The sequence below is a fragment of the Phocoena phocoena genome, chromosome 19, assembly GCF_963924675.1.
Source record: "Phocoena phocoena chromosome 19, mPhoPho1.1, whole genome shotgun sequence".
NCBI classification, from domain to species: domain Eukaryota; kingdom Metazoa; phylum Chordata; class Mammalia; order Artiodactyla; family Phocoenidae; genus Phocoena; species Phocoena phocoena.
In genome coordinates this window covers 35,337,563-35,409,651 of record NC_089237.1, presented here as the reverse complement: position 1 = coordinate 35,409,651, position 72,089 = coordinate 35,337,563, and positions in this window count along the sequence as shown.

Here is a 72,089-nt window from a genome sequence, read left to right as displayed (position 1 = left end):
GCAACCAGTGAATATTTTTTAGAAAGCAATTTGTCAATTTTATCAAGTCCATGTGGTCCCTTAGATTCAACTTAAGAAAGAAAGTAGGGATTTATAGTCAGAAAGATGTTCATATAAAACATTCTTTATTTGTAGTAAAAGTTTAGAGACAACATAAATTCCATTTCATGGAAGATGGTTTTAGTAAACTATGATATATAATTACGATATAAGTTGAAGTGGAATGAGCAAGGTGAAGCATTGTATTGTAATGATGCCTATAAACTGAGTAAACATAGAAAATTGAAAATAAGTGGAAAAGAGAAAAATAAAAGTGAAAAAGTTAGGTTGGTGGAATGATGCATAGATTTACTTTAGAAGTACCATTATTAAAGAGTTATTTGTGTAACACATATTACAGAATATTTTAAGACAAAGAAAAAGCTACCTTCTCCTCCAGTTTCCTATTGAATTCTGAGGCTCTTAAAAACCTGTCTGGCTGATCACAGAACCCTAATTTCCCAAGCTCTGAATCAGCTGGAAAGCTTTCTAATGGCCATGATATCCCTAAGACTCATTCGATTAACTACAATCTGCTGCCAGCTCTGAAGCATTCAGGCAAAAGTTTAGAAAATGCCTGCACTTCCGGTGGCACTTCATTTGTTGGTGTCAGTACAAATAATGGGGCAGAGTTTGTGAAGGAAATGCATTTGTAGTCAGGTTGCTGGAATTGTTTGGTGAAAAGGAGACAGTCAAAACTAGCATTTCCTCTAAGTTAATAAAAATTCACAGTGAGCAACACTATATAAAGAATTACTCTTGTCTTCGTGATCTACGGTCACTGGAAATTCAACTTCAGTTTCTCAGGGTTCTAATGCAAACTGATTTTCAGGTAGTGTGAGTCACTGTACAGTAGAAAGCTAAAGAAAATAGAAAACAAGTGGAAGTTAACTTTCAAGAGAAAAATATCAAATTATGATGTCAAATAATTTACTTTGTTCTTAACTGCTAAATTAATCTATGGAGTCCTCTTTTATTTAACAATAATGTATCATATCCCAAGATAACATTTATATCAATTCTACAGTGTTCAACCATGCAAATCTCTGTAAAGAGGGCTAGTCTTAATACAGAAGAGTGTAATTGATTTTGCATTGGTTAATTTAATCCAAACACACGCAACTCTTTTTGTTTCCTTATCTGAATAAAATCACCATATATTTTCTTAATTCTGCATTCTCTTCTAGATTCAAGAAGTTCATTAGACATGGAAAAGTTTCATCCTCTTCCATCTTAGAAATACTTTTGTCTCTCCTACCCCCTTCTCGCCTATCTATAAATACATGTAAATATTTCTCCATCCTTGACCAGATTTCAGATGCAAGCATATTTCAATAACTTCTACAGCATTCTATTCCATCACCATATGCTTTCCAAAAATAGAGGGTCAGATTGGTGTAGGGAAAAAACGGTTCCCTTAAACTTCTCATGATACAAATGGAAAAATACAAACCAGATCAAATCAGCTTAATCTTCCCACTTAAGTAAAAAAAGAAAAGACAGCAAATGTAGCTGAAGTTCATCACCAGACTCTTCCTATTAAACAAAAAATCCTCATCTTCATGCCATACCCCTCCCTACCATTTTTCTCTCTCCCTCAAGGATTCTCATAAGGAAAGATTTCTCTTAATTTCCTTGAAGTTCTGGGTACAAATGTGTATTCACAATGCAGCAAAAAAAGACTAAAAAATCGATAACCTAGACTTGGGCTCTATCTTAGGCTTTGGAGGAAATAGCCACTCTTCTCTTCTTTTATCTCCATAATGTGGTTATTTATGGTACACTTTTGTCATTATACTTCTTAGATCCCCTCTGTCGAGTTTGTGTAGGAGAGGGGTAGGAAATGTTGTAAAATATCCTCCAATACCTTAGGTAGAAAAGGGCAATTCACCTCTCAGTTCTCACTTTACCTCTCTCTAGTGTGGTGGCTGTAAAACTTTTGATTGCCTTCTTTCCCATTTCCTGAGAGAGACTGAAAAAATCATTTTTAACAACAGATGTTGATCTGAATATGCAGAGCATTTAATTGAGCAGTTTTTGCCACCCTACTCTTATTAAAATTTTTAATGTCCCAGCTGCTAAGAAAAAGGTATTTAAACCTAGACATGATTTGCATAGCAATCAAACTGGATGCATTCAATCCAATAACCAAGTAAACTGTGCAATACATAATTTGGGGAAAGTAGGCCACCCAAAGGAGGAAAACCATTCTCCAGAAACCCTGCTCCACAAGATGTCAGCTTTGCACATGCCTTTCTAATACGTGTTGATATTTTAAACATTCCTTCACTTCAGGCTAATTGGCAGTGGTCCCTGCATCTGTCAGATGTCATGGGAAGGAATAAGAGCATTTATCACCCTATTTCAAAGAAATGCATAATGGTTGTATTTTTATTTTCTTCCATATTTTATTTTTAAAAATGCTTTCTTCCCCTAGCGTTTATCTCATTAGCAAAATGTTGAATTATTTCCATCTGGAAGGTTGGGGAAATTGCCTTGTATTATAGAGACCAAGCCAAAAACTAACATGATAAGTTATCTATTAGTTCTGGCCCTCTATTCCTTTACCTTAGTGGGGGTTGTGTAGATACTTAGTCGTTGCTTAATTGTAATCCTTTTATTTAAATGGAAAGCAAATGCTTATATTTCTACATAGAAAAGAAGTACTTATATGCAACCAAATAAACTAGGAATACCTGTGTCAAGATCCAGACCTTAAAGCCAGTTATGGAGATATCCATTGTACAAAGGAATACAAATGTAACAGGGAAGAGCCAAATCTGATTCCATGTTAGATGTCTTTCTTTTACTTTAACTTTTGTTTCCCATTACTTTTGTTCACTAAAAGGATACTGTCTATATGCAATAGCCTGTCTCGGGGAACCCTGCTCCCCTGCCTGAATGTTAAACCAAAGTGCCTTTGTTCAGGGAAACATCTGGTCCCTATCCACCTGTGGATAGCTGAAAGAAAGAAGAAATTAACACATCCCCTCCCTGCGGTTGGCCGTTCCAGGGGATATTTGCAAAATTTATGGCCTTTTTACTTTACTTCCTCATCTCCTCCCCCTCTCTGTGCATCCAAACCCCAATAAGATTTTTTGTTTGGAGACACTAACTAGTCTGCCATGGTCTGGGTCTGCCGGCTCTCTGAATAAAGTCGTATTTACTGCCTCAACATCTCATCTCTGATTTATTTGTCTGTTGTGTGGCGGGCAGATCAAGCTTGGACTCAATAACACAATGAGTGAAAGTTTTATAACTGAGCATCATTACTGATAGGCAAATCTGTGGAATTATTGCTCCTGAAAAAGAGAGCTCCAATAAACTAGTGGTAAACTGGAAGTATATCACTGATTACCAGCACTAAACATAATCTTTCAGGTTTAGATTGGGAGAAAAGATATAATGACACAAGCAAAGAAAAGAGTGTGAAAATGGATGAAGTACAATCAATAAGGGACAATATGACTAAGTAGTCTTCTCCTAATACTGGTGATCTTTAGGGGAGTTCTGATATGACAAGACAGGATGAGGATGTCAAGATCTCCGAAGCACAAATGAAATAGTGATGAATCACTCCTTCAGTGCTTTGTAATGATGACTACAAAGGAAGTAAATGGAACACATGCATATACAGTAATAAAACACACTTGTGTCCTAAGTATGCATTTCAGGCAGCATACACTGTAGTACATATAAGAAGTGTCATGGCATTCTTATCATTGCTCTCTAATAAAAATAGCAAAATAGTTTGATATGAGCAAGGAAGATGATTAGATGTCTTTTGTAGCACATCTACAAAATGGGTTATCTTCACCTATCAGTCTTTGAGCCATTCCATAGCTCTATAAATTGCAGAACACTGATAGTACTACAAATTATGCTCATATATAGGAATGCAAATACATTTTGTCTGGTTGGGTGCAATTGATTTTTAGATAATTACCAGCTTCTCCTATTTGTACATTAATTACAGCATTTGTGATTGATTGGGGGTGTGTGTGTTTGAATTTTTCTTTGAACAAATTATAATATTTTATTTGTTCCCTCATTAATGGGATAAACCTTGGCATGTGTTAATTTTATGTTTGTATAAGATTCTTAAGTTTAGCCTTTCAAAAATTTAATGAAAGAATTTGCTTTCTATAAGAAAGCATCCTTTCTTCTACAAAGGATGTTGGCATAGTCAGAGAACTAATGTTAGAGAGCAGTGCTTCTACATGTGGAAAACAAACATGACCTGTTCCTGAAATAATAAGTAAAACAACCAGGAAAAATTTTATCCGAATCAAATTGATAAAGCCAATACTCAAGGCTCACATTGAATAACTGATTAAGCAGACATTGAACTAAAGGTTATGCTATAGGGAAATGATATGTCCAGCTTGGATGAAGTATAAATATGAATGGTGTGGAAAACAGCAAGAAGATAGAAGTACACAGAAAAATGTTTCAGAGTTGAACAGAGAGAGAATATTTCTTTATCCAAGCTATAGTTTCCCACCAATTATTTATTGAGGAAAAAAAGTGTTGGTTTTTTTTTAACATTTTTGTATACCTATTTTTATGTGTATGTTAGGCTGTGTAATCCAATATCAGCTCCATTATTATCAATACATCATCCTGTTGTCAAAAGTTCTAACTTAAATAATTCCTCTATGGGTTACTATAGATACTTGAATAAAATGTGCTTTCTCTAATTATGTATTATTGTGTCCTGCACAAATAAAACTTGGTAAGTAGTACTTCTTTTAAAAATCTATTTCAGCAAGACAAATCTATCCAAGTATGCTTTATATTGCATCAGCATTTAAGGTATATTTTATAAAAGGTAGTAAATGATTGAATACTGCAAAATTATAATATTAATCTGATACTTCGGTGCTTTTAGCTGTCCATCCTATAGACAAAATTTGTCATGGACAATTATTATATTTTATTATATATTTTCAAAATGTCAATGCATATTCCAATTTACTTTGTTCCATTGCATCCTGTGGCTAATGAATTATCTTCATAATTATGAATATGAGCTACAAATGTCAATGCCAATTGGACTCCAATTTCAATTACTCAAAGGCATATTACTTTTTATTACTTTTATTACTCAAAGGCATATATAACAGGAAGTGGGAACCCCTAGGAGTCACCTTAAAGGCTGACTACCACACCTTATTCATACATAAGTGTTATTTAAAGCACCACTATTCTTGAACAACTATCATTGTATTCTCATAATTTTTAGTTTCTTTTATTACTGTAGAATTGGGCAAGATATATTTTATTAATCAATTCAGTGATGTTATCAACTCTTCAGGTTTATTCTCATGATATGTGATTAGACATATGATCAAGTTCTTGATTAAAGACTGAGGTTACACAATTTGCAATTAAAACATAAATGAAAATAAACTTTTTATATTAGAAGGAAAAAATAAAAAATGAAATTGTATTCTTGAGTTTTTCTCTATAAGAGAAACATTGTCTTCTCTAAGTGAAGTTGAACAATGTCTGGTTTATTAAATACTGATTTAATTTAATGAACAAAGCATGGTTTATTATCATAGGTAAGTGCTTTTGAAGAAGTTCTACTGATATGATTAAGTTACTAGCATGTCTGTATACAAGAAATGGTTCAATACTAACTGAAAGTCCCCTGAATTATCCATGGGAATGTAGGGATGGTGGACACAAATGAGGTGGGACACTATAGACTCTTGGCATCTTTCAGTCATTCAATTTAAAAAAAAATGAAAGGTCTGTTTAGCCTGTGAAAGAACTTATCTGCATTTAAATATTATTTTAAAAATTATCCATGCTCCCATTATTAAGAGTATGTGCTTTGGACCAGTATGCCATGATTCAAATAGGAATTCTATTTCAAACTTGTTTTGTGACTTTGGTCTAGTTTCTTTATTGACTTGCCATTCATCTTCATAAGGTATAAAAATGGTATAGTAACCATGCCTGCTTCACATTTTATTGTACAAATTAAACGTGATATTAATAGATGCGAAGTATTTAGAATGCATTCAGCATATAAGTGCCTGGAAATATAACATATTATTGTTTATCAATAGAACTTTAGTTGTATCAAGAGTTCATGATGTCAATTAAATTATCTTACTATGTGTGTTGGCACATGCTTACTGCTCAGATTATTATTTCCATTGCTAACTATCTATAAAAATCTTAATATGTAATATACACAGAGTCAATAATAAATGTACTAGGTGTTCTACAGACTATATTGTTAATATGTAAGACAATGACAACTAATGTTCATTTCTCATTTCCTATGGGTTATGATACTCTTTATATTCCTTATTATAAAGTTATCTGTGTAGAAACATGTAAGATAAATAATATTATTGTCTCATTCTACATATCTGGAGAAAAACTTCTAGAGGTGAGATAACGTACCTGAGAACACACATTTTCTATACAGAGGTACAGACACAGAAATAATATACAATATAGAAGAATTGTCATCTGTTATCTGTATGGTGAATAGTCTGAATATCAGATAGAACAGACCAGTTCCTTCAGAATGTTTGCATGCATGTGCTATAACAAAGACACCTGAAATTATGACAATGTTGCTGAACAACCTGTGCATTGTTAAAATTACTCAAAATAGGAAACATCATATGTTTCAGAAAGGCTGAGAATCCTCAGCAACTGACATAAGGACATTTGTAAAAGAAGTCATGATATGGAAGCAGATGACATTGGTGACAATGTAAAGATTAGAAAAAAAGACTGCTGAAAGGAAGATTAGTATGTAAATATTATCAGAATGGAGTCATTTCCTTCAGTCACAGGGATTAAATTCACAGTGTGTATGATTTACAATTTTTTAGTAACCATTATTTGTCATTTAATTTGAGTATGCCTTCTTATGTTTAGAGAGATAATGTATATATCTGTACATTGCATAATTCGTTTCAGTCAGTCATTTCATCTAATTCTTCCTGTTGATATATTTCATTAAAAGAAATCTTTACATTTCCTTTAAAATAGACATTTGTTTGTTCTGGAAGTACTTTTAAGTCATTATACTGTGCCCAGAATAAGGAGGCCAAATTGTAGGGCCAAACCACCTAGACATGAAATAAACAGAAGTACTTCTTTGGAAGAAAATTCTTTATCACCATTGTAGATTTATTCACTGGACATTTTTCTTAATCTCTCTTCTCTTCTAATTGACTTTAAATCACTGCCTTATGTAAATAAAACTTACTGTCCTCCAGATGATTCAAACATTAAAGAATTATGTCCATCAGAGTGATCAGATTCACTTGTCTGCAAATGCATGAGCTTGTCTTTTACTGGTGATGTGTACTGTCTTTTACCATGTTCCTTACTTGGGAACTTGGCTTATCTTAAAAGTTCTTGGATCCAATCCAGCAGAAGCAAAGTTGTAATCTCTGCTTTATTTTCTACAGTCATAAGAAATTTACCTCTAAATTACCCAGACACCAGTTTTCCATCCCATTCTTTGGTGACTACCAAAGCTAAGGTCCTGCTATTAAGGTCTTGGTCCTGTAGCATAGTATCATCTTTTAAATTGAATTAATGTTTACCACTGCTTATCTTCAACTTCTTCACCTCAATATTAGACCAGTCATGAATTGGACTTTTACCAGCTTTCTTCCTTGGACTTGAATAGTTTCCTCATCTACTACTTAGTCCAGAATCCACACTGCCATCCCTAACCTCCACATACACCTGTCAACAAGGAGCCATGTCTTATTCTGCACTTCAGTCTATTAGCCATGATTGGGGAAGCCTGCTTACCTCGTAAGAGAATATTTTCCCCTGGATTGGACCCAGCCCTTGTGACCCCCAAACAATATTTTGCCATCTGTCTTATTCCCTAATGTTAAATGACTCCTGATGTGCCCTGTGTGACTAAATATGTCAATTAAGACCATTTCCAGAATTACTATTGACATATTTTCACTCTTTCCCCCACTGGAACAAAATTAATGTCCTTCTGGAGCTAACTGTGGTAGCCAATTCTATGAACCCCTGTCCAGCCTTAGCCTGTGTGAGATGGTGCTACCACAATGATCACCTTCTAATTTATTTTTTAATATATTTGCAAATATATAACTTACTGGAAGATAGCCTGCTCTGTACTCTTCATTTCTAAATTTTCTTTCCCAAACTTCAGAACATGATAAGGTGAATTATAAACGATTGTTACAAGTCATTTTTGTTCCTACTGTCATGAAGTTTACCTTACAAATCCTTTTAATTTTTTTTATTTTACTTTATTTTATTTTATTTATTTATTTTTGGTTGCATTGGGTCTTCATTGCTGCACGCGGACTTCCTCTAGTTGCATCAAACGGGGGCTACTCTTTGTTGCGGTGCACGGGCTTCTCATTGCAGTGGCTTCTCTTGTTGCAGAGCATGGGCTCTAGGCTCACAGGCTTCAGTTGTTGCAGCACACAGGCTCAGTAGTTGTGGCTTGTGGGCTCTAGAGCACAGGATCAGTAGTTGTGGTACATGGGCTTAGTTGCTCCACGGCATGTGGGATATTCCTGGACTAGGGAATGAACCTGTGTCCCCTGCATTGACAGGCAGATTCTTAACCACTGTGACACCAGGGAAGTCCCTAAATCTTTTTCATGGAGAGGCAGAAGAAAAAAATGGGCAAATTGGATTTTTGTTTTTATTACCTAATTAGCATCACCCTTGGCAAACATCTAAACAAAGATGGTAAAGAATAACTGCATTTCAACATGAAATTTTGGTAAAACTATCCAATTCTCATCTTGGCCTTGATTTTATTTTGGAAAAGCAATTGGAAGATGATGCTCAAGAATATCTATAATGAAATCTTCTTATAGATTTACAGTATACATTGTTCTTATAATAGTGGAAGTGCAGTTTATTATATTTCAAATGCACTATCCACCAACCTTAATTTTTACAATTACCTCTCCTCCAACAAACTATGAAATTGGATGCATTTAGACCTTGTGCAAAACTAAGATACTTTCAAGTTTTCAGGATTCTTTCTTTCATAGACTCTGGAGGGGTTTTACAGATCTCTGATTCCTCAGAAGTTGCTAGGTCCTCACTCATGTATCTCACTTATTTGCCCTTGTCACTTTGTACACACCCCTATTATTCAGGTTGCAGCAGGGAAATGATAACATAATGATTCTCAATAATTGAAGTGAATTTAATAAAGCAACCATTTTTAGTGACATGGATAAGATTTAGAGAAATTAAAATGGTATATAGTACAATGTCCTAGCACTAGCATTAGTGGTTTACCCTTTCCATCCTGAGACTTAAGGGAACCATGCACTGTTACTAAATCTATAAGACAGTAGCAACAGGGAGTAGGCCATAGTAGTAAACTCTGCAGCAACTCAGCAAAATGGAGAGTGGGAGAAGAAATACAGTGACTCCACTTGTTTTCTCCCCTCCCATCTCTAGCCAATGACTCTCACCAATGCAATCCACAAAGTTCAGCCTCCCAGGAAAAGAGAAGAAAGGAGTAGGACATGAATCTTTAGGAACAAAGAGACTATATCCACAGTGATATGTTTGAACATATAGTGTTTCTCTAAATATTTTTTTTAACTATTTTTTTAAGAGAAGTTTTAGCTTAACAGTGAAATTGAGAGGAAGGTCCAGAGATTTTCTGTATACTCCTTTCCCCCACACATATATAGCCTCCTCATCATCAACATCCCCCACCAGGGTAGTACCGTTGTTACACTAATGAGATTATATTGTCACATTATAATCACACAAAGTCCATAGTTTACCGCAGGGTGCTGTATCTCTTATGGGTTTGGAAAAATATGTAATGACATGTATATAAATTTATAGTTTCAAACAGGATATTTTCATTGTCTAAATGTATTTTATCTTATGTTTCTTGTGATTTGTCTGTCTGCTTCCCCAACCATACTAAGAAATCCTCAAAAATAAGGATTGAAACTTATTTTGTTTATGTATCCTGGGGGCTTTGCATTGTGTCAAGCACACAGTAGGTAATAAGTACATGTTTACTGATAAATAAATGAAGATAGATTTACTTTTTATTTATTTATTTTTAATATATTTATTTATTTATTTTTGGCTGTGTTGGGTCTTTGTTCCTGTGTGAGGGCTTTTTCTAGTTGCGGAAAGTGGGGGCCACTCTTCATTGTGGTGCGCGGGCCTCTCACTGTAGCGGCCTCTCTTGTGGAGCACAGGATCCAGGCACGCAGGCTCAGTAGTTGTGGCTCACGGGCCTAGTTCCTCCACGGCATGTGGGATCTTCCCAGACTAGGGCTCAAACCCATGTTGCCTGCATTGGCAGTCAGATTCTCAACCACTGCACAACAAGGGAAGCCCTACTTTTTATTTTTAAAAGTAATATGAGAGGTATGACTGAAAATCAGTGCAAGGACACTTTCATAATATTGTTATCCTTTCTTCCCTTTAAGGTGCTCAGGTAAATATTATCATCCAGGTAGTAAAAATCACATTTTCTAAATTTATGGGAGACAATTTTGAGTAAAATTACATTATTTCAAACAGTGCTTTAGTGAAACAATTGAATGTGTCAACGTGCAAGATACTTGGTTGTTAAGTTACATTCATATAATGTTAAAAATAGGATTTTTTAAGGCTATTAGCTCAAAGGTATTGTCTTTGATGATGAGTTTCCCACTCCCATTGCCTGAATACCAAAGAAACCCTTTGTATATGTTACTTTGGGGAACATTACTAACACAATGTCTGGTTTGTGATATAAAGTATTATATTTACAATTTAATGATTCTCATTGTTTGTGACTTTCTGTCTGCAATTATATATTCAATACACTCACATTTTCTATGAATTGTAGGAGGCTGAGACTTTTATTTTATTTAAGTTTATTTGGTTCAGTTGTCCTATAAAGATTCTTTAATTTTTTTCTTAAAAATGTGTAAAATTTCAGCTGAAATATGACACTAAAATTTAAAACAAGAAAAAAAGAAAAAGGAAAGAAAGCTATTGCTCATTAGCAGTTTGACTCTTTTGTTTGGGAGACAAACAAACAAAATCACCACTACCAACAACAACAGAAAAACAAAACAAAACAAAACATGGGGTTCCCTGCCTTTAGACACTGGACTTAGAAATTTTGAGTTAAAACTCATTGTTGAAAATTTTATAATTGTATGATCTTGGTAAACCACTCATCCTCTCTGAACCCCAGACTTTTCATCTTTAAATTGGGACATTGCTAGCTACAGGGAATGACAGACTATAAGAACTATAAGAAACAGCAAAATTCTTCTTGCTTAGTAGACTTATAAAGTTGTTTTATTATTTACAAAACAATTTAATAGGAGTTTCTTGGACTGTGAGTTTTAACTTAAGGACTTGTGGGGAAAAAAAAAAAAAAAAAACAGTTCCTGGCTATGTATGAACTCTGAGACTTGTTCCCTCTTTTTGATTCAGATAATTCTTTCTCCAGTCTTGGTTACATGTATGCATGTTCTGATTAGTACTCAGTTAAAGATTTGAGGAGGCAAATATCCAAAGTTCTCCTGTGTTGCTTTCTTTTCTCTGGTATTCTTCTCTGAAAACTATAGCTTTCTTAGTTTCCCAGAGTCTCAGCAAACATTTTTCAACAGATTAAGACCAGTAGGCTACTCCTGGGTTCCTCCATTTTAAACTACAACTTGTAAATTCTATCTAGGCTGTAATTTGAGGCAATGAGTTAGCCTTACTTTGTTTTCCTTATTTCAGAAATCACTGCCCGGTGCTGTCTGATGGCCATACCTGAAAACCATTGTTACATGTATTTCATTGTTATTTTAGTTGTTTCTAGCAATTGTGTAAATCTGGTTCCTTTTACTCCATCTTGGATCAAAGATAAAGTCACAAGATACAAGATAGAGGACACTATGTCACTTGGATTCCAGAGTGCTTTGTAGAACATGGTCATCCCTAACCATTTTCTACTAACTTTTTCTGGATATATTCTGTGAGCAAGAAATGAAACTGCTTTGTTTTGCCAATGAAATAATGAGTTTAATTTTTTGGCAACATAAATTACTCTGCTCTGCTTAATGTACATACTTTGGGGAAATGGTATTAGTTGAAAGTACTTTGCTTCTTACACACTTTTTAGATTTGGGGTAAGAGGTGGGAAGGAACATGATGAGTCTTTTCTTCTTTCCCTAAATCCAAATGTTGTCAATTATTTTTTCTGATGTTTTATAAACAACACGTTACCTCCTCTATAACAAAAGACTTCACTGAATCTACTACTGACATTTTTCTGTATTTTGTTCTCATTCTTTCACTCTAAAAGTAATGTACTCAACTCTCAAGAATATCCTCAGATGAAATACTATTATAATCCTACCTTACTAAAGAATAAAGTAAACCTTAAGAGGATCAGGCATATTCACAAGTAACTTAAGTGCTTTCCAACACAAAGACCAACTCAACAGTTTAGAAGACAACAAAATCCAGAATCTTGATAACAGCACCAGCAATGTGCATATATATATATATATATTGAAAATATATTTTTTCATATATATATATGAAAATTGACCAATATCAGAAGGAAAATGTTAATAGGAGGAGAGCCATATGTGAAATGGATAACAGAATTTATGGGCAAAACTTTAAATTTAATTATTTCAACTGTTTTCAAAGATTTAAAGGAAAAATAGACATAATGTGTGAAACTGGTCAGAGAGAAGGATTAAGTTAAAAGAATCAAATATAAAATATAAGTATAAAATAAATATAAAGTGCTAAGAACAGTGCCTAACCTTAGTTGGTACTACTTGAATGTTTGTGAAATAAAAATATCCAAATGTTTTTTCTGCTACTCATCAAAATGATCAGACACAATACAGTTGATAAACACACTTTCTATATTTTGCTTTGGTCTATCTATTTTCTCTTGTTATGTGGTCTCCATGATCTCTTTTATTTTTTGTTTTGTTTTGTTATTTAGGTAATCAAGACCCAGCTTAAGGATTCTCTACTTCCTAAAGAAACAATCAACTAATCTATAAACCACTATTATTAGTCATAACACATTGTCCAGTATTCATTCACTCACTTATTCACTCAACAAGTATTTATTGATTACCCACTAAATACTAAGCACAATGTTAGAAACTGGAAAAAATAAAATTCATGATTCCCTACGCAACACTTTTACAGCACTCTTTTGATCCTTATTTCAGTAAATAACACCACATTTGATCAGTTGTTCAAGTTAAAAGTTAGGAATCAGCTCTTTCCTTTATTCCCTCCACATGTAAATCCATCAGCAAATCCTGTGGCTTTCACCATAAAAATATATCACAAATCTGACTCATTATTCCACTTGCACCTTTCCCACTCTCATCAAGCCAACATCTATCACCTGGTCTAATAAGAGAGCTTCTAACTATTTTTCCTGCTTTCTTTGCTGTACTACAGAGCAGCTAGAAGAGCTGAGTTTACATTAATGAGACTATTTCTTTCTGTAAGGATCAAAGTTCTACAAAAGCTTTCTATTATGCTTGGAATAAAAATGAAACATCTTACCTTGGCTTTTAAGGTCATACAAATTAGACCTTCTGCCTGCTTCTCTAAAGCCATCTCCTTTCAGTGCTTCTTGCTCACTTAATTGCAGGCTCAGTGGCTTTCATGAAGTTACTCTAACACCATGAGGATTAAAAATAAAAGGACCTTGACCATGGAGTTTCAGTATTAAAGATGGTCAGAATAATACAGTAAATCCCTAGGCACATGGCTATCAGCACAACTCTCCACTTGTTTGAAATATATTTGTTTGCTTTTCACACCAACACCAGTCTAACTGGTAACCATCAAATAATCAAGTCTATGAAGGTGACATTTTAAAAACATGAAAATATATGAGCACTGGGAGTTGAGGTGGAGATGTGGAGGGAAGAAACCTTGATGCTTTTTTACATTCTGAGTGCTATGTTCTTTACCCAGCGGGAAAGCAGTATTTTAGTTCTACTCCTTTATTTCTTAGTTCAATAATGTGACCTGCATTAATGGTGGTCTCGGAAGAAAAAGATGAGAGACAAAAATGGTAGAAGGAGCCAATTTAGGAATAAGATAATTTGCATTGGTATAACACCTTTTTTCCCTTAGTAACCAAGTACTTGCCTAACACAAATCATTCTCTTGGAAAAGGTCATTGTGTCTTTGACATCACTGGTGTTTTCTGAATTCCTCTCTCTGCAGTAGAATGACCTACACCTTCATGCATTCAGTTCCCTGCAAATTCTTCCTCTCCTTCCCCCTTATGAATTTAGTCTAGGACAGATAAGATAATTACAGAAATTCTGAACATGAAGGAATACTTAAGGGTCTGTTGGTCCAAAAATTTGTCTGTGGCTAGACCCCTTTTAATTTCTAAGTAGAAATAATAGGCAGAAACCCTATAAAAGAGTTTTAATATTTGTGTAACTCATTAAATATGTATATTCCTGAGTTAACTCAGAAACTCTGACAATAGAGAATGTGAAGTTTCTGAGGCTGGGGATAGATATTCTTCAATACTTTCCATTCTATTTATTAGTTGTTACCATTTTATTAAAGTTACAAAGCATTTTAGACATTCAGAAATTCAAGAAATAAATAAAAGGAACTGTTAGTTTACACAATATTCAGATTAAGCACAAGTCTTTTTTCTTGTCATATATGTGTCAAATTTTACACAAAATATTACAAATACATTTAAAATCTCATGACCAATTTATGATGTCTTTTCCCTCCCTAAAGAAAACTAATACCCTGAAGTCCTTGTAAATACTACTTTGTAAGCATTTTATTCGAGTGTAACATAAAATTTCAGAAATCATGAGTACAGACCTTGATGAATTTTGCAAGATGATCAAATTCTTTCTTTTATGGATCATGCTTTTGTTGTTATATCTAAGTCATTTAACTGATCACCTAGGTTTCCTCCTATGTTACATTCCAGGAATTGTATAGTTTGGTATTTTACATTTATATATATGACCCATTTTGAATTAATTCTTATGAAATGTATAAAGTCTGTGTCTAGATTCATATTCTTTTGTTTTGTTTTGTATGTGGATATCTAGTTGTTCCAGCATCATTTGTTGAAAGACTATTCTTTCTTAAATGAATCATTTGCTCCTTTGTCAAAAATCAATTAACAATATTTGTGTGGGTCTATTTCTGGGTTCTCTATTCTGTTCCTTTCATCTATTTGTCCATCTTTTCACCCATGTTACATTGTCTTGATTACTGTAGCTTTAGGTCAGGTAATATCAGTCCTTCTACTTTATTAATTCTTTCGATATTGTGTTGGCCATTCTTGGTCTTTTGGCTTCCTACATAAATTTTAGAATCACACAATAATTTGCTAGTATTTCAATTGGGAATATACTGAATCTATAGATCAAGTTGGGGGTAACTGATATCTTAACAATATTGAGTCTTCCTAGCCATGATCATGTAATAGCTCTCCATTTATTTAAATCTTCTTCTATTTCTTTCATCAGATAGTATATAAGTTGTAACCAACTGTTTTGGTTTTTCTCAGAAGTATCATTGGTATATATAAAGCCTTTCCATTACAGCTGGAAGTGGATTATTCTCCCAAATGATACTTAAAATCTCTAATACTTGAGATCCATTATAATGTTTTAATAAATTTGTATTTAATATAAATAACTTCATTTTGGGGATGGGAATGATTTTTAAGTCAAGTGTAGAACATAAAATCAAGTGCTCTGGAGTTTCAAGACATGGGCTCAAACCCTTGATCTAATATTTGCTATAAATCTTGGACCAGTTTTTCGATGTCTGTGAGTATCAGCTTTTTAATCTATGCCCTAAAGATATAAACATTATCAATTCAATATCGTTTGATGGGGATTAAATGGTATAGTACATTTAAATTGCTTAACAAATAATACATAGTACTCAAAATATTATTTCACATAATATATTTTGTCATTGATTAGGGACTTAAGTAAGTCAAACATTTTGATAAATTAAAAATTGCATTATAGATTGTGGATTTTGATAAAGCAAGCATAAATAAGCAAATGAGAATATATATTATAAGCAACACACTTTGCCCTAGAGATCTGCTATCATGCCAGAGAGGCAGACATCTTTCTGCCCAGTCACTAAGGTGAGCACTAAAGAGATGGCAAGGGACTCCACAAATATCACAGTCAGACATTTACTCATTTCAGGAAGTCCACTACTCCTAAAAGTCCACATATCCCTGATCAAACTATCTTTCATCATTCTTCAAAACATCTTCCAAGAACTTGGGTAATATGTCAACTTTTAATATCATCGCCAAGTTATTAAACACAATGATTCATGACTCTCCACATATACTCAGTTTCCAATGTTGTTAAATATATTTCTAATTAGAAATATCATTGGATACTGACCCACTTTGGCATTTCCGCTAACATAAGTTGAACTACCATCGTATTTTGCTTACTAGTTTTTTAACAGCTCTAGCGCGATTCTTCTCTGATTACAAGGTATTATTTCCACTGTTGCTAAATAGAGATTTACATATAGCAGTTAATTTACATAAATTTACACAAACAGTTTACTCATCACCTAAAACCATTTAAATGCCTCTCACCATGTATACCGTCTTAGTTATCACATATCCTGCATCAAAATTATCTGAAGTTAATCTCAAAGTAACATTCTTCAGTCCCAGCCCAATAAAGTTACCAATTCATCCTGGTTTTAGCACTGAAGTTCTCACATTCCAGGAAACCAATTATTCCCAGAAAAACTGGCATGATTTGTCACCCTAGATATACTGAATTATACTCTGTAGTTGTAGATCCAGAAAACTACATTCTGAGCAGGTTCCTTCATGACTATTATTCACAAAAAATGTTGGTGAGTCAGTGGCCTAAAATAATATGATCCAATTTTTGTTACATTATATAATGTAATTTTGGACATAATTTCATTACAGTTTATTTGTTTAGCATTGCCTCATATACAAAAAAAGTGATTTCTTTGACATCAAAAAATATATATTACTTATTTTTAATCCAAAATAACTAAAAGATAGTTTAGTCTCATTTTTTTTGAATGAATATATAAATATAGTATCTACTTTGATTCTCCTTTGATTTTCTTTGATTAGGGTAATTTTCTTCATTACTATTCAAGCTTTACAAAATGAATGGATATTGAGGATGATGGGAATTCTATATTAAATAGCTTAATTTTTCTTGTCTTGATTTGTACTAGTCATGTTGCTAACCTATTATTTACAATGAGTGTCCATATAACAAAATGAATCTTTATCTTTACTCATGTTCTGGTCTGAGTCTTATTTGAGTTTCTATTGAATTAATCACCTAGAAATTGTGAATATCATGCTAGTGGCCACATAGAAGGATGTACACACACCACTTAAAATGCAGAACAGGCCTCAGACAAAAACTTTTAGAAGCAAAAGAAAATATATTTTCAATGAGGTGTCACAATTGGGGTTTCTTTTTTTTTTTTTTGGAATAGTAAGACATTAGTCTCAGTAAAAGATCAAAATGGTTAAGTAGTTGAACATGATTTCTTATTTATTTTGGTAGTAAATGTGAATTTGTAATATCACAAGGGATCAAACTACTTAATTTTTTTACATTTGAGAGTGAAAATACCAAATAAATCCAAGAGTTTCCTTCTTTTGGTTAAATATCATGAAAAATGTATATGTATGTGTGTATATATATATATATATAAACAATTATCAAATCAGTGCTTCTTTTTAAACATGATTTAGGTCTAACATCCCAGCAAATAAAATTGGGATGGATCATATTTTTAGGACATGTCTAAAAATATGTTTAAATACCTTGGTTAGTTTTTAATAGATATTTAGTTTAATATTTTTCTGATAAGACATTTGCTCATAAGCAATGTACTGGTCTTGCAAAAAAGATAAATAATGATTTGGGAACCAAAAGCAGTGATTAAGTCAAGACTAATTCAGCAATGTCTTCATGGTATTTTAGACAAATATTCATTTCATTATATTTCTCCTCTCTTTAGTAATCTGACACAAATTCCCTGGAGACATAAAGCAAGAGATTATTGGAATGATTCCACTTTCTTATTTTTAACCTGATTTCCATGTACTTGCTTTGGGATGGATACTTTCTTTTACATGAGCACTTCCTGGAGATTAAGAGTTAGTTAATAGTTCCTGACTTCTGTTGACTTAAAAAAATGCACAACATGAGAGTCATGAGTTAAGTTTTATTTGGGGCAAAATGAGGACTATAGCCCAGGGGACAGCATTTCAGATAGCTCTGAAAAACTACTCCAGAGGTAGCAGGGAGAGGTCAGTATATATGTGATTTTGGTGAAGGGGGAGTACTTGCAATCAAGCATATATCTTTTTGCAGAAGGTTTCTGCTAGTCTTGTGAAGGTACTGCTAGTCAGAAGAAGCAGACGTCACCATGAAACAGTTTAGTTATTTTACTAGACATGAGGAGACACAAGAATTGGGCTTACAGGTGCCCTGGGGCTCAGACCCCCAATGTCAAGCGGGCTTGTTGGCTTCATCCAGGGCAGCAACTGTGGACCCAGGTGGGTGCCTCCCCATCTCTTCTTCCTGCACTAGTCTTTCTCCTGAGCTGTCCCTGCCAAAGAGAGGCTGGCAACTCAGTCATCTTCCTGGAGTCCCCTGTGTGATTTCATCGAAGATGGGGTTGAGGGAAGGAAGGTGGGTAGGAATTCGAGGGCCTCCAGGCACTGCTCTGCCCTGAAATTCTATACTCTGTGTACACAGGACATCACAGCCAACATCTCTGACCCTCTCAGCCCACTTCAGGGGCACAGAGGAGTTGCTCTCCTGGACCTGTAAGGCTGATGGTGGTGCCTGGAACCTAATTCCAGGAGCTCATAACCCCACTCTCACCTGTCTGAGGCTCTGCAGCTTATTCCAGGGACAGTTGCATGTGCATGTGGGTTCATTTCTCCTGAGTCCACTCTCACCCCCATGAACCCCAGAGGGTCCCACAGCCTGCCTTCCACATCAGCACGTCTGCCTCGGCTGTGATGAGGTCCCCCACTCCCCAGTCTCAGGAGGCCGTGCGGGCTGCCGATGTTTGTTATGTCAGAGCTTTTGATGCTCTCAGGGGAAGGTTTTGTATATGTAAAATACTTCCCAAAGGTTACAGTTATTTTTTTATAACTAATATTACACTGTTAAAAATCTAGAAAACAAAACAAAACAAAACAAAAAGAATTGGGATCATAAAATTGGCTCCTGCAAATATCTATCTGAAGACCTGTTCAGCCAGTTTTTTCCCAGAACAGAGTGCCTCATTTCTGCTCTCCACTCTGAACTCCTTTCAGGGGTTGTTGAAAATCAGCAGCTGCAGCAGCACATGATTTAACTACCTTGTAGAGGTAGAGGGCAAGTGCCAATTTGTTGTTGACACTTCTCAATTCTTAATCCTGGGGAACAGCCATCCACAAAAACATCTCATCCTGGACTCTCCAATAAGATCAATTGATGAATTATATGAATCAAATTTCAGGGGAGGGAGACAAACCTACCTTAGCAAGATTGAATTTACAGGGGTTACATGGCTCGAATTGTTGACCTGGAATGATCTACCATAAATAACGACAGTTCAATATAAAAATGTTGCAACTCCTGTTTCTGTTTCAGTGAGAATATAAAAAGTAAGTCAAAGAAAATTATACAGAAAAGATGACATTTGAAGTAGATCATGATAAATGAATAAGAATTACTTAAGTAAATAGAGGAATTAAGCATATTTTAAGTAGAGAGAAGCGACTTTTCAATAAATGTTAAAATTTGTGACTTATTTGAATATTAATTGATGTTTCTGACAAATAAATTGGAGATTTTTTGGCAGGAGGTAATAGGAGTTAAGATATAGTCAAAGAATTTACCAAACTAAGAAATCTAGAGTTTATTTGATTGAAGTAGCAGACAAACACAGATTTGTTAAATAAGTGAGTGGAATATATACTTAGATATATAGAGTAATAACATTTATTGCAGTTTAGTTAGTGGGTAGAAAAGGGAATGAGTCAGAAACAGGTAATATTACTAGGAAGAAATTAAAGTATTCCAAAAAATAGGTGTATATTATGATTATAGATCTCCATGTGCCTGAAGATTCTATTCAGGGGACTGACCACATGTGTATATAACAAGAATATTGGTCAATGTATAGTATAATATATAATTATACTAACCTTCCTAGTCAGAAGGTCAAAAAACTACATACTTACAGTATTCTGGGTGAGAAAACCAAGATATCTATCACTTCTTCATTGGTTTGAAAGAAAGTAAAATGAGTCAAGATCTAATGTCAGGAAAGGGTAGCAAGATAACTTTTGGATAGAAAGAAATGAGACTACTAGTTCAACTCCTATAACAAATCAGGTAATCAAGTGGTCCTAGTTCTGAGTCAACAAATAATAGAATTTGAACTGACAGCCCTCTTGTGAAAGCCATAGGTAAGTAAACAAATAGATGTAAAATTTTATCCTGGATACGCTCAACATAATATCAAAGGAATACAGGGGATTTATCCTCCCTTCAACATAAAACAAACAAATTGATGATAAAGAGTCTAAGGACAAGACAGCAGCAAACATACTGACCTTTTGGGGAAAAGAAAGCACCATAAAAATTCTTGGATTATTTATTATAAGAAAGGTTAAGGTGGCATCCATGGAGAAGAGATTCTCCTGGTAACAGATAAAACAGGGACTTGAACCACAGGCTTGCAATTTTTAAAATAAATGTGACCTTAATTTTCCCACAGAAGACAAATTGATTATAATGATGATAATACAATAATGATAACAACAGCTTAGGAATGTAATGTGGTTAATGTGTACCAGAAACTCTTCTAAGTGTTTAATAAGCATTATCCAATTCAATTTTTTGTTATCACTTTGTGAATAAACACTCATTATCTTCATTTTATTGTGAAATATGTTGATGCTAAAACAGGTTACCTACATTAAACAAGTTTTTGGTTAAGCAGTTAGATTTATTTTTTAATTAAATAAATCTAATTGATGCTATTATGCTATATGCTGATGATGTGGTTTTATCTTTAAACCTAGTCAAGTATGTTAAAGTAATGATTAGGCCAGCTGAGATCATGAGCTCTCCAGGGAAAATCAAAGCAATCCTTAAATGTGTATTTAATTATCAAACATATGGGGCTTTACTAGCTCTTTGTTTATAGCTTAATTCCACTATGACCAGAGAACTACATTATATGGTGTCAGGCCTTTAGAATTTGTTGAACCTTGGTTTGTGACCCAACATATGGACAATTTTTAGAAATGTTGTTTGTGTGCTTGAAAAGACTGCTTAAATTGTTGTTTTCAATTATTGTATGTATATACTAATTAGATCAACTTTTTCATCAAGTCAACTATAACATTTTTGTCTGCTTGTTTTATCAAGTGATGAGTACATGAAAAACATCCCAGAGTATCTTGTTATCTTGCATTTGTATATTTTTTCAGTTCTGCAAGTATATATGTATAATATATCTGTAAATACACATGTACACACATATAGTGAGGTTCTGCTATCATTTGCAATTAATAATTGTTAGATATTCTTGATGAGTTCAACATCTAACATTATGAACTGCTTTTTTTTTCTTACTGTAATTTTTTTGGCTTAAAGTCTACTTATTTTTTGGCAGTGTAGGCTTCCTTTTGGGTGTTGTTTATGTTATATAACTTTTCTCCATTCTTTTTTTGTATCTATTTATTTAATATATTCCTCATGTAAACTGCATTTTGTTTTAGCTAGTTGTTGCTTTTGTCTTTTAGCTGGATTATTTAGTCAGATTATCTGTCATACAGTTACAATTTATTTTGTAATTAAATTTACCATTTTGTCATTAGCCTTCAATCTGTGTTCTTTATTTCTATTTCTCTCCTTCTGTTATGCCGTAGTATTTTAAAACATTCCTCTCCAGTACTAGCTTGTTAGCTCTACATAATTTTACTCTAGACACCAAAGATTACAAAACACATTCAGGGCTTTAGAATACTTTCACTACACCTTTTTTCTCTCCACCTTTGATGTGATTACTGTTTATTTAGTCAGTATGAGCTTGAAAGGAAGCTTCAATTCAAAACAATTTTGTATTCAAAATAATGTTATGAGTTGATTTTTTTTCAATTTATACTCACTGATTCTGTTTTGCTCTACATATAATACAGTACAGTAAAGGATTATTCTCCTAGAACATAATCTTGACATACACAGGGCAAAGTGCCTGATAGTAAGAAGAGGAACCTTGTTGGTTTTCTTTAACAGTCAAAGTGTTAAAGTGTATTTATTTGGAGACTACTATGTGCTAGATACTATACTGGAATTTGAAGTTTCAATAGTAAGCAAGAGAAACATGTTCACTGCCTTCTATAATACTACATTCTAACCAGGATAAAGATACAAATCAAGGAGATGCATATGCAACCTGATTCCAATTATTATGAGGTTCATTTGCTTGTTTAAGGAAACAAGGGATACAGTGAACAGCAGAAGTATGGGCAATATGGATGGGACTAAGGGTTGCCACAGAAAGTGTCCCTGACTATAGAACACATGTCCTTTTCTTAAGGATGAACCAAAGCTAACTATGCAAAAAGTCAGGCAAAGTATAGTCCATTTGAGGGAAGAGAGGAGCTGTTGCTTGTATTTCAACCTATGTGCTTGATGATAATCATGTCAAATTTGAATATTGCATGTTAGAAGATGCCAAAATTCAACATTGAGAGCTTGGGCTACTGAATAAACACTTGGAAGAGAGTCATTTTTCCATTTGAAAACAAATGTTTTAGATATTAACTGAGAAAGAAATAAAATGCTCTTATACTTGGGCTATTATATATTGTAAAGTTTGTTAAAGCTATTTTCAGGACTGTAGCTAATACTCATGGCAAAGGATCTTGATTTTATTCTAAGTGCAAAGCAAAACTATTGAAGACTTTGAGTAATTACATGATATGATCAGACTTATGATTTAACATTACTCTGATTGAAACATGGAAAATAGATAGAAGGAGAGCTGGGATGGAAGCAAAAGAACACTCAAAGTGTAGAATAATGTTCCTGGCAAGGAATGATGATGTCCCAGATTAAATATGAGGCCGTGTATATAGGGAAGTATGAACATATTTTATGTTATTATCAATAGTATATTTTTGCTAAAATTTAATAGCTTTGTTTCTAAGGTTTGTATAAGTATGTAGATTAGGTGTGTGAAAGGTATTTCCCTTCTTAACACATACAAGAAAAATAACTATATTAGTGAACTGTTAATATGGACATTTCATACTATTAATGGAAAGATGAGAGTTTCACACACACATGTAAAATGTAAGATTCACACAAACAAAAAGCCTCAGCATCTTCACCAGAACTTTGTATTGTCAGGTGTTTTTAATTTTCATTTTAGCCATTCTAATGGGTGTATTGTAGCATCACATTGTAGTTTTAAGTTGCATTTCTCTAATGGCTAATGAGGTTTAACAGATTTCATGCACTTATTTGCCATTAGTATATTCTTTGGTGAATTGTCTGTTCAGACCATTTACACATTTTAATTGAGTTGTTTATTTTCTTATTATTTAATTCTGAATATTATTTAAATATTCTGGTTACAAGTATTTTGTTGGATATATACTATGCAGATATTTTCTCCCAGTTTGTAACATGTCTCTTCATTCTCTTAATACTGTATTTCACAGAGAAAATGTTTTTAATATTGATGAATATTAAACTTATCAATGCAAATTAAAACAAAATGAGTTGCCAGTACACACTTACTAGAATAGGAAACAAAATAAAACAAAACAAAAGTAACATGCTAAGTGTTGGCAATGGTGTGGACCAACAAGAATCTTCATACATTTCTTGTGAAAATGAAAAATAGTATAATCACTCTGGAAAATAGTTCAGCAGTCTTTCTTGAAGTTAAGCTTTCACTTACCATATAGAGCAACAATACTACACCTAGGTATTTATCCTAGAGAAATAGAAACTTCTGTCCAAAAATAAAAACCTGGGCATGAATTTTATAATATATTTATTCATAATTGACTCAAACAAGCACCTATCCAAATGTCTCTATTTGAAAATAGATAAACAAACTCTAATAACAGCAATAAAAAGAGACAAACTATTAATGCACACAATAACACTGATCTCAAAGACATTTTGATGATAAAAGAATTCAGTCTCAAAAGATAATGAACTGTATGTTTCTATTTTATGACATTCTGGAAAAGACAAAACTAATGACTGAGACAGATTAATAGTAGACAAGAGTTTTGAGTGGAGGAAGGTTTGACTGCAAAAGAGAGCATGGCTGTGTTTTTAGGAGTTGAATAAACTGTATCCTGATTGTTATACAGGCTACATGAATCTACACAAGTGTAAAAATTCTATGCAATATAATTGCAACTCTACATTAAAAAATCAATTTTATGTATGTAAATGTAAAAATAACAACGAAAAATGTGCTTTCAGGGCTTCCCTCGTGGCGCAGTGGTTGAGAGTCCGCCTGCTGATGCAGGGGACACGGGTTCGTGCCTTGGTCCGGGAAGATCCCACATGCCGCGGAGCGGCTGGGTCCGTGAGCCATGGCCACTGAGCCTGTGCGTCCGGAGCCTGTGCCCTGCAATGGGAAAGGCCACAACAGTGAGAGGCCCGCACACCACAAAAAAAAAAAAAAATGCTTTCAAAAAGAAACCTCAAAATCATTGTCTTTAAGGAATTTAAAAAAATGGTCCATAAGATGCAATTCAGTTTGTTTGTACAGACCCTAGTACATACATCACTCAGGAGTCAGACTTCCCTCTATGTTCTTGGTTTTTAAAAATATAATTCTACAGATTATTGAACAAAACACTTTGATAGTTGTATTTATTAATTGTTTATACACAATTTTTAAAAGGGGATATGAAAAGTAACAAGAAATTAGAGTCAAAAAAATTTTAACAGTATATAAACAAACATAATACTATGTAGTAACTATAATAAAATTTTTCTTGTAGCTTCATGGGAAACAATTTACAGTCTCAACCAAACCTCTCTATTGCTCAAATATATATTAAATTTGACTGAAATTTTTATTATATGTCATATTACAATCCATGAGATTAAGAAGTAACAATTATTTACTACCTTGCCATACTAGTTGGGAATTTAAAGATGGTGCTAAAGCTAGTATCTTTGAGAGGGCATATGTGTGAAGGTTTATATGCAGAAATTGAATGCTGATGTAAGAGTGGCCTTAATAGGCTCTAGTGCAACAAGACGATTTCATTTTCCTGCTTGACATCGCATATAACGTAAAGATTGCAGATCTACAGACACATATATATTGCAAATTATTATTTACATATTATTCTCTGCTACTAGGTTGTGTGTTCCATGAAAGAGTATTGATTTTATTTGTTTCGTTATCCTCAACACTTCCAGGTATTTTATGTTTCCAATAAAAGTATATTTAACTGAAATAATGAGTGGAGGGGAGATAGATGAATAGATGGATCGACTAAATAATTAATCGGTTAAAAGAGTAGTGGTTTTCCCCATTTCTCACCTTCTGTTTGAAATACCAGCAAGCCAAAATTAATTTAGCTATATTCAAGGACATGAACATTGAGATCTATACCTGTCTATCTATATATCTACCTATTTATCTAGATAGATATATCCCAGTGTGTATGGTCTATAAGAATTTAATAATTTAAGTCTTAATTTAAGAATAAATAATATTAGTAGGAGCCTTGGAAATGGAATTTGTATTTTTCCAAGGCTCCTACTAATATTTAGTTTTAAATATATTGATTAAGTCTATATAGGTCATCTTCTGGAAAATATCAACAATATCTACAATGAAAGTTCTCTTTCCAAAGCTACTTTAGAGCTCCTTCTCTATTTCTTAGAGTAATTTTTGTAATAAGTAATTTCTTCCCAGGTATAGGTTACTCACTTTATCTGAATCCAAGTGATTTCAAGGTTCACTCTGGATTTTGCTGATGAGCCTGGCTTCAAACATTGAGTCATTCACTTTTTGGCAGAGGAGCCTCGCTTAGTGCTAAGTAATTTAGAAAGCTAGAAGGGACTCCAGTGGGAAGTCAGGCAGGGCAGAAAAGTTACCAAGTTTTCCTTTGCCATCAAATGATAAAGCTGGTAAATGAAAATAATTTTGCAGATCTTTTCCAGTAGGAACAAATGTAATTCAAAGGACCCAAACCAAAAGCTTCTCCCAGGCATTGGGCATAGCATTTTCATAATTCTTGTCCCTAACCTGGTTCATGGCTTAGAGGAGGCATCTAGTTAGGGTGTGTTGTTCAACTCAGATGGTATGTGCCTCAGTAGGATATTTTATTTCTTTTACCTCCACACATTAATCACCTTAGTTAAGCTACTTCTCAACAGAGCTCTATGTCTCTTCCTGTCATTTTCTCTACAATTTGCGATATCTCTTTAATCTCCTCTTATCAGAAAGTATTTCTGGCTTAACTGGCAACAATTGTATTCTACAAGAGCCACATAAATTTGGAAAGTAACTAATTCCCAATACATATACATCAGTGTGATTTTATTTAAAAGCAAATTAATAGCATCAAATCATCATGCTTCCTAGAATCACAAAATTAAATTACAAATCATGATTTAAATTTTGACAACAAACTAAACAAAAAAATGCAGTGTGATTCAATCCATTATATCATCTATGATTTTGCAGCCACAGCAATGCTGTTTGGATTTTAACAGAAAGGATATAGGTAAATTGCATTTTATAATGGCTCCTGGCAATTTAAAGAAATGGTCTTATTTAATGGTTATGGAATTCAATCAGAACAAATATGAACTGTTTTTTAGAAGAACTAATACAGTCTATAACTACATCATGGGAGAGAACTGCCTAAGTATCTCTTTTGAATAAAAGTATTCTGAGGCATGTGGCACTTCACAAGTTGAGCACATAAAAAATGTAGAATGCTCAAAAAACAACCACCTTGCTTAAAAATTCTCAGATTCTTGGGCTATGAGCACCATATTTAGTGGCAGTTGTAACCTGGAATTCGGCTGTACTTGGGCTTGATTCCAGAACTTTCACCTAAAGCTAGCACACTTAGATGCCAAACTGCTAAGGGCCTTTCAGAATGCTCAGCACTGGGACGGCTTGAAGATGGCAGAAGAGTAAGACGTGGAGATTGCCTTCCTCCCCACAGATACACCAGAAATACATCTACACGTGGAACAACTCCTACAGAACACCTACTGAAGGCTGGCAGAAGATCTCAGACCTCCCAAAAGGCAAGAAACTCCCCACGTACCTGGGTAGGGCAAAAGAAAAAAAGAAAAAACAGAGACAAAAGAATAAGGACAGCACCTGCACCAGTGGGAGGGAGCTGTGAAGGAGGAAAAGTTTCCACACACTAGGAAGCCCCTTAGCGGGCGGAGACTGCGGGAGGTGGAGGGGGGAGCTTCGGCACCGTGGAGGAGTGCACAGCGATGGGTGCGGAGGGCAAAGCGGGGAAATTCCTGCACAGAGGATCGGTGCCGACCGGCAGTCACCAGTCCAAGAGGCTTGTCTGCTCACCCGCCAGGGCGGGCGGGGCTGCGAGCTGAGGCTCGGGTTTCGGTTTCGGACGGAGTGCAGGGAGAGGACTGGGGTTGGCGGCTTGAACATAGCCTGAAGGGTTTAGTGCACCACGACTAGCCGGGAGGGAGTTCGGGGAAAAGCCTGCACCTGCCGAAGAGGCAAGAGACTTTTTCTTTCCTCTTTGTTTCCTGGTGCGCGAGGAGAGGGGTTTAAGAGCGCTGCTTAAAGGAACTCCAGAGACGGGCGCGAGCCGCGGCTAAAAGCGCGAACCCCAGAGACGGGCACGAGCCGCGGCTAAAAGCGCGGACCCCAGAGACGGGCGGGAGACGCTAGGGCTGCTGCTGCCGCCACCAAGGGGCCTGTGTACGAGCACAGGTCACTCTCCACACCCCTCGTCCACGGAGCCTGTGCAGCCCGCCACTGCCAGGTTCCCAGGATCCAGGGACAACTTCCCCGGGAGAACGCATGGTGGGCCACAGGCTGGAGCAACGTCATGCCGGCCTCTGCCGCCGCAGGCCCGCCCCGCACGAAGTGCCCCTCCCTCCCCCCCCCCAACCCCCGGCTTGAGTGAGCCGGAGTCCCCGAATCAGCGGCTCCTTTAACCCCGTCCTGTCTGAGCAAAAAACAGACGCCCTCCAGCGACCTACACACAGAGGCAGGGCCAAATCCAAAGCTGAGCTCCTGTGAGCTGGGAGAACAAAGAAGAGAAAGGGAAATCTCTCCCAGCAGCCACAGAAGCAGCGGATTAAAGCTCCATGACCAACTTGATGTACCCTGCATCTGTGGAATACCTGAATAGACAAGGAATGATCCCAAATTGAAGAGGTGGACTTTAGGAGCGAGATCTATGATTTTTTTCCCTTTTCCTCTCTTTGTGAATGTGTACGTGTATGCTTCTGTGTGAGATCTAGTCTGTATAGTCTTGCTTCCACCATTTGTCCTAGGGCTCTATCCGTCCATTTTTTTTTAAAAAAACTTTTTTTCTTAATAATTAATTTTAATTGTAATAACTTTATTATACTTTACCTTCGTTCTTTCTTTCTTTCCTTCCTTCCTTCCCGTCTTTAGACAATGAATCACCCCAAATTGAGGAGGTGGTCTCAGAGAGCAAGATTTATGATTTTTCCCCCTTTACCTCTTTTTGTGAGGGTGTATGTGTATGCTTCTGTGTAAGATTTTCTCTGTATGGCTTTGCTTCCAACATTTGTCCTAAGGTTCTATCCGTCCCTTTTTTTATTTCTAAATAGTTTTTAATTCAATAACTATATTATACTTTATTTTATTTTTACTGTATCTTCTTTCTTTCTGTCTGTTTTCCTTCTTTCCTTCCTTCCTTCCTTCCTTCCTTCCTTCCTTCCTCCCTCCCTCCCTCCCTCCCTTCTTTCCTTCTTTGCTTCTTTCTTCCTTCCTTCCTTTCCTCCTTTCCTTCTTTCTTTCCTCATACTTCTACTAATTCTCTCTACTTTTGCTCAGTTTTATTATGAACCGTGTGGATGAAAGTCTCTTGGTGCTCCAGCCAGGAGTCAGGGCTCTGCCTCTGAGGTAGGAGAGTCAACTTCAGGTCATTGGTCAACAAGAGACCTCCCAGCTCCACATAATATTAAAAGGCGGAAATCTCCCAGAGACCTCCATCTTAACACCTAGCTTCACTCAACGACGAGGAAGCCACAGTGCTGGACAACCTATGCCAAACAACTAGCAAAACAGGAACACAACCCCACCCATTAGCAGAGAGGCTGCCTAAAATCATAATAAAGCCACAGACACCCCGAAACACACCACCAGACGTGAACCTGCCGACTAGAGAGACAAGATCCAGCCTCATCCAGCACAACACAGGCACTAGTCCCCTCCACCAGGAAGCCTACACAACCCACTGAAACAACCTTAGCCACTGGAGACAGACATCAAAAACAACGGGAACTATGAACGTGCAACCTGCAAAAAGGAGACCCCAAACACAGTAAGATAAGCAAAATGAGAAGACAGAAAAACACACAGCAGATGAAGGAGCAAGATAAAAACCCACCAGACCTAACAAATGAAGAGGAAATAGGCAATCTACCTGAAAAAGAATTCAGAATAATGATAGTAAGGATGATCCGAAATCTTGGAAGTAGAATGGACAAAATGCAAGAAACAGTTAACAAGGACCTACAAGAACTAAAGATGAAACAAGCAACGATGAACAACGCAATAAATGAAATTAAAAGTACTCTAGATAGGATCAATAGCAGAATAACTGAGGCAGAAGAACGGATAAGTGACCTGGAAGATAAAGTAGTGGAAATAACTACTGCAGAGCAGAATAAGGATAAAAGAATGAAAAGAACGGAGGACAGTCTCAGAGACCTCTGGGACAACATTAAACGCACCAACATTCGAATTGTAGGGGTTCCAGAAGAAGAAGAAAGAAAGAAAGGGACTGAGAAAATATTTGAAGAGATTATAGTTAAAAACTTCCCTATTATGGGAAAGGAAATAGTTAATCAAGTCCAGGAAACACAGACAGTCCCATACAGGATAACTACAAGGAGAAATATGCCAAGACACATATTAATCAAACAGTCAAAAATTAAATACAAAGAAAGCATATTAAAAGCAACAAGGGAAAAACAGCAAATGACACACAAGGGAATCCCCATAAGGATAACAGCTGATCTCTCAGCAGAAACCCTACAAGCCAGAAGGGAGTGGCAGGACATATGAAAGTGATGAAGAAGAAGAACCTGCAACCAAGACTACTCTACCCAGCAAGGATCTCATTCAGATTTGATGGAGAACTTAAAACCTTTACAGACAAGCAAAAGCTGAGAGAGTTCAGCACCACCAAACCAGCTTTACAACAAATGCTAAAGGAACTTCTCTAGACAAGAAACACAAGAGAAGGAAAAGACCTATATTAACGAACCCAAAACAATTTAGAAAATGGGAATAGGAACATACATATCAATAATTACCTTAAATTTAAATGGACTAAATGCTCCCACCAAAAGACACAGATTGGCTGAATGGATACAAAAACAAGACCCTTATATATGCTGTCTAAAAGAGACCCACTTCAGACCTAGAGACACATACAGACTGAAAGTAAAGGGATGGAAAAAGATATTCTATGCAAACGGAAACCAAAAGAAAGCTGGAGTAGCAATTCTCATATCAGACAAAATAGACTTTAAAATAAGGACTATTAAAAGAGACAAAGAAGGACACTACATAATGATCAAGGGACCGATCCAAGAAGAATATATAAAAATTGTAAATATTTATGCACCCAACATGGGACCACCTCAATACATAAGGCAAATACTAACAGCCATAAAAGGGGAGATCGACAGTAACACATTCATAGTAGGGGACTTTAACACCCCACTTTCACCCATGGACAGATCATACAAAATGAAAATAAATAAGGACACACAAGCTTTAAATGATACATTAAACAAGATGGACTTAATTGATATTTATAGGACACTGCATCCAAAAACAACAGAATACACATTTTTCTCAAGTGCTCATGGAACATTCTCCAGGATAGATCATATCTTGGGTCACAAATCAAGCCTTGGTAAATTTAAGAAAATTGAAATTGTATCAAGTATCTTTTCTGACAACAACGCCATAAGACTAGATATCAATTACAGGAAAAGATCTGTAAAAAATACAAACACATGGAGGCTAAACAATACACTACTTAATAATTAAGTAATCACTGAAGAAATCAAAGAGGAAATAAAAAAATACCTAGAAACAAATGACAGTGGAGACACAACGACCCAAAACCTATGGGATGCAGCAAAAGCAGTTCTAAGGGGGAAGTTTATAGCAATACAAGCCCACCTTAAGAAGCAGGAAACATCTCGAATAAACAACCTAACCTTGCACATCAAGCAATTAGAGAAAGAACAAAAAAAAAAAAACCCAAAGCTAGCAGAAGGAAAGAAATCATAAAAATCTGATCAGAAATAAATGAAAAAGAAATGAAGGAAACGATAGCAAAGATCAATAAAACTAAAAGCTGGTTCTTTGAGAAGATAAACAAAATAGATAAAGCACTAGCCAGAGTCATCAAGAAAGAAAGGGAGAAGACTCAAATCAATAAAATTAGAAATGAAAAAGGAGAAGTAACAACTGACACTGCCGAAATAAAAAAAACCATGAGAGATTACTACAAGCAACTCTATGCCAATAAAATGGACAATATGGAAGAAATGGACAAATTCTTAGAAATGCACGTGCCAAGACTGAATCAGGAAGAGATAGAAAATATGAACAGACCAATCACAAGCACTGAAATTGAAACTGTGATTAAAAATCTTCCAACAAACAAAAGCCCAGGACCAGAGGGCTTCACAGGTGAATTTATCAAACGTTTAGAGAAGAGCTAACACGTGTCCTTCTCAAACTCTTCCAAAATATAGCAGAGGGAGGAACACTCCCAAATTCCTTCTACGAGGCCACCATCACCTTGATACCAAAACCAGACAAGGATGTCACAAAGAAAGAAAACTACAGGCCAATATCACTGATGAACATACATGCAAAAATCCTCAACAAAATACTACCAAACAGAATCCAACAGCACATTGAAAGGATCATACACCACGATCAAGTGAGGTTTATTCCAGGAATGCAAGGATTCTTCAATATACGCAAATCTATCAATGGGATAAACCATATTAACAAATTAAAGGAGAAAAACCATATGTTCATCTCAATACATGCAGAGAAAGCTTTCGACAAACTTCAACACGCATTTATGATAAAAACCCTGCAGAAAGTAGGCATAGAGGGAACTTTCCTCAACATAATAAAGGCCATATATGAGAAGCCCACAGCAAACATCATCCTCAATGGTGAAAAACTGAAAGCATTTCCACTAAGATCAGGAACAAGACAAAGTTGCCCACTCTCACCACTCTTATTCAACATAGTTTTGGAAGTTTTAGCCACAGCAATCAGAGAAGAAAAGGAAATAAAAGGAATCCAAATCGGAAAAGAAGAAGTAAAGCTGTCACTGTTTGCATATGACATGATACTATACATAGAGAATCCTAAAGATGCTACCAGAAAACTACTAGAGCTAATCAATGAATTTGGTAAAGTAGCAGGATACAAAAATAATGCACAGAAATCTCTGGCATTCCTGTATACTAATGATGAAAAATCTGAAAGTGAAATCAAGAAAACACTCCCATTTACCATTGCAACAAAAAGAATAAAATATCTAGGAATAAACCTACCTAAGGAGACAAAAGACATGTATGCAGAAAATTATAAGACACTGATGAAAGAAATTAAAGATGATACAAATAGATGGAGAGATATACCATGTTCTTGGATATGAAGAATCAATACTGTGAAAATGACTCTTCTACCCAAAGCAATCTACAGATTCAATGCAATCCCTATCAAACTACCACCGGCATTTTTCACAGAACTAGAACAAAAAATTTCGCAATTTGTATGGAAACACAAAAGATCTCGAATAGCCAAAGCAATCTTGAGAACGAAAAAAGGAGCTGGAGGAATCAGGCTCTCTGACTTCAGACTATACTACAAAGCTACAGTAATCAAGACAGTATGGTACTGGCACAAAAACAGAAAGATAGATCACTGGAACAGGATAGAAAACCCGGAGATAAACCCATGAACATATGGACACCTTATCTTTGATAAAGGTGGCAGGAATATACAGTGGAAAATGGACATCCTCTTCAATAAATGGTGCTGGGAAAACTGGACAGGTACATGTAAAAGTATGAGATTATATCACTCCCTAACACCATACAAAAAATAAACTCAAAATGGATTAAATACCTAAATGTAAGGCCAGAAACTATAAAACTCTTAGAGGAAAACATATGCAGAACACTCTATGACACAAATCACAGCAAGATCCTTTTTGAACCACCTCCTAGAGTAATGGAAATAAAAACAAAAATAAACAAATGGGACCTAATGAAACTTCAAAGCTTTTGCACAGCAAAGGAAACCATAAACAAGACCAAAAGACAACACTCAGAATGGTAGAAAATATTTGCAAATGAAGCAACTGACAAAAGATTAATCTCCAAAATTTACAAGCAGCTCATGCAGGTCAATAACAAAAAAACAAATAATCCAATCCAAAAATAGGCAGACGACCTACAAAGACATTTCTCCAAAGAAGATATACAGAATGCCAACAAACACATGAAAGAATGCTCAACATCATTAATCATTAGAGAAATGCAAATCAAAACTACAATGAGATATCATCTCACACCAGTCAGAATGGCCATCATCAAAATATCTAGAAACAATAAATGCTGGAGAGGGTGTGGAGAAAAGGGAACACTCTTGCACTGCTGGTGGGAATGTGAATTGTTTCAGCCTCTATAGAGAACAGTATGGAGTTTCCTTAAAAAACTACAAATAGAATTACCATATGACCCAGCAATCCCACTACTGGGCATATACCCTGAGAAAACCAAAATTCAAAAAGAGTCATGTACCAAAACGTTCATTGCAGCTCTATTTACAATAGCCCAGAGATGGAAACAACCTAAGTGCCCATCTTCGGATGAATGGATAAAGAAGATGTGGCACATATATACAATGGAATATTACTCAGCCTTAAAAAGAAACGAAATTGAGCTATTTGTAATGAGATGGATAGACCTAGAGTCTGTCATTCAGAGTGAAGTAAGTCAGAAAGAAAAAGACAAATTCCGTATGCTAACACATATATATGGAATTTAAGAAAAAAAAATGTCATGAAGAAACTAGGGGTAAGACAGGAATAAAGACGCAAACCTACTGGAGAACGGACTTGAGGATATGGGGAGGGGGAAGGGTGAGCTTTGACAGGGCGAGAGAGAGTCATGGACATACACACACTAACAAACATAGTAAGGTAGATAGCTAGTGGAAAGCAGCCGCATGGCACAGGGATATTAGCTCTGTGCTTTGTGACAGCCTGGAGGCGTGGGATAGGGAGGGTGGGAGGGAGGGAGACACAAGAGGGAAGACATATGGGAACATATGTATATATATAACTGATTCACTTTGTTATAAAGCAGAAACACACCATTGTAAAGCAATTATACCCCAATAAAGATGTCTAAAAAAAAATGCCCAACACCTTGCCAAATTGTGCAAATCACTTCTCAAGGAAAAGTATAAAGATTCAGCCTTCAATTATCGTTTGTTCTGGAACATGCCATGTTCTTTTCCAAGGCACATATTTTATGCATTCTGGGTTTACTACAAGGGATTTACTACAAGGGATACCAAACATCCTCCTTTCAGAATATGTAAGCCAGGCCAATATGCTGAAGGTCCACTTTTAGGTCAGCTTTTGCCTTGAAACTTCTCATGCAGAATTCATGCTTCCTGCTCTCAATAGTTCATTCATTTGAGGCTTAATGAACATATTGCCTGTGGTATATGTTGAATAGTGTCATGCATCAGCTTTGAAGTTTTCTATAGTTACTGTGAAATGTGGTATTGAGAAAAGATAATGGGCTTTATATAGGCAGTCATGGCTTTGGATCTCTGCTTCTGGTAGGCAGTTTACTTAACTACTCTGGACTTTTCAACACCCTTCTAAGTATGATTTTTGTGATACTTAAATGAATAATATAATGAAAACATTTAAAGCAGTGTGGGTAGTGGTTGAGAGGTCCAGGTCTAGCATCAGACTGCAAACATTTAGATCTTGGTTGTGCCATATAACAGCTACACAGTGTAAGGGAGGTTACATAACCTTTGTAAGGCTCAGTTTCTGCATCTATAATATGGAGGTGATCATAATATGTAGACTATTGGATGGTTTAAACAAATATCATGTTTAAATGTGTAAAGCATATAAAATCACCATACCTAGCACTTTATATGTGCTCAAAATTTCATAATTATTCTTATGAATTTGTGTGTGTGTGTGTGTGTGTGTGTGTATGGTCTTGCCTAATCCACTTGCTTGTCTACTTCTTATGGGTAGCAGCCATAAAATAATGTCAAATAGTGTAAAGAGGACGAGGGGAGATTGGCTGAAGAGTAAGACGCGGAGATCAGCTTCCTCCCCACAGATACACCAGAAATACATCTACACGTGGAACAACTCTTACAGAATACCTACTGAACACTGGCAGAAGACATCAGACCTCTCAAAAGGCAAGAAAGTCTCCATGTACCTGGGTAGGGCTAACGAAAAAGAATAAACAGAGACAAAAGGATAGGGATGGGAACTGCACCAATAGGAGGGAGCTGTGAAGGAGGAAAGGTTTCCACACATTAGGAAGCCCCTTCGTGGGCGGAGACTGCAGGTGGCGGAGGGGGGAATCTTCAGAGCCACAGAGGAGAGCACAGCAACAGGGGTGTGGAGGGAAAAGCAGAGAGATTCCCGCACAGAGGATCAGTGCCAACCGGCACTCACCAGCCCGAGAGGCTTGTCTGCTCACCTGCCGGAGTGGGCAAGGCTGGGAGCTGAGGCTTGGGCTTTGGTCAGAGCGTGGGGAGAGGACTGACGTTGGCAGTGTGAACACAACTTGCAGGGGCTTAGTGCACCACAGCTAGCCATGAAGGAGTCTGGGGAAAAGTCTGGAGTTGCCGTAGAGGCAAGAGACTTTTTCTTCCCTCTTTGTTTCCTGGTGTGCATGGAGAGGGGATTAAGAGAGCTGCTTAAAGGAGCTCCAGAGATGGGCACGAGCTGTGGCAAAACGTGTGGGCATGAGAAGCTATGGCTGCTGCTGCCGCCACCAAGAAGCCTGTGTGGGAGCACAGGTCACTATTCACAGCCCCCTTCCGGGGAGCCTGTGTAGCCCATTACTGCCAGGGTGCCGGGATCCAGGGACAACTTCCCCGGGAGAACACAGCACGGTGCGCCTCAGGCTGGTGCAACTTCACGCCAGGCTCTGCCACCGCAGGCTCGCCCCACACTCCGTACCCCTCCCTCCCCCCTGGCCTGAGTGAGCCAGAGTCCTCAAAGCAGCTGCTCCTTTAACCCCATCTTTTCTGAGAGAAAAACAGATGCCCTCTGGCGACCTACACGCAGAGGCGGGGCCAAATCCAAAGCTGAGCCCTGGGAGCTGTGAGAACAAAGAAGACAAAGGGAAATCTCTCCCAGCAGCCTCATAAGCAACGGATTAAAGCTCCACAATCAACTTTACGTACCCTGCATTTGTGGAATACAAGAATAGACAACGAATAATCCCAAATTGGGGAGGTGGACTTTGAGAGCAAGATTTATGATTTTTTTCCACTTTTCCTTTTTTGTGAGTGTGTATGTGTATGCTTCTGTGTGAGATTTTGTCTGTATAGCTTTGCTTCCATCATTTGTCCTAGGGTTCTATCCACCCATTTGTTGTTGTTGTTGTATGTTTGTTTGTTTTTTCTTTTTTTTCTTTAAAATTTTTTTCTTCTTAATTATTTTTTTATTTTAATAACTTTATTTTATTTTATCTTATTTTATTTTATCTTCTTTCTTTCCTTCCTACCCTCTCTCCTTCCTTCTTTCCTCCCGCCCTCCCTCCCTGCCTCCATCCTATCTTTCCTTCTTTCTTTCTTTCTTTCTTTCTTTCTTTCTTTCTTTCTTTCTTTCTTTCTTTCTTTCTTTCTTTCTACTTTTTCTCTCTTTTATTCTGAGCCATGTGGATGAAAGGCTCTTGGTGCTGCAGCCAGGAGTCAGTGCTGTGACTCTGAGGTGGGAGAGCCAACTTCAGGACACTGGTCCACAAGAGACCTCCCAGCTCCACATAATATAAAATGGCAAAAATCTCCCAGAGATCTCCATCTCAACACCAGCACCCAGTTTCATTCAATGACCAGCAAGCTACAGTGCTGGACACGCTATGCCAAACAACTAGCAAGACAGGAACACAACCCCACCCATTAGCAGAGAGGCTGCCTAAAATGATAATAAGTCCACAGACACCCCAAAACACACCACTAGATGTGAACCTGCCCACCAGAAAGACAAGATCCAGCCTCATCCACCAGAACACAGACCCTAGTCCCCTCCACCAGGAAACCGACACAACCCAGTGAATCAAATTTAGCCACTGGGGACAGACAGCAAAAACAACGGGAACTACGAACCTGCAGCCTCCAAAAAGGAGACCCCAAACACAGTAAGATAAGCAAAATGAGAAGACAGAAAAACACACAGCAGATGAAGGAGCAAGATAAAAACCCAACAGACCAAACAAAGGAAGAGGAAATAGGCAGTCTACCTGAAAAAGAATTAAGAATATTGATAGTAAAGATGATCCTATATCTTGGAAAGAGAAAAGACAAAATGCAAGAAACATTTAACAAGGAACTAGAAGAACTAAAGAAGAAACAAGAAACAATGAACAACACAATAAATTAAATTAAAAATATTCCAGATGGGATCAATAGCTGAATAACTGAGGCAGAAGAAGGGATAAGTGACCTGGAAGATAAAATACTGGAAATAACTACTGCAGAGCAGAATAAAGAAAAAAGAATGAAAAGAACTGAGGACAGTCTCAGAGACGTCTGGGACTACAGTAAACACACCAACATTCAAATTATAGGGTTCCCAGAAGAAGAAGAGAAAAAGAAAGGGACTGAGAAAATATTTGAAGAGATTATAGTTGAAATTTTCCCTAATATGGGAAATAAAAGAGTTGATCAAGTCCAGGAAGCACCCAGAGTCCCATACAGTATACATCCAAGGAGAAATACAGCAAGACACATATTAATCAAACTGTCAAAATTAAATACAAAGAAAACATGTTAAAAGCAGCAAGGGAAAAACAACTAATAACACACAAGTGAATCCCCATAAGGTTAACAGCTGATCTTTCAGTGGAAACTCTGCAAATGAGAAGGGACTGGCAGGACATATTTAAAGTGATGAAGGAGAAAAACCTACAACCAAGATTACTCTACCCAGCAAGGATCTCATTAGATTTGATGGAGAAATTAAAATCTTTACAGACAAGCAAAAGCTGAGAGAGTTCAGCAACACCAAACCAGCTTTACAACAAATGCTAAAGGAACTTCTCTAGGCAGGAAACAAAAGAGAAGGAAAAGACCTACAAAAACAAACCCAAAACAATTAAGAAAATGGGAATAGGAACATACATATTGATAATTACCTTAAAAGTAAATGGACTAAATGCTCCCAACAAAAGACACAGATTGGCTGAATGGATACAAAAACAACACCCATAAATATGCTGTCTACAAGAGACCCACTTCAGACCTAGAAACACATACAGACTGAAAGTAAGGGGATGGAAAAAGATAGTCCATGCAAATGGAAACCAAAAGAAAGCTGAAGTAGCAATTCTCATATCAGCCAAAATACACTTTAAAATAAAGACTATTAGAAGAGACAAAGAAGGACAGTACATAATGATAAAGGGATCAATCCAAGAAGAAGATATAACAATTGTAAATATTTATGCACCCAACATAGGAGCACCTCAATACATAAGGCAAATACTAACAGCCATAAAAGGGGAAATTGACAGTAACACATTCATAGTAGGGGACTTTAACACCCCACTTTCACCCATGGACAGATCATACAAAATGAAAATAAATAAGGAAACACAAGTTTTAAATGATACATTAAACAAGATAGACTTAATTGATATTTATAGGACATTCCATCCAAAAACAACAGAATACACATTTTTCTCAAGTGCTCATGGAACATTCTCCAGGATAGATCATATCTTGGGTCACAAATCAAGCCTTGGTAAATTTAAGAAAATTGAAATTGTATCAAGTATCTTTTCCAAACACAATGCTATGAGACTAGATATCAATTACAGGAAAAGATCTGTAAAAAATACAAACACACAGAGACTAAACAATACACTACTTACTAACGAAGTGCTCACTGAAGAAAACAAAGAGGAAATTAAAAAACTCCTAGAAACAAATGACAATGGAGGCACAATGACCCAAAACCTATCGGGTGCAGCAAAAGCAGCTGTAAGAGGGAAGTTTATAGCAATACAACCCTACCTGAAGAAACAAAAAACACCTCAAATAAACAACCTAACCTTGCACCTAAAGCAATTAGAGAAAGAGCAAAACAACCCCAATGTTGGCAGAAGGAAGGAAATCATAAAAATCAGATCAGAAATAAATGAAAAAGAAATGAAGGAAATGATAGCAAAGATCAATAAAACTAAAATTGGGTTTGTTAAGAAGAAAAACAAAATTGATAAACCATTAGCCAGACTCATCAAGAAAAAAAGCGAGAAGACTCAAATCAATAGAATTAGAAATGAAAAAGGAGAAGTAACAACTGACACTGCAGAAATAAAAAAGATCATGAGAGATTACTACAAGCAACTCTATGCCAATAAAACAGACAACCTGGAAGAAAAGGACAAATTCTTAGAAATGCATAACCTGCCAAGGCTGATTCAGGAAGAAATAGAAAATATGAACAGACCAATCACAAGCACTGAAATTGAAACTGTGATTAAAAATCTTCCAACAAACAAATACCCAGGACCAAATGGCTACACAGGCAAATTCTATCAAATATTTGGAGAAGAGCTAACACCTATCCTTCTCAAATTCTTCCAAAATATAACAGAGGGAGGAACATTCTCAAACTCATTCTACAAGGCCACCATCACCCTGATACCAAAACCAGGCAATGATGCCACACAGAAAGAAAACTACAGACCAATATCACTGATGAACATAAATGCAAAAATCCTCAACAAAATACTAGCAAATAGAATCCAACAGCACATTGAAAGGATCATGCACCATGATCAAGTGGGGTTTTTTCCAGGAATGCAAGGATTCTATCTATCAAAAGAACAACTAAAGCTATCACTGTTTGCAGATAACATGATATTATACATAGAGAATCCTAAAAATGCTACCAGAAAACTGCTAGAGCTAATCAATGAAATTGGTTAAGTAGCAGGATACAAAAATAATGCAAAGAAATCTCTGGCATTCCTATAAACTATTGATGAAAAATCTGAAAGTGAAATCAGGAAAACACTCTCATTTACCATTGCAACAAAAAGAATAAAATATCTAAGAACAAACCTACCTAAGGAGACAAAAGACCTGTATGCAGAAAATTATAAGACACTGATGAAAGAAGTTAAAGATGATACAAATAGATGGAGAGATTTACCATGTTCTTGAATTGGAAGAATCAATATTGTGAAAATGACTCTACTACCCAAAGCAATCTACAGATTCAATGCAATCCCTATCAATCGACCACTAGCATTTTTCACAGAACTAGAACAACAAATTTCACAATTTGTATGGAAACACAAAAGCCCCGAATAGCCAAAACGATCTTGAGAATGAAAAACGGAGCTGGAGGAATCAGGCTCCCTGACTTCAGTCTATACTACAAAGCTACAGTAATCAAGACAGTATGGTACACGCATAAAAACAGAAACACAAAGCAATAGAATAGGATAGTAAGCCCAGAGATAAACCCACGCACATATGGACACCTTATCTTTGATAAAGGGGGTAAGAATGTACAGTGGAGAAAGGACAACCTCTTCAATAAATGGTGCGGGGAAAACTGAACAGGTACATGTAAAAGTATGAGATTAGATCACTCCCTAACACCACACAAAAAAATAAGCTCAAAATGGATTAAAGACCTAAATGTAAGGCCAGAAACTATCAAACTCTTAGAGGAAAACATAGGCAGAACACTCTATGACATAAATCACAGCAAGATCCTTTTTGACCCATCTCCCAGAGAAATGGAAATAAAAACAAAAATAAACAAATGAGATCTAATGAAAGTTAAAACGTTTTGCACAGCAAAGGAAGCCATAAATAAGACCAAAAGACAACCCTCAGAATGGTAGAAAATATTTGCAAATGAAACAACTGACAAAGGATTAATCTCCAAAGTTTATAAGCAGCTCATGCAGCTCAATAACAAAAAAACAAACAACCCAATCCAAAAATGGGCAGAAGACCTACAAAGACATTTCTCCAAAGAAGATATACAGACTGCCAATAAACATATGAAAGGATGCTCAACATCATTTATCATTAGAGAAATGCAAATCAAAACTACAATGAGATATCATCTCACACCAGTCAGAATGGCCATCATCAAAAAATATACAAACAATAAATGCTGGAGAGGGTGTCAAGAAAAGGGAACACTGTTGCACTGCTGGTGGGAATGTGAATTGGTTCAGCCACTATGGAGAACAGTATGGAAGTTCTTTAAAAAACTACAAATAGAACTGCCATATGACCCAGCAATCCCACTACTGGGCATATACCCTGAGAAAACCAAAATTCAAAAAGAGTCATGTACCAAAATGTTCACTGCAGCTCTATTTACAATAACCCAGAGATGGAAACAACCTAAGTGTCCACCATCAGATGAATGGATAAAGAAGATGTGGCACATATATACAATGGAATATTACTCAACCATAAAAAGAAATGAAATTGAGCTATTTGTAATGAGGTGGATGGACATAGAGTCTGTCATACAGAGTGAAGTAAGTCAGAAAGAGAAAGACAAATACTGTATGCTAACATATATATATGCAATTTAAGGAAAAAAATGTCATGAAGAACCTAGGGGTAAGACAGGAATAAAGACACAGACCTACTTGAGGATATGGGGAGGGGGAAGGGTAAGCTGTGGCAAAGAGAGAGTGGCATGGACATATATACACTACCAAAATAACTAGTGGCATGGACATATATACACTACCAAAATAGCTAGCTAGTGGGAAGCAGCCACATAGCACAGGGAGATTAGCTCGGTGCTTTATGATCAACTAGAGGGGTGGGATAAGGAGGGTGCAAGGGAGGGAGACGCAAGAAGGAAGAGATATGGGAACATATGTATAACTGATTCACTTTGTTATAAAGCAGAAACTAACACACCATTGTAAAACAATTATACTCTAATAAAGATGTAAAAAAAAAAAAAAAGAAATGACAAGAACACAGGATTTAGTTGTGGGGGGGGGAGTATGTTCTCTGATTCTCTTTTCCTAGATAAGTGCTCTGCCTCTAGCGTTATCATTACTGTAGTTAGCTTAATATGAAGTCACAAATTTGGGTTTTTCACATTGCGTTCATAGGGAGATACTCAACCAAATGGTTTTGTCAAAGGTTTTCTAAGACCTTCATTTAAACAGCTTCAAACCAGAATTTTTAGGGATGAAGAGCTCTTGGAGTAGACTTTTTCATATAGAAAATCATTTAATTAGTGGCAGTCTGGCTCTCATTTGCGTAAACAAGATTTTGTGTGATTTTATTTCCAAGAAATCATCTCTGTTTAACTTTCAGAGCACTTCCACCATAACTTCCATCCTCCTTGAGACATGCCAATTGTATCTATCGAAGGAAGTCCAACAAAGGGTCAAGGTGAGCTGACTGCCCACACTTTGGAGTGACAAAGGATGAAGTCCCTGGATTTTGTCAGTTCTAAAAGTGAATATTTTGCAGATCACTGCTTTACTGACCTCAAGCCCATCCCTATTGTTTTTCTTTCAAAAAAATGTAATTGGCTTTAGATTTCCCACCGTAGACACAGCTTCAATGTTAGATTACTTTGGAAATGAATATCACAACAGTTAACACTCAAAAACATTTAGTTAACTAAGCAATTTAATAACTCTACTATTAACTGGGTTTCTTAATCTTGATGCTAATGGAGGTTTAACATGATATGCTTTGCTTCTTCTAGGATGTGAAAGTAGGCAACTGTTATAAAGGACTTTCTTCTCTTAGTGTCTTTTCCAGATATTTTAACATTATACAGATAGTGTAATTAATTGACTGTAAAAAAAAAAATCAAAAACCCTGTTTCCCTTAGAAAATCATGTCTCATGTACTTTGTTAAAATATTTGCAAGCATTAATAGAGCCTCTGGAGTCAGAGTACTGGTTTTAAATCCTCATCTATAAATGTAGATGACAATAATAATACCAAGCTCACAAGGTGCTATCATGAATAGATAAGATGCAGATACAGAGCACTTAGAAAAGTGCTGGGCATATAGTAAAGCATTCAGTGCATGTTAGATATTATTGTTATCATTAACATTATTACTCTGTAACATATTATATTATCATTATCTATACTATCTCATAATTATATCATATTACAAAATGATGTATTCAAATATATGCATATTTATACACACATATATATACACACACACATATATACACACAAATATTACAAAATATTTCACTATAATACTAATTTTCTCCATTTCACAGATGAAGTAGTTGAGGTTTAGTGTAGTTAAGGAAATTGCTAGTGTCATAGGGGATGCACGTTTTGGACCTGTGACTCAAACCCAAGCAACTGACATGATGCTATACCACTTTTGACCATGCACTCGTAGACTGTGAGTTTTTCCAGATGGAGATTCTTTCTATAACAGGCAAATCTTATAATTTGAAGATTCTAGCAAATGAAGGAGATATTTCTGGTTTAATAAAGCCAGAGAATATAAAGAAAAAAGTGAGAAGCAAATATTATAAGCTTGGAGTTAAAAAAACAAAGCCCAAAGTGGCTGGTAGATAAATTAACATAAATGTGTAAAACTGATTACGTGTAAGAATGATGAGGCTCATGGTTAACTTGAGAGTATGAACTTCAATCACTTTGATACTTATCATGTAGAAATGTGAACACACCATAACCAATTTCTCACCAAGAGCCTGATATCCACATATTTATCTGATTTTTAAAATTGGAATTATTTCAAAATAGTTTAAATCACTGTAAAGTCTAAATAAAGCAGTTTCACAGACTGAATTTGGCCAACAGGCCACCAGTGTACAATCTCTATAAAATAAACTGTGAAACACAGACTGTTGAGTGATGAATTTCTGATAGAGTTGTATTCCTAAAGAACTGAATAATTTTGAAAAGCATCTGCCCAAATAAGTTTCTCATACATGAGGAGTTGCACTTACTGAAGAAATTCCACTTCAAGACTCAGCCTCACTTGGGTAGTGAATGCACTGCAGTCAAACTAGGAAATGGGAAAGGAATTCCAGCTGACCTCAGTTGTAAATGCTCACATAGTCTTGCTTTTTCAAGTCTATATAAGACACTCTGGAGTAAGGTCCTCAACATTCACTTATTATATATTCCCCAATTTCATCCACCAAAACATTCTCATCAATCTTTGGTACTATTTTGTCCTGATTTCTTTTCTTTTTTTTTGGGGGGGTGGGGGTTACGCCGGCCTCTCACTGCTGTGGCCTCTCCCGTTGCGGAGCACAGGCTCGGGACGCGCAGGCTCAGCGGCCGTGGCTCACGGGCCCAGCTGCTCTGCAGCATGTAGGATCTTCCCGGACTGGGGCATGAACCCGTGTCCCCTGTATCAGCAGACAGACTCTCAACCACTGCGCCACCAGGGAAGCCCCTGTTTCCTTGATTTACCTGGACTGGAATACTGCAATGAACATCTCTCTATTTAGTTGAAATCCTGAGAAAAATATTAATCCTTGCCTGGTCTTCTGTCTACTGTCTCTAGTTGCTATTTAGAATCCTACTTCATCCTCAACAGAGATCCCTGAGGAAAAATTGCATTACCTCCCAGCTCGCAGACATTGATTCTGCCTGGAGACTTCTAGAGTTGAACCTCAATCATCTGATTGAGGTTCATCTCAATGCTGCCAGTAGCATACTGACTCAGCCTGACACACTTCGAATATATTTAACACTAACATTATTATTACTATCACACATTTTTTTTTATTGTCATATATGTGTAGTCTTGAGATATCTACTTAAATTTAGACTTTTTATGCATAGGGGCTGTTATACCATGTCATACAAAACAAACCATTTGTTTTAGAACAATTTTTTTTAGAATTTAGCTAAAAAATTACTTTTCTTGATAAGTGCCCTGCCTCTATTTTGTCATTTATAATAATTACCATAGTTTTCTCACTAAGAAATTAACATACAGATAATTCTGATTGCATTTAGAATGTTGGGAAATTTCCCTTCTTCTAAAAGTAATCACTCCTAAAGTGTGATTAGTACCTTTAATCATTTGCACCACTCCATTTTTCAGCCCCCACATTAGGCCTTAGTTTATACTCATTTTCCTAAGGTTAAAATTTTTGCATGTTTTGCAACCAAAGCCAGGATATTTATAGCAATATTAAGAGAAGGAAGTGAAATCACATCATTTTAAGCTTGAAATGAAAATTAAACAAACTGGACCACATAAAGTAGTCTATAGAGCTAGATCTTACCATATTATATCCTCTACTTAATCTAATGTAATAGACTTAAAATGTTTCAAAGGACAGCTTAAGGAATGTAAAGGATTTGGCAATATATACAAAGACTCTTTTTTACTTCCTAAGGGAAAATGAGATGATCATAGGGCAAGATGGAAAACATTTTAATCATGGTAAAACATCATTTTTCTTACCAGGATGATCAGCAACATAGCTAGAATGAGGAATTGAATTAAATTTATTTTCACATGTCATCCTTTATGCCAAATACCTTCAAATGTGAGGGACAAAATAATGAGATAACATTCATTCAGTATTTGAAGTGAAATTTTCAACCCTTGTGTGTCTCAGTGTGAGACAGGCTGGGACCTGGGACCCTTTGCTGCAGTGTTGCAATGCCTGTACCTGGACCCACCTCTCCTTTAGCAATAAAATACAAAGAAACTATATGGGACAAAAAATAACTGCATGCATGCACAGTTGGGGCAAATTCTGGTCAAAAGATAAAAAGAAACCTAAAGACCAAACCGCCAATTTTTAAGAGCCCGGAGCAAAAGCAGTGTACTGCGTATGCACCATGCACATAGGGAGTGGGCAAAACACCTAAGCCACCCCTCTGGCCCAACCCCTGGACACACCCCTACCTTCACCCCATATGAGGAGCAAGCTTGCTCCCTTCAGTGAGAAAGCAAACAAGGGAACATGTTGCTTGTTGTAGCTCCCCCCTGCTGCAGCAGGGGCCCCAATAAAGCTTTGTCTGAATTTCTTGTCTTGCCTTTAGTCAATTTGTATTGATTGGGGAAAGCCAAGAACCCTGCTCAGTATCAAGTGGATTGATCTGTGATTTCTGTAAAAAGCCAACAAAGTAGATAAAATTTATTCTGTCCTATTTTCTTCCATTTCACTTCTTATTTTTCTTTTCATTTTTAATCACACAGAATTTGCCACAGGAAAAGCAAAGCAATGCAAGAAGAGAAAGATGGGAATCAGGGTGTGTGTGGTCAGGGAGTAATTGCAGATCTGTTAGTTACAACCAGGGACTAAACACCAAGAATTCAATTTCGGTATTTAATTCATTGAAGACTGACAGTGACACTGAGTGAAAACCAAGGCTTTGTGTGTGTCTGGATGGATCTCTGGAAGAGTAGTAAAGTTATTTTCTGGTTTTTAAAGTACTGACAGATCAAAGGGGGAAAGTAAATGCTTTTACCTCTTTTTAATGTCCAAGTTCAGAATACATGACACTGTGGAATCTTTCAGAGTGTGATAAAGAATTTCTTGTAATACCCTAGCAAGGCCAGTCGAGTTACTGATAGCCCATTGTGGGGAATTCTGCATTACTTCAGAGTGCACAGATAAATGATAAATTTTGTAGTCTGTCACTAGGAAATGTGAAGGTCTCTTTCTAAATATTTAACTGGTAACTGATTGACAATTTTCAATATCATACTCCCCTCCCCCACCCCCCTGACACCACTACCACAGTGAGTGGTTTGAGAATGAGAAAAAAAGAATGAGAAATGAAAAATGAGAAAATGAGAGTGAGAAGAAAATACCTCAAATTTTTGGAGCTCAACAACCACATTAAAACACAGTTATTACGTGTAACATGATAGCTATTACTTATTCTAAAAATAAAAATCATCTTGTAAAGAATATAGTGAACACTCTTTTATCAACACATTTTGTCTTGTGATTAAATATTAGACATAGGACATTTTAGCATTTATGTCCTTGTAAATATTGCTTTCACCTTGGATCTAATACTGAGGTTGCAGAACATTTTTCCTTAAAATCAAGTAGCTTGAAATTGTACATGTACTGTCAGTACAATCAGGGAAGGTAAAATGGAGAATGACCACTTATATGTTTCAAAAACACCACCTGAGTGTCATAAGCATAGTAACCTTTTCCTCAAGATTCCTTAAAATATTATTGCAAATCAAGTCATGTAGCTAAATATTTGCTATTTATTCCATGTACCTTTAAAATATATTATTTGTGTAGTACAAAACTCAAGTAATGTCTAGAATTCTTTCTCTTAATGAGTGCTTCAAAAATAACTACTGAAAAACTATTTTTATGAAACTCTAAGGATCAAATCTCAGAAGCCATTATTTATATGATGAACCTATGACTTTCCAAATTGCCTTGAAGTGCTGTACAGAAACTCTCTTTTTGCATTTTGTATTTGCTTTATTGTTGCATGGCAAGTTGCTATTTACTGTAAAAAACAAATCTCAAAGCAAAAAAAAAGGAAGTGCTATTAGGTATCTCTGTTCACATCCAAGATTTTACTTAATGACTAAACAGCAATATCTTATGAAGTTACTAGTGAATGAACGTAGTAACAAAGGCATTTAAACTGTTGGAAATACTTTTATTTATTTATTTTTTAAAGATTTTTACTAATTTATTTGGTAGTAATGGACTCTACTTAAAGAGCCTCAAATGTACAACACACACTCTCAGAAAGATTTTAAATATTGACTTTTATCACAATGTAGAGTAAAATACACAGAAAGTGACTTACCCAGCATACCCTTCTCAGAGTATATTGAGAATGTAATTGGCATGCTTCTCACTTCTAGCAATTAGCTGCCTTAAGTGAATACAAGGTAGATTTACATGTGGTGGAAATATAATGACCAGATTGCTTAAGCCAATTACTGTATATGGAAATGCTATATGACATAAGGTTTTAAAATAGGAAAACACATTTGAAATAAGACTGGTGCTGAGATACCTAGAATAACCTTAGTGTATATAAACAACATCATATCATCATGAAAATCCAGTGAGAAGTACAAAGGTTTACATAGTTTTTCAGTTTGAAACATAACTATCTTAAATACTCTATTCATGTTTAGCATAGGAAATTTATTTTTTCAAATAACCTATTGCATTTATTTTCAATATTGACATATAAATCCATTATTTTACAATCATAAATTATATATATAAATTTATAGTATACATACACATCTGTGTGTGTACCTGTGTGTGTGTATGTGTATGTATATATATCACCTTCGTATCTGTGTATGTGTGTGTTTCTATTCATCATGTTACTTTGGAGATTAAAATTTCACAGGTCAGATTTTTAACCAAGGTTAGTTATTTCCAAAACATTACACAAGATGATATTGAGTTTGTATTTACCTGTTTAGAAAAACACACACACAATATTAGTCTAGTAGTTTATAAAATTAGAAGCTTCCTTAAATATCACTCATTTTATTTTAAGGATGAGATAATTACGCTTAAGTGATTATCCAAAGCTGAACAGCCTATTTCTGAACCCAGTCCCAGGCCAGGTCTCCTTTCTCCATCTTAGTTCTCTCATATGACCCCATCACGCACCAAAAAGTTTCTTCAATCTAACCACTCATATTTAAACTCAGGCTATATTGTTTTGTGACACCACTAAAAGGCAAATTCAGCTAAAACTACTCATTTGGTTTTATAATAGCTCCACACATGGAAGAGAAGATGATCTTGATGCTTATGCGTAAGGGTAGTGAAATTAAAATAGTTACAGTAGAGCTCCATAATAACTTAATTGTGGTGATGAAATCTGATAAGACAAAATACTTGCTTCCCGAGACTTACCACCTAGGGGTGGCAATTCATTTGTGTCCAGAATAATTGATGTGTTGCATTAAATTCCTCACAAATGAGAATATACCCAAGGGTGCACATCAAATATATTATATATTACTAGTGAAAGCATTTGGACCTGAAATTCTTTTTGTGGAAAGGTTTTGATAACAAGTTCAATTAAAATAACAGACATATAGATAAAAAATACATTATATAAACATTTACAACATGAACATCCATTTAAGGACTAACATAAAATAATTATTTTCATTTCATGAGTTATTTTCCTTTGATGTTTCAAACAATACCATTTGTTAATTTCTTTTCACTATTTCCTTTCAGAAAACTGCATTTTGTTTCTTGCTATAACGTGTCACCCTACATCTTCCTTTATACTTTATAAATGTAACTTTTGCAAAAGTGTTATTTTCTTCTGTTGTATTCACTGCTCATTTTCTCAATATCTGCATGCATTTTCCTAGCTGAGTTTGAAATTGTTTTACCTTCTGATCATTTTGAGTATTAATGTTAGAGAGACAAGGTGGTGACAATGAGACATGTTATGTCTAGCTGCACAGCACAGCCTAGAGATTCTTAAGCCTCCATTACTGAAATATTCAGAAAAATCATGTTAATATTGTTTTACAATGGTCCAGATATTTAAAATATATTAATCATATGAGCACTTAACAGTTAGATTTTTTAAAAACTGATTATTTACATTAGTGATCTTCTAGGATGTCGAGAGAGGCAAAACAAAACTATTTAGAAACTCTACTGTATATACATTGATAATGTTTTCAAAGGTCCTTGATGTAGGGGTTTAAGAAAAGTGAATCCATATTTACTTGGCCAGATGTTTTACAAATATTATCTCACTTAAATCAAATATAATTTTATTATTAAGGCAGAAAAAAACTGCCAAGAAATTAAATTATATCTGTCTCTATGGCAATTACTTGCCTGCAAGTAAGAAACTCATTTGTGTTGTAAATAATTGCCCGACCACAGCTCCCCTCTCCTTCCTATTTCCAGATCCAAGTAAAAATGTAACAGCTCCTACCCTTTTCAGTATCATTACATCCTTCTCTCCTTAATCTGCCTTTTAAAATGCACTTTCAAAAAAAAAAATAAAATGCACTTTCACTTAGATCAAATTTTCCCTTTCTATCTTACTCTCTAACTTTATGTTAGTTATTCATTTTTCAGACCTCATCTTCTACTCAAGCGTTGTGTTTTAAATTAGTTGTATGAATATTTCATATCTTCTTTGCTCCTCTTGAAATATTCTCCTCTGAGAATCATCTGTGCATTTTAAACTTCCTTTCCAATCTAGCATAATATCTAACAGATGTTATCTAATAAAACAATTTGATAGTTATAGCCTTTATTGTTGAAATTCCTTGTTTACATCATACTTTTCAAAATCTTTATATTATTCCAAACCTGTCTACTCTTTACTTCTGCCAAAGATCCTTAAGGTTTTATTTTCTAACTTCCAAAACTTAAACCTCACTAGCTTTAATGGCATTGATGGAATGAGAATTGTCTCATGATTTCTCAACTTTATTTGCATTGCTGGCACTTCTGTGTTTATTACACATTAGCCAATTCTCATCAGGTCACAGTAGGACTCAAGAAACACTATTTCCCTCCAGATTATTTATTTCATAATTCTCCCTTCTAGGTACAATTTCCCTTCATAGTACATAATTGAAATTTCTCTCCTCCAATCATTCAACTCACTATAATGTACAACCTGCGTATAGAATCTTGGGTTATAGAAGTCAAAAGGTGTTTGACTCTTTATGGGTATAATAGAATTTGCCATCATAAAAGATTAGGATCATTGAGTTAAACATTGCTATTTCACCTAAGGTTTTCTTTATCCTTTTGATCTCCTTGCAGATCTTTTGTGGTAGTCCTGTGTACTTCCTAAAGCCTTGGTCTCTATCTACTCCCTATATGTCCTCACTCTTAGTGCCCATCCTGGTTCTGCATCACTCCATTCTCAGTCATTTGATCGACTTTTTCTTATTTAGGTGTAGTGCAAGAGGGTTGGATAAACTGATTCTTGTCCCAAGGAGATCTGATTAATTGATTGATTATTCCTTCCTTTTAATAGAGCCCCATGCAGCTCACCATGTAGCCAACTTCATTTATCTGAATAAAAACATTTAACTTTCTAAGCTAATATTAGAAAATCAGATATGGTAGGAAAGTCTTATTTCTTCATCATTTTCTCCTTGAGGGCATTCTGTGCTACTTGTTTCTGAGAGCACAGTTTCCTAATTTGTAGGTAGAACAGTTCTGTGTTATTGGGAATCTACTGGGTTTCAGAAGTGGATCTAATATGGCCTCTACATAAAGCATACACCCATCTGTGAAACACTGTGCAATGAAAGTTTTCTGTAAATATAAAATTGCTCTAAACTCTCTCCCAGTCTGGGAACTGTGTGTAATACAGGGAAATTATTAATTCACTCAAACAAGAGCATTTTAAGGCAAAACATTGTTTTAAAATCCTCAATTTGAGAAATTGTTTTTTTCTTACATGATATTTAAACATCAGATATAACAAAAATGATTTCCTCTCTAAAGAATTATGTCCTCAGTGACTCATTTATAGTGTTTCCCTTTCTTAATCATTATAAATGGTGATCATAGTACTGTGAGATATGGATATGGGGACTCATATCAGTAACTGTCTCACTCTCACAGTCTAATACAAGATATCAAATGCATAGTCTTGTGTTTTCAATATGGCCACACATTAAGCTTTCTTGCAATTGGGCATTCCTTTTAAATGCTTCTTTCCCTCCAAATACACCACCTTTGTGAGTTCCATATCTTTATTCATAAAACTTCCTCCCACTTGATGTGTCTTTAGTCTTCCTCTTTGTTACCCATTTAAAAAAAGAAGATCTATCCTTCTTTTTCAGAGAATTTCTATAACAGTCACTATCTATTTTTGACAGTATATCTGGTCAGACCCCAGCAGATCACTTCAGTACACACTCACTACTCATTGTTCACTCTGGAATGACTGAAGAGCTGATTGATTTAGAAGAAAACTGCTGTGGTAGTAAGAAATTTATTACATTTTCTGAAATGTCCAGTAAGGAAAATCTCAGTAGCAATTTGTCTTAAGCAGCTGTACCACCTGCACCACCCCCCACAAAAGTATATACAGTCATTATGAATAAGGCTGATGAAAGGTCAGAATCAAGATTCTCAGTTAAAATTCTTTGAGTTTTGAGCACTTAACTGGAGCATAGAGAAAGGAGGAGGCTTTTGGGAGTAAGAGGCTATGGGGTCAGTTTTAAATTGTGAAGAAAAAGAAAGGAAGCTGGCTATTTTCCACTACTTCTGCACAAGCCTACTGTTTTTCATAAAGCTCATTCTAAGAGCCCTTAGCGCTACTGTCCCAAAGATAAAATATAGCAGAAACTACATTTAGGGTAAAAAATTTGATAATAGTTTGTAATTGGACATCAAATCTTGGCTGACATCAGGGAAGCCAGTCAAGTATCTTTATAGAGACTGGTTACTTAGCAAATCAATAAGTATCTGATTTATAAATTGACTTAATTTGTTCCATAACTTGAGTCCATTCTCTATTCAAATATGGGGTATCCATAGTATAAGCAAAAAAACATGACTAATCAGAAATAAAAATATGTGATGGAATCCAAGCTCTAATTTTTCCAGGACATATGAATTTAAGTAAAAACTTTCTCAGCTTAAAATAAATTGGAATAATAATTCATAACTCATAATACTTTTGTGAGAATCAAATGATTAAGGAAATGAAAATGCTTTATAATCATAAGATATGTTATAAATATATGTTACTACTACTCCCCAAACACCTTGGTTTAAACTAGCTACTTTTCTGGTTCTATTTAAGTAGGTTGTTCTCATTCCTATTGCTCTGTAATCACTCATGCCACTTCTCTTACTTAGAATGTGTTCCATTGCATAATCCAAACTGATGATATGCTGTTATGTAAGAAAGGGTTTAAATTTTCATGGATTCATATTATAGATCTCTTATAGTCTTTGTCATATAAAGAACTATTTTCAAATTTGCAAGGAAATACTGGGTAGGTATTTTAGTCGGCTACTGAGCCCAAATTTACATTTATGCAATTAGTATGAAGGAGAACTTCGTATGCCCCAGATTATATTTATTTATTTATCTATGCATGCATACATTCACCCCATCAATCACTTCTTTTACTAGTAACATGTTTTGCTATTAACACCTATTTGAAATCCCTACCCATTTTCAAGGCCTACTTCAGGTCTCATCTCTACAGCCCTCATTGATCTTTGCTTCTTTAGAATTCCCATGAAATGTGCTATTATTTATCATGCATACATCTTGACTTCTGTTTTGTGCTCAGAAAGATGAAATAAAAGGATATAGGCTTAGGTGAATTAGAGAATCTGAGTTGAAATGCTATGAGCTGGGGGTGGGATCAAGATGGCACCAGAGGTCACCTCCAATGGACACACCAAAACTACAACTACATATAGAACAACTATCTCTGAGAATGACCTGAACACTAGCAGAATAGCTCTTCAACTAAGATATAAATATAAAGCCACATTGAGTTGTACATAAGGGGCAAAGATGCTATAAAGTCAAGACACACCCCCATCACAGTGACCCATAAGTTAGAGGGAATATCACAAATGTGGAGGTCTTCTCTAAGGAGTGATAAGTTTGAACCCCACATCAGATACCCCACCGTGGAGGCCATCACAGGGAAGATAAGCCCCCCTCTTGTCTGGCTTTGACAACCAATGGGGTATACATCCAGAAGAGCTGGAGGGCTATAGGAAATCAAGACCCTGCTTTTAAAAGATTCATGAACAAATGCACTCCAAGTCCCAGAAGAGAGGCAGCAGTTTGACAAGGGCCTAGGGCTCTAGACAGCCTGCCAAGGCCAAACCAGCCTGGCCCAGGCTCACACCTGCTACAGCTTCAACCATCCCATTAAGGTAACCTCAGCCTGGGCTGGTGCACCCTAGAAAAACTGCCCACTCCAGCTCCAGTCATCCTGACAGAGTGGCTCCAGACCAGTGCACTCCAGGACCCCTCTCCCCCTTGTCTGATGTCTTATCCAGCCCCAGTTGGCCTGCCAAAGCCATCCAGCACATGGCAGTCTACACAGGGTATGCTCCCACACTACAGCATCTTAGCCTTCAAGAGAAATAGAGGTAACTGTTTTGCTTAATTCATAGGGAAAAAAAACACAAAAAGTCAAAGAAAAGAGAAAAAGGAATATGTTCCAAATGAAAGAACAAGATAAAAACCCAGAAGTAAACTCTAGTGAAAAGAGATAAGGAATTTACCTGATAAAAAGTTCAAAGTAATGGTCATAAATATGCTAACTGAACTTGGGACAAGAATAGAGGAACACAGTGGAAAATTCAACAGAGTTAGAATATATGAGAAATAACCTACCAAAGCTGAAGAATACAATAACTGAAATGAAAAATACACTAGAGGGAAATAACAGCAAATTGGATGATACAGATGAACATATGAGCAATCTGGAAGACAAAATAGTGGAAATCAACCAATCAGAACATACAAAAAAATTAAAATGAGAAGAGTTTAAGGGACTTCTGGGACAATGTCAAGCATACTAATATTCACATTAAGGGTTCCTGGAGAGAGAAGAGATAAAGGTGCAAAAAAAGTATTTGAAGAAATAATGGCTGAAAATGTTCTTAACTTAGGAAGGACACAGATATCCAGTCCAGGAAGCACAGAGAGTCCCAAAAAATGATGAACATAAAGATATCTACACTAAGATATATAATAATAAAATGACAAAAGTTAAAGATATAGATAGAATTTTAGATGCAGTAAGAGCAAAACAACTAGTCACATACAAGGGAATCCCTTCAAGGCTATCAGATGATTTTTTTCAGCAGACACTATGCAGGCCATAAGAGAGTGACATGATATATTTAAAGTACTTAAAGGAAAAAAAAATACAACCCAGAATACTCTACCTGGCAAAATTATCATTCAGAATTGAAGGAGAGATAAAGAGTGGCCCAGTAATCAAAACAGTATGGCACTGGCATGAAAACAGACACATAGATCATTGGAACAGGATAGAGGCCCAGAAATAAACCCATACGTTTATGGTCAATTAATTTATGACAAAGGGGGAAAAAATATAGAAACTACTGAATGGGAGAAGTTATTTCAAATTATATGGAGTTAATATCCAATATATATAAAGAACACATACAACTTTTTAAAAATCCAATTAAAAAAAATATGAGCAGGAGACCTGAATAGACACTTTTCAAAGACATGCAGATGGCCAACAGGCACATCAAAAAATGTTCAAAGTCACTAATGATCAGAGAAATGTAGATCAAAACCACAATGGCTGCCAGAATGATTATTATCAAAAATATAAGAAATAAAAAGTGTTGGCAAGGATGTCGAGAAAAGGGAGCCCTTGTGCATTGTTGGTGGATTAAATTAAAAATATCAATAGAACTACCATACAATCCAGCAATTCCACTTCTAGGTATTTCTCTGAAGAAAACAAAAGCACCAATTCAAAAATATATATGTACCATAATGTTCATTGAAGTATTATTTACAATAGCCCAAGATACAGATGCAACCTAAGTGTCCATTGATAGATGAATAAAGATGTGGTATATATATTATGGAATTATACTCAGCCATGGAGAAAAATGAAATCTTGCCACTTGTGACAACATGATGGACCCAGAGGTTCGGTATTAGGCTAAGTGAAATGAGTCAGACAGAGAAACACAAATAACATATGATTTCGCTTTTGTGTGATATTTAAGAACAAAACAAAACAAATGCACAAACATGACAGAAAGAGACTCAGATTCAACAAACTGATGATTGCCAGAGGTAGGTGAAATAGGGGAAGGGGATTAAGAGTTACAAACTTTAAGTTATAAAATAAATAAGTACTGGGGATGTAATGTATAGCATAGGGAGTACATTCAATAATAATGTAATAACATTGTATGGAGATAGACGGTATCTAGACTTACTGTAGTGGTGATCATTTCATAATGTATAAAAATATTAAATCATTATGTTGTACACCTGAGGCTAATATAATATTATAAGTCAACTATACTTCAATTTAGAAATCCTGTGACTGTATTAGCATAAAAGAATAAACTCTCCAGTGTCAGCTTTCTCATCTGTAGATAATAAAATATTAATGTAGTTTTTTTTAGGTTTTAATAAAAAGAGCTTTTATGAAATAATCTAGCATAGTGTTTAAATTATAGAAAATATTAATATTTTAGTTCCTCCTTATCAATCATCTGTTTCCCTCTGTTAGGTATTCCAAAATAATAAGAGTAATAAAGAACGTATACTGGTTTAATTTGAAAATCAAAAGCTGATGAGTATTTTATGTAACCGAGTAGCAACACCAAACTTTGGAATGTATAAATATACCCAGTAATAATTTCTAAAATGAATGAGGCTTCTGGTCTAGGTGAAATGATTTAGAGTAGGGCTCAAGATTATGAATTTTTAAGTGCTTCCATGTGATTTTGTTCATTTACATAAAATATCTTGAGAAATATTGTTAAAGAGTAATTTCCAAGTTAGTCACTATGTCCTCCCCAAAATATAAAACAACAGCTAACTCTTTGCAAGTTTCACACAATAACATCTCTATTGTTGCCCTATAGAAAAATCTGGGAAGGGACAAGGGTAATAGATTTCACACACAGACACATGTAAAAATTATCCTCATACACTAATAATAAACCCCATAATATTTTCATTTTACAACCATATTCTCCATTCTGTATGGTACTTATCAAGGAATAGTTCACTTGATAGTGATCATTTCTGTGGTCTACCAATTGAATCTTCCATGAATGTGGCACATTTCAAAATAAATAAGCTGCAGGCAATAATCACTTTATTTTATTCGGTGTTCCAGACTGTATATTTTAATTCTAAAAGTAAAAAAGAGGAGGACTTTCAAGATGGTGGAGGAGTAAGACATGGAGATCACCTTCCTTGTCACAAATACATCAAAAATACATATACATGTGGAACAACTCCTACAGAACACCTACTGAATGCTGGCAGAAGATTCTCAGACTTCCCAAAAGACAAGAAAATCCCATTTAACTGGGTAGAACAAAAGAAAAAAGAAAAAACAGAGAGAAAATAGGGATAGGATTTATATATATATATATATATATTTTTTAAGGTTTTTATTTTAATAACTTTATTTTACTTATTTTTTTTTCTTTCTTTCTTTTTTCCCCCCCTTTTCTTCTGAGCTCTGTGGCTGACAGGGTCTTGATGATCTGGCCAGGTGTCAGGCCTGATCCTCGGAGGTGGAAGAGCCAAGTTAAGGACATTGGACCACCAGAGACTTCCTGGCCCCATGTAATATATATCAGTGAGAGCTCTCCCAGAGATCTCAGTCTCAACATTAAGAACCAGCTCAACTCAACGACTGGCAAGCTCCAGTGCTGGACACCCCATGCCGAACAACTAACAAGACACGAATACAACCCCACCGATTAGCAGAGAGGTTGCCTAAAATAATACTAAGTTCACAAACACTCCAAAACACACAACCAGAAGACCTGTCCATCAGAAGGAAAAGATCCATCCCCACCCAACAGAACACAGGCACCAACCCCCTACACCAGGAAGCCTACACAACACACTGAACAAAACTCACAACTGGGAGCAGACACCAAAAACAGCAGGAACTATGAACTTGCAGCATGCAAATAGGAAACCCCAAACACAGTAAATTAAGCAAAATGAGAAGACAGAGAAATGCACAGCAGATGGAGGAGCAAGGTAAAAACTGACCAGACGAAACACATGAAGAGGAAATAGGCAGTTGAACTGAAAAAGAATTCAGAGTAATAGTAAAGATGATCCAAAATCTTGGAAATAGAATGGAGAAAATACAAGAAATGTTTAAAAAGGACCTAGAAGAACTAAAAAGCAAACAAACAATGAGGAACAACAGAATAAATGAAATTAAAATTTCTCTAGAAGGAATCAATAGCATAAATAACTGAGGCAGAAGAACAAATAACAGACCTGGAAGATAAAATACTGGCAATAACTACTGCAGAGTAAAATAAAGAATGAAAAGAATTGAAGACAGACTCAGAGACCTCTGGGACAACATTAGATGTACCCACATTTGAATTATAGGAGTCCCAGAAGAAGAGGGGGAAAAGAAAGGGACTGAGAAAATATTGTAAAAGATTATAGTTGAAAACTTCCCTAATACAGGAAAGGAACTAGTCAAGCAAGTTCAGGAAGTGCAGAGAGTCCCATATAGGATAAATCCATGGAGAAACAAGACACATATTAATTAAACTATCAAAAATTAAATACAAAGAACAAATATTAAAATCATCAAGGGAAAAGCAACAAATAACATACAAGAGAATCCCCATAAGGTTAACAGCTGAGCTTTCAGCAGAAACTCTGCAAGCCAGAAGGGAGTGGCAGGACATATTTAAAGTGATGAAAGGGAAAAACCTACAACCAAGATTATTCTATCCAGCAAAGATCTCATTCAGATTAGATGGAGAAATTAAAACCTTTACAGACAAGCAAAAGCTACGAGAATTCAGCACCACCAAACCAGCTTTAAAACAAATGCTAAGGAACTTCTCTAGGCAGGAGACACAAGTGAAGGAAAAGACCTACAATAACAAACTGAAAACATTTCAGAAAATGGTAATAGAAACATACATATCAATAATTTCCTTAAATGTAACTGGATTAAATGCGCCCACCAAAAGACATTGAATGGTTACAAAAACAAGACCCGTATATATGCTGTCTACAAGCTACCCACTTCAGACCTAGGGAAACATACAGACTGAAAGTGAGGGTATAGAATAAGATATTCCATGCAAATGGAAATCAAAAGAAAGCTGGAGTAGCAATTCTCATATCAGACAAAATAAAATTTAAAATAAAGACTATTACAAGAGACAAAGAAGGACACCACATAATGATCAAGGGATCAATCCAAGAAGAAGATATAAAAATTGTAAATCTTTATGCATTCAACATAGGAGCACCTCAATATATAAGGCAAATACTAACAGCCATAAAAGGGGAAACCTACAGTAACACAATAATAGTAGAGTCTAACACCTCACTTTCACCAATGGACAGATCAACTAAAATCAAAATAAATAAGGAAACACAAGCTTTAAATGACATATTAATCAAGATGGACTTAATTGATATTTATAGGACATTCCATCCAAAAACAACAGAATACACTTTCTTCTCAAGCACTCATGGAACATTCTCCAGGATAAATCATATCTTGGTAAATTTCAGAAAATTGACTTTGTATCAAGTACATTTTCCGACCACAATGCTATGAGACTAGATATCAATTACAGGAAAAAAAATTGTAAAAGTTACAAACACATGGAGGCTAAACAATACACTACTAAATAACCAAGAGATCACTGAAGAAATCAAAGAGGAAATCAGAAAATACCTAGAAACAAATGACAATGAAAACTCAATGGCCCAAGACCTATGGGATGCAGCAAAAGCAGTTCTAAGAGGGAAGTTTATAGCAATACAATCCTATCTCAAGAAACAAGAAAAATCTCAAATAAACAACCTAACCTTACACTGAAAGTGATTAGAGAAAGAAGAACAAAAGAAACTCAAAGTTAGCAGAAGGAAAGAAATCATAAAGATCAGATCAGAAATAAATGAAAAAGAAATGAAGGAAATGATAGCAAAGATCAATAAATCTAAAAACTGGTTCTTTGAGAAGATAAAATTGATCAACCATTAGCCAGACTAATCAAGAAAAATAAGGGAGAAAACTCAAATCAACAGAGTTAGAAATGAAAAAGGAGAAGTAACAACTGACACTGCAGAAGTACAAAGGATCATGAGAGATTACTACAAGCAACTATATGCCAATAACATGGACAACCTGGAAGAAATTGACAAATTCTTAGAAAAGCACAGCCTTCTGAGACTGAACCAGGAAGAAATAGAAAATATAAACAGACCAATCACAAGCACTGATATTGAAAACTGTGATTAAAAATCTTCCAACAAACAAAAGCCCAGGGCCAGATGGTTTCACAGGGGAATTCTATCAAATATTTAGAGAATAGCTAACATCTATCCTTGTCAAATTCTCCCAAAATACAGCAGAGGGAGGAACACTTCCAGACTCATTCTACGAGGTCACAATCACACTGATACCAAAACCTAGACAAAGATATCACAAATAAAGAAAACTACAGGCCAATATCGCTAATGAACATAGATGTGGAAATCCTCAACAAAATACTGAGAATGGACTTGAGGACATGGGGAAGGGGAAGGGGAAGCTGGGATAAAATGAGTCAGTGGCACTGTCATATATACAGTACCAAATGTAAATTGGTAGCTAGTTGGAAGCAGACACATAGCACAGGGATGATCAGCTCGGTGCTTTGTGACCACCCAGAGGTGTGGGATAGGAAGGGTGGGAGAGAGACGCACGAAGAGGGGTATGGGGATATATGTATATGTATAGCTCATTCAGTTTGTCATACAGCAGAAACTAACACAAATATGTAAAGCAATTATTCTCCAATAAAAATGTTAAAAAAGAAAAATAAAAGAAAGAAAGAGGGAATCATCTCAAGAATCATTTTAGAGGTTTAGTTGACAGAAGTTGACAGTTTTTGAATGAAGAAAAGGGAAGTCTTGTAATATCTGTGAAGTGTTTCTCTTAGGTAAATTCCTGAAAGATGGAACCATGTATCAAGATAGGGAACACAGGAAGAGATGCAGACTTAAGGAGAAAGTTTCAGGAAAGTGGAATCGTTTATGAAATTGGATACAGCATTATTGTTTGAGCTAAAGCTATTTGCACCCTTCTCTGCTCAACCCAGAGAAGCAGATTTCTCTACCGTCAGGTTCTGGGAATTCTAGGAGGTGAAGGATAAAAACAAAGGGATCTTCATTCATCTTCCAAGGGATGAAAGCCTTGGATTTAAGTACATCTCTCCTGGCATAAAAAGCATGGTTTTCCTAAGTGGTACCTCCCTCAGAAATAGTAGTTCTGTATTTGACCCTCTGTGTTTAAGTTCTGTATTTGAACCGCTGGGTTTATCCTGTGTATATGAAGATGGTGTCCCAATGCACTTTTAAGCTTCAGTGTTTTAATCAAGCTGATTGTAGGTTATCAATGTATAAAAACATCTTAGAATAGGAAGCACCTGACATTTCAAAATAATGGTTTTTTGTTAACTGCTGTTTATATACAGTGAGAATAAAGTCTCCAGTGGAAACTTAATTTCATAGAGGAAACAGGTTTGATTGAAAATATATCAGCCCAATCCAGAGAGAAATAATGCATCTTACCACATACTGCATGAGAATATTCCATTCTTGAAAATATTGGTGTGTGAAAGAAAGTTTCATATTTACAGCAACATTACAGCCAAACTGGGAATAAGTGAAGAATATTATTAATAATCTTTGAATTAACATTTTTATTATTAAAATATTATAACAATAGTGCACGTTTGAAAAATAGATGGGGAAATATATAATCCCCAATCCTCAAATAAATTACAAATGATTTTATATTTTTCCTTTTGGTCTTCTCTACATAATTGTATATAGCTATCATAATAGCCTGCATTCTATTTCATGTACTTATTTTTCACTTATGATATTAAAGGTATTTCTATATTACTAAAAAAAAAAAAAGGAAATGAATATTCTCCTCTCAGAAATTGAAACAAAGGAGGAATTCGAATAGGGTATATGACTGCATTATCCATTGCATCCTTACCTAGGGTTAATGGCATTTTTTGGTATGACTTACTTTAGGGAAATAGTGAGGGGTCTATATTTTCAATTGTGTATACTTCGCAGTAAAAATATATTGATAACTCAGTGTTATAGGCATCAACTCTGCAGTAGTCAGCAAAACATAAGCTCTTGATTTAGAGGAGTTTGTAATCTGGAGAGAGGTACAAGCCTAAAACCAATAATTATAAGGATCTAGGAATAGTTCGTGGGATTTCTTTTTTTTTTTTTTTCTCTGATCAGGTAACAAGAGAACATAATCAATCTAATTAATTGCAGAGGTAAAGGCAAGATTTTATTTCTCTCTATTAACACAAATATGTATTTCAATACTGCCTCTCTGTCAGGTGCTGAGTGATAAAGATATGCAAAATCTGGTCTCTGTTCTTAAGGAGTTCACCGTCTACTAGGGAAAACCAAAAATTAGAGTACAGTGTTAGCAATGTTATGCTAGGGGTCCACATGTAAAACAAATGTATGTCTTGTTTTTAAACCCATATATATTTCAAACCCATAAGTATTATCCTGTACTTGAGTAGAAAACATAACACAGACTACTCTTTGAATATTATGTAAACAAAGACATTTGACCTCCTGTCTGTGACAGGAATATCAATAGTTTTCCTATTTGGAACCAGTATTATTCCTCTATGCCAAACAGCTGCAGGTGATGCTCATGCCATCCCCTGCTGTTTGTTGGCACTCTCCACATGGCCTCATCATGCAACATTCCCTATTGGTGTGGGAAGGACACTCTTTTCCACCTTAGAATCACTCTCCATTCATGTGCACCAAGCTTATGTGGTCCAGTGTGCCTAATGGCTTTAGTTATTCTTTTTAGTTTAAAAGCACTTTCAAGGTTTTTCTCAGTTTGAATTCCCAAGGACTCAGAGAGTATACATGGACAGAAAACAATCTCAGAGACAGAATCCAAAATTACCTTCTGTCTTCAATAAATGGAACATTTCTATTAGTTCAATCAAATCGAAGTACCTACTTTCCCTAGATTTATTTTCCTTACAGAGGATGTCTTGTTCCCTCTCTCAAAATAGACTATCTTCAGACCCATCACACCATACCTTTAGACATGCTCAGATATACTTGATCCTCAGGTAAATAAGTGGAAGTTTGGGCTGGAGTTTCTCCTTAGTACCCATCAACACACAGACTCACTCATCTTCCAGCAAATTTTTCAAACTATTCAGTCTAAATCTTCATGATGTGCATTTTCACCCACTGCTACTCACTTTTTCCCTTCCAAAGACAACTGGAGACCATTTCAAATATAGTACATTTCCTCCAAGAGTATGATCTTTGCTCTTTGAGAAACAAACAAACAAAACAAAACCAAAAAGAGGTTCATACAGCTGGGGGAAACATATCTTACCAGGAGGTACAGCTTTAAAACATGTCATACATGGGGCAATTAGTCCTCACTGTAAAGACAGTGACAGAAGAAAAACGTCTTATTTTCTCTCTAAAATGTCACTTTCATCTTTTCTTGACAGATTTCTTGACTTGCCTTTGTCAGTGTGTTTAGGTTGAGATGTGAAAAATCTGAATTAAGAAGTTGCTTTTATTTGATATTGCATTTTTCATATGCAAATAAATGCAGTTTACTTCAGGATGCTGTCTTAGGAATGTCCATCATATTGCCTTGCATTTTATCATCTGTCATGTACGTTTGTTATTTCAACCTTGTTTCCAGATCATGCTTTGTTGACCTCGTTCTCCTGTGCTAGTATCTGGAGTGATAGTGATCAGAAAAGACGATTTAGGGTTGTCCATTCAAGAATATACCAGCTTCTGCCTAGGGAAACTGAATAAGACAGTGTTGCTAGTTTACAAAGAAAAGTGGTTCTCAAGTGTTTTATCTATACCAGCATTATCTACACCAGCAGTATTAACTAGGTATTTGTTATAAATGCAAATTCTCAACCCTTAACCCAGACTGACTTACTTGGAGGGTAAGACCCAGCAATCTGTGTTTTAACAGACATACTAGGTAATTCTAATGCATGCCAAAATTTGAGAACTAAAAAAGAAGCAATGAAAGTCTCCTTTTCTCAGCAAATGTTGTGCTCTCTGTATCATCCTCAGTATCTCCTGTCTTTACTCCGTATCAATCATGATTGTTCACTAGACTTACACCTTAGTTTACTATCATCATTGTTATGCCTACTTACTCATATCACTAAGGGGTTTTATTTCTCCAGAGATGGAGAATTAAACTGTGTAGTTGGGTCTCCTCTTGAGACCTTTCATCCAACCATATGACAGATTTTATTGGGCCCTGTTTCCATCTATATATTGTGTGTGACTACCCTCCACTGCTGATCATTACTTCCTCTGATTGGTATAGTTCTTAAATAAAAATAATATCTATATGGCTTTCCCCAATTCTCTTCTCCTACCTTACACCACTTATATAATGAGACAAAATCTACATCTACATTTTATAGGCATGTAATGGGAATAACAAATCTGACTCCATATTGGATCTGCTTCTTTTACTTTAACCTTTGTATTCTATGGCTTTTGGTACAAGTTAATCATTAAGGGGATATTGCCCATAGCTTAAAATATACATAATGGCTCATCTCCGGGAAACCTACCTCCATGCCTGAGCGTTAGGCTAAAATACCTTTGTTTAGTTAACAGGAAACATCCTGACCAGGCCCCCCTCGAAAGAAGAAATTAACACATACCCTCTAGAGTCTGACCAGAACTAGGGAATATTTGCAACAACTTACTGACTTTTTACTTTACCTCCTCACCTACCTCATCATTGTTCTAGAAAAGAAACTAGCATCCAAACCCGGGCAAGATGGTTCTTTGGGACACTAATTCACCATTTTCTCAGTCTATTGGCTTTCTGAATAAAATCACTATTCCTTGTCCCAACAACTTGCCGCTTGATTTATCAGCCTGTCATGTGGTGAGAATTGAGAGTTTGAATTCAGTAATAGGCATACATATAATTAAAAGAAGAAACACAATACCACACTCCCCCAAAATTTAAAAATTAGCAAACAAATAAAACACATTATAATATTTTTTACAATATTGTTTATTACCATTGCAGTATCTATTTTTTAAAAATCTTTATGGGAGTATAATTGCTTTACAATGTTGTATTAGTTTCTGCTATATAACAAAGTAAAACAGCCATAGGTATACATATATCTCCATATCCCCTCCCTCTTGCATCTCCCTCCAACCTTCCCTATCCCACTGCTCTGGGTGGTCACAAAGCACAGAGCCAATCTCCCTGTGTTATGAGGCTGCTTCCCACTAGCTATCTATTTTACATTTGGTAGTGTATATATGTCCATGCCACTCTCACTTCGTCCCAGCTTACCCTTCCCATGTCCTCAAATCCATTCTCTACATCTGTATTTTTATTCCTGTCCTGCCCCTGCCCCTAGGTTCTTAAGAACCTTTTACTTTAGATTCCATCTATATGTATTAGCATACAGTATTCATTTTTCTCTTTCTGACTAACTTCACTCTGTATGACACACTCTAGGTCCATCTACCTCACCACAAATAAATTCATTTCTTTTTATGGATGAGTAATATTCCACTGTATATATGTGTCACATTTTCTTTATCCATTAGTCTGTCGATGGACACTTAAGTTGCTTCCATGTCCTGGCAATTGTAAATAGCGCTGCAATGAACACTGTGGTACATGACTCTTTTTGAATTATAGTTTTCTCAGGGTATATGGCCAGCAGTGGGATTGCTGAGTCATATGGTAGTTCTATTTTTAATTTTTTAAGGAAGCTCCATACTGTTCTCCATAGTGGCTGTATCAATTTACATTCCCACCAACAGTGCAAGAGGTGTTTCCCTTTTCTCCACACCCTCTCCAGCATTTATTGTTTGTAAATTTTTGATGAAGGCCATTCAGACAGGTATGAGGTGACACCTCATTGTAGCTTTGATTTGCATTTCTCTAATGATTAGTGATGCTGAGCATCCTTTCATGTGTTTGTTGACAATCTGTATATCTTCTTTAGAGAAATGTCTATTTAGGTCTTCTGCCCATTTTTGGATTGGGTTGATTGTTTTTTTTGATATTGAGCTGAATTAGCTGCTTTTACATTTTGGAGATTAATCCTCTGTCATTTGCGTCATTTGCAAATATTCTCTCCCATTCTGAGGGTTGTCTTTTCATCTTATTTATGGTTTCCTGTGTTGTGCAAAAGCTTTCAAGTTTCATTAGGTCCCATTTGTTTATTTTTGTTTTTATTTCCATTCCCCTAAGAGGTGGATCAAAAAGGAACTTGCTGTGATTTATGTCATAGAGTGTTCTGCCTATGTTTTCCTCTAAGATTTTGATGGTGTCTGGCCTTACATTTAGGTCTTTAATCCATTTTGAATTTATTTTTTTGTGTGTATGGTTTTGGGGAGTGTTCTAATTTCATTCTTTTACATGTAGCTGTCCAGTTTTACCAGCACCACTTATTGAAGAGGCTGTCTTTTCTCCATTGTATATTCTTGCTTCCTTATCAAACATAAGGTGACCATATGTGCATGACTTTATCTCTGGGCTTTCATTTCTGTTCCATTGCTCTATATTTCTACTTTTGTGCCAGTCCCATACCATTTTGATGACTCTAGCTTTGTAGTACAGTCTGAAGTCAGGGAGCCTGATTCCTCCAGCTGTTTTTCTTTCTCAAGATTGCTTTGGCTATTCAGGGACTTTTGTGTTTCCATACAAATTGTGAAAATTTTTGTTCTAGTTCTGTGAAATATGCCATTGGTAGTGTGATAAGTATTGCATTGAATCTGTACATTGCTTTTGTAAGTATAAACATTTTGACAATTTTGATCCTTCCAATCCAAGAACATGGTATATATCTCCATCTGTTTGTATCACCTTTAATTCCTCTCATCAGTGTCTTATAGTTTTCTGCATGCAGGTCTTTTGTCTCCTTAGGTAAGTTTATTCTTAGGTATTTTATTCTTTTTGTTACAGTGGTAAATGTGAGTGTTTCCTTAATTTAAATTTCTGATTTTTCATTGTTAGTGTACAGGAATGCAAGATTTCTGTGCATTAATTTTGTATGCTACTACTTTACTAAATTCATTGATTAGCTCTAGTAGTTTTCTGGTAACACCTTTTGGATTCTCTATGTATAGAATCATGTCATCTGCAAACAGTGACAGTTTTACTTCTTATCCAGTTAGGATTCCTTTTATTTCTTTTTCTTCTCTGATTGCTGTGGCTAAAACTTCCAAAACTATGTTGAATAATGTGGGGAGGGTGGGCAACCTTGTCTTGTTCCTGATCTTAGAGGAAATGGTTTCAGTTTTTCACCATTGAGAATCATGTTGGCTGTGGGTCCAACATATATGGCCTTTATTATGTTGAGGTAGGTTCCCTCTATGCCTACTATCTGGAGAGCTTTTATCATAAATGGATGATAAATTTTGTCAAAAGCTTTTTCTCCATCTATTGAGGTTATCATATGGTTATTATCCTTCAATTTGTTAATATGGTTTATCACAGTGATTGTTTTTTGTATGTTGAAGAATCCTTGCATTCCTGGGATAAATCCCTCTTGATCATGGTGCATGATCCTTTTAATTTGTTTTTGGATTCTGTTTGCTAGTATTTTCTTGAGGATTTTTGTACCTATGTTTATCAGTGATATTGGTCTGTAGTTTTCTTTTTGTGTGACACCTTTGTCTGCTTTTGGTATCAGAGTGATGGTGGCCTTGTAAAGTGAGTGTGGGAATGTTCCTCCCTCTGCTGTATTTTGGAAGAGTTTGAGAAGGATAGGTGTTAGCTTATCTCGAAATGTTTGATAGAATTTGCCTGTGAACCCATCAGGTCCTGGGCTTTTGTTTGTTGGAAGATTTTTTATCACAGTTTCAATTTCAGTGCTTGTGATTGGTCTGTTCATATTTTCTATATCTTCCTAGTTCAGTCTCAGAATGTTGTGCTTTTCTAAGAATTAGTCCATTTCTTCCAGGTTGTCCATTTTATTGGCATAAAGTTGCTTGTAGTAATCTCTCATGATCCTTGGTATTTCTGCAGTGTCAGTTGTTACTTCTTCTTTTTCATTTCTATTTCTGTTGATTTGAGTCATTTCCCTTTTTTTCTTGATGAGTCTGGTTAATGGTTTACCAATTTTATTATCATCTCAAAGAACCAGCTTTTAGTTTTACTGATCTTTGCTATTGTTTCTTTCATATCTTTTTCATTTATTTCTGGTCAGATCTTTATGTTTTATTTCCTTCTGCTAACTTTGGGGATTTTTTATTCTTCTTTCTCTATTTGCTTTAGGTGTAAGGTTAGGTTGTTTATTTAAGATTGTTTTTGTTTCTTGAGTTAGGATTGTATTTCTATAATCTTCCCACTTAGAACTGCTTTTGCTGCATCTCATAGATTTTGGTTCATCATGCTTTCATTGTGATTTGTTTCTAGGTATGTTTTTATTTCCTCTTTGATTTATTCAGTGATCTCTTGTTTATTTAGTATTGTATTGTTTAGCCTCCATGTGTTTGTATATTTTACAGTTTTTTCCCTGTAATTGATATCTAGTTTCATAGCATTGTTGTCAGAAAAGATACTTGCTATGATTTCAATTTTCTTAAATTTACCAAGGCTTGATTTGTGACCCGAGATATGATCTATCCTGGAGAATGTTCCATGAGCACTTGAGAAAAATGTGTATTCTGTTGTTTTTGGATGGAATGTCCTATAAATATCAATTAAGTCCATCTTGTTTAATTTGTCATTTAAAGCTTGTGTTTCCTTATTTATTTTCATTTTGGTTTATCTGTCCATTGGTGAAAGTGGAGTGTTAAATTCCCATACTATGATTGTGTTACTGTCTGTTTCACCCTTTATTGTTGTTAACATTTGCATTATGTATTGAGGTTCTCTTATGTTGGGTGTGTATATATTTACAATAATTTTATCTTCTCTTTGGATTGATCCCTTGATCATTATGTAATGTCCTTCTTTGTCTCTTGTAATAGCCTTTATTTTAAAGTCTATTTTGTTTGATATGACAATTGTGGTACTCTGAATCTCCTCTCCTCATGCACCCCTAAGCAATTGTCTCTTGCCTCTTAGGTAGTTCCAGACTTTTTCCTGGACTCCCTCCCAGCTGTGACACACCAGCCCCTTTCAGGCTACTTTCACACAGCCAACCCCAGTCCTCTTCCTGGGATCTGACATCTTGAATCCTGGCCCCGGGGGGTGAGCCACCAATTCTCTCATGCTGGTGAGTGCTGGTCATCACCAATTCTCCATGCAGGAATGTCTCTGCTATGCCTTCTGCACCCTTGTTGCTGTGCTCTCCTCCATAGTTCTGAAGCTTCCCCCCTGCACACTTCCCATCTCCATCAGTGAAGTGTCTTCCCAGTGTGTGGAAACTTTTCCTCCTTCACAGCTCCCTCCCAGAGGTGCAGGTCCCATCCCTATTCTTTTTTCTCTGTTTTTTGTTTTTTTCCTTTGCCCTACCCAGGTATGTGGGGATTTTCTTGCCTTTCGGGAAGTCTGAGGTCCTCTGCCAGTGTTCAGTAGGTGTTCTGTAGGATTTGTTCCACATGTAGATTTGTTTCTGATGTATTTGTGGGGAGGAAGGTGATCTCCACATCTTACTCCTCCAGCATCTGTAAGGTCTCCCTCATATTTTCCTATTAACACATCATCGACTGAGGGATTTTTGCAGAAACTAAAGACTGTTGCTGGCAATTTGTTATGTAAGTGAATATTGAAATGTCTCTGGTCAATAAGATTCAGGTAACAAAGGATGTATTATACGTCTCTGGTCAATAATGAGTTAAAAGTTTATTAAATTTTCTTTTTTTTTAAGATGGCCAACTTTGAAAATATTTCAAATCCAAGTTATGGATTCATATTTCACAGTGGTAGAACATGGTAATTTTGGCTGTGTCACAATTGTTTCAGTATTTTTGGTTTCCCTTAATCAAAAAATTAGCCTTTCATTTAGACTGCCATGAGTTTGTTGGCTAAGGTGGCAGAATTTCTCAGCTCTTGCTGTCAGAGGGGAGTTTAGAGAAGGAAGCACCTTTTTTCTCTCTCTTTGGGCTTAGTCGAGTTTAACTTGCTCACAGGGCACGTTGTGCAGAGACCTTGCACCTGGTCCTTCAGTCCAGAGTCCATTGTGGTGTCTTGATTGTCTTTCTATTGACTATTATAGTTGCAATGTAAGTATTATTTTACTTACACAATTATTTCTATTATAACTACCTCTATCTTAGACACATATTTAAATGCAAACCAAAATTTCCCTTAATATCTGTAATTTTACTTCTCCAAGAGACTGACAGCACTACTTTCAATCCATCTATAGTAAATGAGATCTATTTTGATCATTTTAATAAATTTCATGCTGTTGGACTATTTGTGGACTAAAGGGCATAATTTAACATCATACTGTTATTCATGGTTTTAATATAATATTTGTGAACTAGTATATATTCTTAATTTCATGCTACTTTTCTATGATTTATTATAAAATCACTGATGGCCACAGTATTAAAAAAACACGTTGTCAAACTGCCTATGGTATACGAAGTCTAGTTTTCCTTTCAGCTGAATCCATTATAAGAATCTCTTCCCTTTGTGAATACTTCTCTGACACCACAGTTATCAGGAAGATAATCCTAGAAAGCAACCATGGAATGCTATTGTATCACTAGTTCTATCTCTGCAAATAATGGTGACAATAGAAAACCACTACAATGTAATAGTTAAAAGGGTAAGTTCTAGGATACTACTACATGAACAAAAACTGAAATTCCTGCAATATAATATTTGTGTGGCCCTGGTAAGTTACTTAACCTCATGTTAACCCAGAGTTCTTGTCAGAATGAGAATAATAATAGTAACTGTCTTATAGAACTGTTGTGAGCATTAAATGAATTAACGTAGGCAACACATCTGCAGCATAGTAAGCATTACATAAGTGATAGTCATGACTCAATTTCGCCTGGTAAATAAATACATCATTACACTGGAATCATTTATGTTTATTTTGCTGTCTTAGACTAAACAGAAGTTGTGGTAGTCACAGACTAAAATTTAATTATATACATTTAGTAACTGGGCACCATAAATAGTGATTTTCTGACACTGAATGACTTATCATTCCAGAAAATCTCCAAGATTATTTGTGCTAGATGACATCTGCTCTAGGGAGTCATTCCATCTTGTAATGTTCTACCTCAAGAAAGCAGAGATTAGTATACCCCATACTAGAAATGTTATGTTGGGCACCTTTGGCTTGGGTCAAGTCTCATAATCCGAGCATTATAGTTCTCCAAATATCTCGCTTCTTCTGGTTTAAGGTACAGTTCGATGGAAAACAATTGAGCAAGTGCCATCTTGGGGGAGAAAAGTTGTGGAAAAGGCAACTAACCATAAAACATTTCTAGTCCAGGCTTGTCAGAAAGTTGTCCATACCCAGAAAACTATTCTGAGTAATTGTGTATTGCTTGGAGCTTCTGTGTTCTATCAGGGATTGCTTAGTTTGAACACTTATTTATAGAATATTACCATTTATAACTATATTACCATATTTTTCAAGTGACATTTAACAGTGACCATACATTCTAGGTCTGAACACTAAGAATTCACATATCATAACAGCCTATATTGTATTAGCTTGAGTTTAAATGTAATACCC